The 71,088-nt window shown below is 43.2% G+C and overlaps 2 protein-coding genes across 4 annotated transcripts; one reads left to right on the top strand and one right to left on the bottom strand.

Moving 5' to 3' along the window:
- Positions 1 to 11,467: 11,467 nt before the first annotated feature.
- Positions 11,468 to 30,656, top strand: LOC132087419 (interferon-induced GTP-binding protein Mx-like). Its single transcript, XM_059493603.1, has 14 exons — positions 11,468 to 11,537; positions 14,530 to 14,855; positions 16,333 to 16,525; positions 17,354 to 17,491; positions 19,377 to 19,531; positions 20,719 to 20,857; positions 21,362 to 21,560; positions 22,288 to 22,366; positions 23,335 to 23,457; positions 24,195 to 24,336; positions 25,940 to 26,098; positions 26,608 to 26,684; positions 27,944 to 28,180; positions 30,143 to 30,656. Exons 2-14 carry the CDS (start codon positions 14,625 to 14,627, stop codon positions 30,374 to 30,376), a joined length of 2,106 nt encoding a protein of 701 aa, XP_059349586.1. The 5' UTR covers positions 11,468 to 11,537; positions 14,530 to 14,624; the 3' UTR covers positions 30,377 to 30,656.
- A 1,772-nt stretch (positions 30,657 to 32,428) lies between these two features.
- On the bottom strand, positions 32,429 to 56,991 carry TMPRSS2 (transmembrane serine protease 2). 3 transcript variants are annotated; one of them, XM_059466672.1, is made up of 15 exons: positions 56,971 to 56,991; positions 49,977 to 50,133; positions 48,717 to 48,787; positions 47,650 to 47,848; positions 46,467 to 46,550; positions 44,808 to 44,927; positions 43,356 to 43,485; positions 42,780 to 42,887; positions 41,166 to 41,209; positions 40,148 to 40,322; positions 37,743 to 37,918; positions 36,662 to 36,757; positions 35,928 to 36,070; positions 34,701 to 34,853; positions 32,429 to 34,521 (listed from the first exon to the last, which is right to left on the bottom strand). In XM_059466672.1, the coding sequence occupies exons 3-15, from the start codon at positions 48,729 to 48,731 to the stop codon at positions 34,510 to 34,512; spliced, it is 1,455 nt and encodes a 484-aa protein (XP_059322655.1). In that variant the 5' UTR covers positions 48,732 to 48,787; positions 49,977 to 50,133; positions 56,971 to 56,991; the 3' UTR covers positions 32,429 to 34,509. The 3 variants fall into 3 exon arrangements, with proteins under 3 accessions (XP_059322655.1, XP_059322653.1, XP_059322654.1); XM_059466670.1 differs by lacking the exon at positions 56,971 to 56,991 and adding an exon at positions 56,466 to 56,545; XM_059466671.1 differs by lacking the exon at positions 56,971 to 56,991 and adding an exon at positions 55,034 to 55,129.
- Positions 56,992 to 71,088: the final 14,097 nt, after the last annotated feature.

Below are 71,088 nucleotides of genomic sequence, written 5' to 3'. Positions count from 1 at the left end.
ATTCTTTGCTGGACATTTTCAAGCACATTCCCAGCTCAAAGCAGAGGCAAGAAGAAGAGGGAAGAGAGGAGCTGACAGAATCCCGGAATGCTGGCGGCTGGAAGGGACCCTGAGCAGGTGTTACAAACGCATGAGGGAGAGAGGCCTCTGCCCAAATGCAGGTGCAAAGGAGGCCATATGAGAACAACATACGGATTTTATTTAACGTGGATTTTATTTACCAAGAAAGGGGAGGTAGAGAGATAGAAATAGGAAAGAGGTCTCAGAAACAGAGCATCAGTTGGAACTAGATGATCTTTAAGGCCCTTCCACCTAGAAACCATTAAATCTTGATCTAGACACAGGAGGCCAAATACTCACTGCATCAACAGGACTATTTATTCCAATGAGCTACAAAAATAAATCAGAACAGTAAATCAGTCCTCTGTCACTGTGCTGCAGGAGCTGATGTGTTAAAAGCAAAATCCCCTTTCACAGATGAATGAAAAACAAATATTCACCTGCCCTTCACAGGTCATTGCTGTGTGCCTTATCATGAGTCTGCCTTTTATCTTCTTAAGACACACCCCATGGTTGCAGTTGTCCAATATTAAATATCAGGGAATCTCACTTTTATTGTGGTCCTTGCTTTCTCCTGACATGGAGGATTTCCTGATCAAGCTTTTAATTTCCTTCACTTACAACTCCTCATAGATGTGCATGTGCAAGTACCTTATAGTCAGACCTGGTTTAGGAACTGGTTGCTCAGTCTGACAGACAGGATTGGGGGACACAGCTACAGCTCCTGCACAAATAAACAACTGGTGATTGTTAGTGGTATGGAAAATGTCTGGAGCACAGGGTCTGCCAGAACTCCCTGCATCCCTGCTCACTTTGACTACAGCACTGGCCTGACTGAGCAGCTCAGCCAACAATCAGTAACCGATTTAGAGCAATCTGTCCTTTACTGAGTTCCACTTCTCATTGGATGAACTGTGAGGGCTTTTTTTGTGTCATTTCAGGGAATGGGCCAGGATCACAGAAAGTTCATGGTTCCCTGTCACACACCCCATGTCTGTGTAGAACTCCAGCTGATGGCAGCTGAGAAAACCCTGCAGAGGAGGGGCTGAGGGATGGTCAGACTTCGATGCTTCAATAACCTTGTTCTGGGAGAGGACTTCCCTAAATACAATGGGGAACTTCGACAAAGTGAATTTCCCAGCTCTCCCCTTCTGGATTATGTAACATTCCCATCAGATAGGACCCCAGTCCAGTGGTGCACTCCTCTGATCCCTTGCCTAACAATCCCACAGACCAAAAAAAGGACATTTTATTTTGCTGTTGTTATCTTAAAACTTTCATAGCACTATACTAAAACTGAGGGCTCATGAGTTACCTAAAATATAGTTTCCCACAGTTTTTACTGCAGAGCACCTCAGCAGGAATGCAACACATCCCTTGTCTATCTGGGCTAGCCCTAAGTCCATTTGGGATGCAATAAAACTAAGGAAAGGAAGGCTTCCTCTTCCTGCTCAGCAGAGCATAAATACTGCTTGTTTGTGGATATGTCACTACAACCATAATTTTCTAATGATGCTGATACTGATGTCTAATATCCCAGGAATTTCCCACAGAAGAATTTGCATTTAGAGTTTTACAAGGTTTGTTTCACATAAATGTAATTTAGCCAGAAAACATCAGTGAAACATACATGTGATCAGTCAGGGATCACTGTTGTTCCTTGGAAAAAGATTGTTTCTGAAGTTCTTGAACATTTATAAGGCACAACTGGTGCAATTCAGATGTGGCCCTGCAAATTCCATGATGCTGTTATCCCATGTTTATTCCCAAGATGACATGGCTTGCTTGTGGACTTGGCAGCTCAATCCCAGGTTTCCCATAGCAGTCTCAGGCATCTGGATCTTTAAAGCAGTTTATTTCCCTGGCTGGTGCCACAGGTGCCTGTGACTTTTGAGGGGCAAAGGGTCAGTGCTGGGTCTTGCCTGGGGCTCCCACCCCCCAGAGCTCAACCTGCAGCTCCTGCAGCTGCACCCTGAGTGCCTGCACTGATTGTATGACTCAATTCCATGCTGTGGGGAAGCATTTTCCTTCTCTCACAGTCCATGCTTGGTGTCTGCACCTCTGTTTGTGTTTTGCTGCAGTGAAGTGAATGTGTCAGTGAGATACTGATGTATTTCACAGCAAAGAGTGAGCATTAATTAAATCTATAACCTGTTTTCTAGTATGGCATAGGAGGGATAATTGAAATTGTAAGTGCTTAGCAATGGTAATTCCGGACTAAAGAATGATCTGGCATGGAGGATATGAGGACAGGAAAGGGTTACCCTGGCTGGAGGTGGGGATGCCAGAGCCAGTGCTGCTCCCTGTGAGGGAGTGAGGTTCCACTGGCTGATGAGATAAAAAATGCTGCAGCATTTTAGTGGTAGGGATGCAATGGGAGCACTCAGGGCCCACCTTTGGGCAGCAGATCTGGTGCTGGGGGCTGGACCATGGGGATGAGGTGCCCCAGGCCAGTGCTCACACAATGGATACCAGGGCAAATGTAAAGAATCAGCCCATGCCACATCTTTGCACTGTCCTTGTAAAACCACTTATGGCAGCAGGACTCTGCTCTGGATGTTGTTCATTAAATCTCTTTGCTTTTAAGCACAAACATGTGCTTAATTCACCTTGAGGGATACAAAAATCCCCCACCACTGTTCTGCCAGATCCTTTGCTACCACTTAATTTCCTGTTGACAGTAGTAATTTACATGAATTGAGGAACTCATGTCTGTAATTTTTAATGTAACAAGATTTAAGAGACAGACAAGAGGAAGGTCATGCAAAGCCAGTTGCACCTGAGCAGTTCATGGACAAACACACTGCATGCTGTGCTTTAGGTTTCAGACTCTCCCTGTCCCACCCAAACTGTAATATTTTAATGCTAAACAGCTGTGAGGAATTGCATTTATTTGCCTTATCTGTAACAGATAACACTGTCCTATTTCATTATCAGAAACTAAGGAAGTAGAAAAATGTTTAGAGAAAAATATCACTAATTGTAAATGTCCCAATGGCAACTGTTTAAATACCATAATCATAATGATCATTAACAGATTTCAGTAACCCTTGAACAAATAGATTTAATATTCTAGATATTAAGGTTTTAATTCTTGTTATGAAGATTGAAGAAATGGTCCTTGTCTTAAAGGGGGATATTTTTCTTCTTTTTTTTTTTCCTCTTCCCCTTTTTTGATAGCTTCTGCTCTTTGAGGTTATTTAATTTTGGGAATCTTGTTGTGTGGAGTTTGCTTTGGAGAAGTGTCCAATCCATTGCACAGTTAAAACTCTTCTTTCTTTTTTGAGACATCAGTTTTTGCTTCTTGTTACCTTGAAATTCAGAGACAGAAAAATACTTCACTTTATCAGCTGTTGGTGGGTTAGGCTCTTTGTTGTTTCTCAGCAAATCTTCACTCCTTTATTCAGTGAAGTTTCTACCATCCCTCTACAATAGGAAATTTCATCATTTTATAAAGAGATAAGAAAATGCAAGATGAAATTGAAAACAAACTCAGGAGTATGGACAACAACAAAGAGGGAGTTCAGATGTCATTTCCTGGACTGACTTCAGACTGCCTTACTTCAGACACTCTTTTTAAGCTACTTCTGGGCCAAGTGTGGAGATTTTCATCCTGTAAAAGATAAAAACCCTAGGTCAAGATTCAGTGTCCAGACAGGCAAAATGGCTTTGGCAAACACACCAGGACAGACAGTTTGTGAACAGAGCTAAGAGTTACAGCATTTTCAGGTGAACAACATTGCTCTGGCTGATGAATCCAGCTCTGGCCAAAAGTAACCAGCCTGGGAATTCATATGAGAATGGGACTAGCTACAGGACTCTCCATAAATATTTATGAGAAGTAAGGAAATATTTTGTATAAAGCAGAAAGCAAACATAAATCTCCATGTTTAAAAGTTGAAGCCAAGTTTCTACCTCATTAGATTTTTATATTTACTAAACACTCTGAAAAAGCATCAGCTGAAACCACAGTCTCTGCCATGCCTCTCAAGCAGAACATCTGAATTTCACTTTGCTTTACCCACTTCCACAATCACTTCTGATGACCACAAAATTTGCAGTAAAGGAGCCCAAGAAAATCCACGTGTTCCCCAAACAATCCTGTTCCTATGGATTAAACCACTGCTCAACACTCAAATGCAGGAAACACTTGTGTCCACCAGGGAAGCCACGGCAGTCCTCACACACCAACCCTGGGGGTGACAGCTGGCTCTGGTCCCTGTCCTTCCTGCAGATTCCCTCTGGTGATCAGGGGTCAGAGTCTCCAGGATGGTGAGCTCCATGTGCCGGGCTCCAGCGTGGGGTGGGCACTTCCAGGTAGGGGGAACTGTGCAAGGATTACAGAGGGGAAGAAGGAAGGGGGCAGAAAGGAGGTCAGAGGGAGGGAGAGAGGTCAGAGGGAGGTGGGAGGGTGGGAGGGAGGGAGGAAGGAAGGAAGTTGTGGAAGGAAGGAAGGAAGTTGCGGAAGGAAGGAAGTTAGGAAGGAAGTTGCGGAAGGAAGTTGCGGAAGGAAGTTGCAGAAGGAAGTTGCGGAAGTTGCGGAAGTTGCGGAAGTTGCGGAAGTTGCGAAGGAAGGAAGGAAGGAAGGAAGGAAGGAAGGAAGGAAGGAAGGAAGGAAGGAAGGAAGGAAGGAAGGAAGGAAGGAAGGAAGGAAGGATCACTGTAGTAAAAACAGAAGATATGCTGTCTGTCCTGCACAGTCTGAACCACCCCCTCTGCCCAGAAAACTTGAAGTCCAACAAATCACAGAATCAATTAGATTGGAAAAGACCTCCAAGATCGAGTCCAACCTTTGACCACACACCACAGTGTCAACTGAACCACGGCACTGAGTGCCACATGCAGTTATTTCTTGAACACCACCATCACCCCCTTTCAATGCTTAACAACCCTTTCAGTGAAGAAATTCTTTGGGGTGTTCAACCTGAACCTCCCCTGTCTGCCCTGCGCAGTCTGAACCACCTCTCTGCCCAGAAAGCTTCATGCACAACAAATGTGCAGGAAAGCTGGAAGGAGGGAAAGCCCCCAGGCAGTGAGTAGACAACAGGAACTGTAGGTCTCTGCACACAGCTGAAGAGGACACAACCCACTAGGCAAGGGTAGGAAGGAACTGAGGCTTCAGAAAACCCATAGGAAACCCATTATTTGGATAGTGGGGTTACCCTGGTATTAGTGATGTCAGCAGCTCCTACGGCTTCAAGTAATTTGGATCTCTCAAATTTCAGGTATTTTTGTACTGGAAAGAGATTCCCCTTTATAACAATATCCAATATAAAGCAATCAGGCCTCACCAAACCACACACAGACAAATTGCCCTCTTGGCTCCCTCTCTGTGTGACAGGAAGCCACAAAGTGATGGCCACTCACATGAACATGGACTGGTTTCATCCCACTCTTCACACTCTTCAGGACTGCTCCTCTCATTGTAAGGATGAAACCTGCATGTCAAACACTGTGACCCCAACTTCAGCCAAGCCAAACAGCAGACAAATATACCTGGGACATTTGCAGGAAGAGATGGAAGTGTTCATACACAGCAAATCACACAATTCCCTATAGCTCATCCCTTACTAGAAAAGAACGAGGCTCAGGAACTGAAGAGAATGGGTCTGGTTTGTGTCTGTCTCTCTGCTCTGAACCATGGAGAGGATTCTACCAACTTCTGTATTTTTCAGACCCTTTCATGCACCCCCCCCCCAAGAATGCACCTTCCCCCAGTTATATTTTCTCTCTGACCTTTCCATTCTTCTATTTATTTTAAAGCCTTTCAAATCACCACCCACTCCTTCCTACCTCATGGGCTGCTTTTTGTCTCTACCAGCTTGTGCTGAAGCATCTTTGCACTGGAACTGCAAAGCTCCTCCAGGCAGCAACTCACTCATCTATCACCCCCACAGTGGGATGGGGAGGAGAATCACAAAAAAACCCTCTGGGCTGGGATCAGAACAGCTGAATAATTGGAATAAGTAAAACATTATTATATTAATTACTAATTTAATTTTTTTTTAATTCAGCCCAATTGATGCACAGTACAGTTGCTCACCACCCGTTGATTGATGCCCAGCCTGTCCCTGATCAGCAGTAGGACCCCTCTGGCTAACTGTACCCATTTAAACCCTGAGCATGGCATTCCCTGGTATGGAATATCTCTTTGGCCATTCCAGCTCTGCTCCCTCCTGGATTTTTGTGCTTCTCCTCACCAGCAGAGCACAGGAAACTGAAATGTCCTTGACTGAGGGTAAACAGTAGTTAGCAAGAACAAAACATCTGTGTAGTATCAACACTATTCTCCAAAACACAGCTCTGTACCAGCTACCAAAAGGAAAATCAGCTCTGTCCCAGGCACAGCCAGGACACTGGGGAGGGGATGGGGCTGGAGCAGCCCCCCAGCACCTCTGGCTGAGGGGGTGGCACTGGGCTCTGTGCAGAGATGCACAGTGGGGGAATAAGAGACATTGGGTAGGGACTGAAACATGGGGGGTGCATCCAACCAGACATGAAGAAGGAAAAAAAAAGCCATTAGTCAATCATTTGAAAGAATTTCATTCTCTGGAATTTCCATACCTGAGGGTTTACAAGACTCACTGGGATAAAGCCCAAGACAGCACAGTCTGAATCACTTTGATTTATAAGGTTTGACTAGACAACATCCAGTATAATATCTGAATAATTTTATGATTAAGGATTTTCCCTGGTGGTATAAGTCACAGAATGATCTTGCCAACTTTTCCTAGTGGTTTATGTCACAGAATGATCTGCCAACTAGTGCATTTACACTGTTTTTTGATTTCTTTTTAAATTATAATGTGAAATTGCTTTGACAAATGCTTGGTCATTCATCTTTTGCATCATGCCCCATTTTTCTCTTCATTAAAATTATTTCAGAACATACTCGGTCCTCTCAGATTTGAATTAAATTCTGCTTAGTTTATTTTACATTTCTCTGTTGTGGTAATCTGTAGAACTGTATACCAGTGAAAGAAGCTGTTATAAATGACTACATAAATATGAAAACTCTTTTCAATGCCTCACACTAAAAAATTTCCCACTAAGGGGTCAAGTTTTTATTTTGCAGTTTCAGGAGAAAACAGGAGAACTGAACTCTTGACATGCGGAGAAAGGAGAACCCTGATTTCACTGTTCACAGCAAGTGATGCTGCTCAGAGTCCTCCTTTTTTTGCTACATAGTCCTGTGATTAAACAAAACCAAACTGATCATGTTAACAAAGGCACTGCTGCAAATTCATAAGCTAATCATTAGTATTGATGTGCATCTCCCAAATAAATCAATTATGGTTTAACATGTCTCAGTAATTGAAGCAGCTATAGAAAACAAAGAGTAGAAGACAGAAATTTAAGATAATATATCAACAGAAACCAGGCATTTCTAGTGGATAGCAGAGCCAGACATTCGGTAATAACCCACTGCAAGGGTCTGCTAAGTAAAGTTACAATTCTGATTGTTGGGGTAATAGGAAAATGAGTTTCACAGCCATTCTTACAACCCACGGAATGCACAGCCGGAGACACTGAATTAACTCATGAGCTTCTGTATGCCAGGATGTCTTGGGTTGGAAAAGCAAGATGTGCCTGGGGGTGGCTATTGCCATCTGTCAGAGCTGGGGCAGTTCTCTGCTGTTCCTGGGGCAGTTTTCTTTATCTCTTCCACAACCAATCTTCTCTCCAGAAAATATCTTCTATCAATCTTAATGGGCCACTGAGTGTCCCTGCAGGGCTGATCCAATCCCAGCATCCCATGGGGAGATGCTCCGCCCAGGGGAGGAGCCAAGCATTCCTGCCTGGATCCAATCTGGGCCTGGCACAGCACAGCAGCCTTTGCCCCCTGCATTGCCAGAGGAGCAGCTTTCTGCTGCCCTGCATGGCCAGAGGGAGCCCAGGCCCATCTGCAGCAGCCCTGGAGCTGCAGAGGAAAACTCCCCCCTTGTGCAGGATCCCTGCTGCAGCAGAGCCACAGCTGGCACTGCAGGAGGGCTGAGCCCCCCTGGGATGGGGCTGGGACACCGCCTGACACACAGGGGGCAGGGACTGCTCTGACTCTGGCAGGGTTGTTTTGTATCACTGCATTTTTATTTTATTTTTATTTTTCCCTAATAAAGAACTGTTATTCCTACTCCCATATCTATGCCTGAGAGCCCCTTAATTTCAAAATTATAATAATAATTTGGAGGGAAGTCATTTACATTTTCCATTTCAAGGGAGGCTCCTGCCTTCCTTAGCAGACACCAAAGCAGAATTGTGCCCAATGTCAAGGCAGACGCTTGGTCTTTTCAAACCAAGACACAGGATGTGCAGTCTGAAAGTTAAATTCTTGAAATCCTTTTTCAGAAACCTCTATGTATCTCACAATAAAAGGCATGGAAGGCTTGGATCTGTTTAATAATGAACCAGAGCTCAGAGGAACCTGAGAATGACATCCTGAATGCTGCTTGGAGAGGGTCACTCTGAATCAGACACCTCGTTCTCAGCAGTACAGGCTGATACAGGATTTAAGAGCAATAAAACAAATTATCATGGACCTTGGATTGAGAGATGTTTTCCTTTGCATTCTGGAGGATGAGCAGAGCCAGACCATCTTAGCATTCAGGTGGGGAAATCCAACAGGAGGAAAGGTGCTGCTATTCCTGCCAGAACTTTGATGGTGGGACACTCTTTTTAGGAGGTCACAACAGCTCACAGGGATTTTCACTAAGTTACTTCACCCGTTCTCTTAATGCTAACCCTATTATGGTTTGTCTTAATTGCAGCACTGAATATTTGCATTTTAAAAATCGTGAAGCAATTGACTTGCCAGTCATCCCTGTGATTAATTTCGGGAAAATGTGTCATGTTCATAAAAAGTGAGGCTTTTGAGTGCTGTTGTGGCTTCATAACCTCAACTGGAGGAAATGATGAACAACTCCCTAAAAGATAAATTATGTTTAATGTGTCTCAGTAATTGCAGGAGCTGTAGAAAAAAGAAAGAATAGAAGAAACTTGAGATAATGTATCAACTGCAGCCAGGCATAAATTACTGCTGAACCAACAAAGCAAGGACACTGGGTGAATAAACTAAGACAATGCCAGATAGCAAGGAGCAAAGCAGGGCCAGCTGATCAAATCAGGAATGGGTAATTTTGGCAAAGGGAGATCACAACCATTGACTCACTGCCCACCAACCCAAAAACTCACTGATTTAAAAGAAGAGAAAGACTGAGCATGAGGACTAATTAGCAAAATAAGTGAGGGAACCATTTAATCAATAGAAGATAGAATACTAGTTAATAAGAGAACTCTGTGACTGGAAGCCAGTGAACATTAATGCCTTTGTTGCTGTATAAATAGTGACAAGTTTTGATAGTCACTGGGCTGGCTTTTTGGATTTGCCATCCAGCATCTCTTTCTGTGCAAGACTGTAAATAAACCAAATACCTCAACTCTGTGTGAGGATCAGCCTCTTGCACACAGGGTGAAAAAAGCCATTTTGGGATAAGAGTATGACTTAGAATCTCCTTCAGATTGATCTCCTGTATGGTTAAGTGCAAGGATGGGGATGGTGAACGAGGCCAGGAGAGCTTAGAGCTGCAGTGTCCTGCTGCAGCCTGTGCCCAGTGTCCTGCCACCCACAGCCAGAGCTTGGGAACAAGTCCTGTGAGTCACTGCCAGGTGAGGAGTGAGGAGAAAGGGCTGGGTCCAGAGAAGTGTGAGTGCTGTGCAGTCAGACCCAGGGACCTGAGTAAGGCAGTTGGAAAGCCACCAGAACAGCAGGAATTGAGAACAGCTGATCAGTCGAGGCAATGGGCAAAACCAGAGGGAGTGAGAAGCAAGGGGGGTTTCTGCATCCAGCTTGCAAAGCCCCTGACTGAACAAAGTATACTGATGTTGCTTGACAGTTTAGAGCCTATTAACAACAGAAAAAAAAACCAAACCTAAAACACACACAAAAAAAAAAAAAAAAAAAAGAGAGCAAAGGAGAGCAAAGACAGCAGAAGAGGAAGCACCCTGACCTTGTGATGTTGAGAAAAGACCACAAGGTCATGAGAAACAACTTGGACTGTCCTGAAGCAGTGCATAACAGAGACAAATCACACTGTGTGTCACTTTGCTGTCTTGTCACCCACATCCAACACCCTCAGCCTCTAGCAGCCAAGGCACAGCCCCAGGTGAGTTGTGGTGTGGTTTGCCACCCTGGCTGGGATGGAAAGTCTCATTGGGAGGTGGGAAAAAAATACTCCTTCTCCTGTGGAGGGGGCCCTCAGCCACTTGCTTTTTGCATGGAGGGACGAGGAAGCTGAAAGGGTCCCCGGGATGGCACAGGACCAGCATCCCCAGCAGGCAACACCTGTGGGAGTGGGGCACAGCAGCTTGAGCCAGCAGGTTCTGCCCCAGGTGTGAGTGAACTGACTCACTGAGATGCCTTTTTGTGGGGGAGGAAAGGCACGTTGTTGCTCAAATATTTTCAAGTACCTCTGCTGTTTGTCTGTGACATTCTATTAAGCAATACAGCCAAGGAAGGAGGAGGTCAGCTGTGTTGTGAGGAGTTTCATTTCTGCTGTTCACTAAACATACAGAGAAACGAAAGTAAAAAACCCAACACATTGCATTATTATTTCCAGGGCTGTCACAAAGCTGTCTCAACAGCAGGAATTTCACATTTGCCTGACAGAGCCTCTCCAAGGCCTTTCATAGGGACAGTTTTGTCAAGTCAAGAGTTGTATTTTGAGGTGACAGCTGTAACAGATTCAGAATTGCCTTTGATAAACGCATTTGTTGCATTAGTGCTAAATATCCTAAGGCTACTCAGTGATTAATTAACAATTCATAATTCACTAAAAGTTCCGCAATAATTGAGCTTAGCTTCACCTGGATATCATCTGCTGGATGCTGAGCTGTTGTACAGAGGTGTGGCTGCTCTTCTGAGAGGCTTTGGTGAGAAGAAGGCTGAGAGATTTTTACAAAGGCAGGTAGTAATAGGACAAGGGGGAATGGCTTTAAATTGAAAGAAAGTAGCTTTAGATTAGATATTAGGAAGAAATTGTGCCCTGAGAGGTTGGGGAGGCCCTGGCACAGGGTGCCCAGAGCAGCTGTGGCTGCCCTGGATCCTGGAAGTGTCCATGGCCAGGTTGAACAGGGCTTGGAGCAGCCTGGGACAGTGGAAGGTGTCCCTGCCATGGCAGAGGGGTGGAACAAGATCATCTTTACATTCTTCCCACCCAAACCACTCCAGGATTCTCTGGCTCTCTGAACTTCTGGCTCTGAGGTGCCCCGTGCAAAGTAAGCAAGTGGTGCCCACTCATGGCAACTCTGTCTTTTGAAACAGCCGGGTCATTTCCACAAAAGCCAAATACTTCTCCTGTGAGAATTTAGTTTCATTTCTGCTCCTTGTTGTCACAATGGGAAGGTGGAGCCTGTAAGTAAAAAAGCATCTGAAGAAGTTTCAGAAAGTCAGTGCTTCTCCTTTCTACAGGACACTTAGGAGGGTAAGTTTCTCCCTTCCTTCTTCTAAAAAGAATAATGCAATTTTTTACTGTTATCTTTATTCCTTTTAATGTGACATGGCTGCATAAAGCATCTAAAGTAAGTGTGATTAAATAGGGTTTCCAGGAGCAGGATCTTTTGCTTTCTGGGTTGGGGGGGGGGGGGGGGGGGGAAGAAAAAAAGAAAATATATTAATATTATTTCGTCTTTAAAAGAAGACAACTGAGAGATGGTTTTTCTTTTTTTAAGCCATTATTCTGCAAGATGATCTAGCCAGCACTATTTATGAGTAGGATCATAAGATTTTCATTGCTTCATTTTCTTTATGAGACAACAGCTGGAGTTAATAACCATACAACATGGAAACTGTGAGGTTTACCCAAATATCCTGAAGTCACAGGGTGGGTCAGCCAGAAATCCATGTGCTCCTCTGGCTGGACTGAGAGTGAGTAAATCCAGGAGCTGTGTGGGTTCAGCACTGCAGCTCTGCACCTTGGGTTCGAGAGGGGATTTTTTAGAAGGGGCTTTTCATCTTCTACAGATGCAAAGCCAAAGGGTCCTTACAGAAAAACAAAGGAACTCCTCTTTGGCAGGTTGGTGTTTGTGCAAATGCCATGCTGTGCTGGGAGAGGTTTCCCTCACACGGGCAGGCAAATTCTGAAGGTAAATCTCAGTGAAATCAGTACTGTCCCGACAAAGGAGGCAGGGGCAGCTCTGGGGAGAGGACTTTGGCAGAGTTTCAGCATCGTGGCGTCATCCAGGTGTCATGTTTCTCAAGTGCCTTCTGGCCCATTGTAGAAGGGCTCTTTACAATTGCAGCTTTTTTGTTTCCCTCTCCTCCCTTCTTCCATCCGATGTTGTCACAGCTCAGTACACAAAGAATTCACTATGCCCGTGTGGCACAGGGAAGGGTCACAGAGCCCACCCACCCTTTCCCGGTCCAGGGGTGTAGCCTCAGAAATCCACACAGGTGTTTGTTCTGGTGCTGACTGCAGGTATCTTTGTGCAGGGGTGTTGAGTGTGTGTGCACCCTGTGGTCTGCACCCCACCTCGATGTTTGTACAGGTTAACTAAAGGTATTTGGATTTCCTCATGCATCCTCAGCCCTCCCCACATCCCTTCCACCTCTGTGATGGCCACGGGGTTTGTCCTGAGTAAACACACCAGGTGGGTATTGCAGGATATCTGGATGTTTGCATAATTAGTTCATTCCAGAGATGGGGAACTGAGATGTTTGTGATTGACTTTGGTGCACATTGGCCACAAAAAGAACATAAAATGCTGCTGGAGGCTGGGCCAACAGGGCAAAATGGTGTCACGGAGCTGCAGGGAGTTTCTGGGTTGGTTTTCCCCCTTCTCCATCCCTTCTCTCCCCACCCCCACCAGGGGTGCTTACAAGGTAAGTCCAGCTCCTGTGCTTTTGGACAGGTGTAAAATACCCATGGTCCGCCTAAATACAGACATAAAATCCTAAAGTAGCTCCAGAGGTGCTTTGTTGCTTTGCAATGATGAATTCTGCAAGGCCAAACACTGGAAATCTGTACATTCCACCAAAACCTGCTGATATTGTAATCCTTTAGACATGGACTGACCAAATCTGGGACTACAGTGGAGCAGCTTGCACCTAGACTGCTCTGAGAAGTTTTGGAAGCAAAGAGGTCTCACTTGTGACTCAGCAGAAGGACCATGACCTGATTATAATCCATTGTAATAGATGATAGAGTTGTTATTTTGATATTGCACTGGCAATATTTACATGCTGTATTAGCAATCAATCTAATTTAAAATGCCCACACAGTCACTGAATCCAGTTTCTCATGCCTGGCCCACAACCTTCTCTCAACTGTTCTGCTGCAATGTGTGGGCTTTTTTTAAACTTATTTTACACATTGAAAGTATAAACTGCATTGTGTCTGGTCATACTATTTTGGCATGTTTAAATTAGAAAACCTGTAAACTTAATTCAACAACAAAAAAAAATTAACAGAACAGGAAGTTATTTCAAGCAAAGATGTGGTTCTCCTAATTTGTTTTCTGAAGTGTTTGAGTTAAACAGATCTTGGTTTTGGCAGAGGGAAGCTAAAAAATCTAGCTTTGAAAAAGGCTCTTGGATTTTTTCCCTTAAATCACTTTCTCTGGAAATCACCTTCCCTGGATAATGTCACACCAAAAGCCACTAATTTCCTCAGCCACCCATAGAAAACAAAACTTTTCCATAAGGAAATGCTGAACAAGGAAATAAAAAGTCTCCTAGTCCTCCCTTCTCTAACATCCTGTGAAGAAAAGTCTGTTTTTGGCAGAGGGTTTAAGCTATAGGGGAGGGGACCAAGATACAGAGCTTCAAAAACAGGTGTCAGACTTGCCCCTTACAAGGATTTCTTCCACAAAAGAGGTGAGATGGGCACTCAGCAGACTATGGATTGGAGCCAGCCCACAGCCAGGAAGAATTCACATTCCCTCCAATCCTGCCCTGATACTGACTGAGCTTCTCCAAACACCTTTCAGCAATTTTTTCATCGAGGAGATTTTGCTTTTTGCAAAAACTGGTGTAACTTTGTTTTTGTTTTTTTCCCAAAAACCCAAATATTTTTTTTCCTGTGGCAATTTTTAATACCAAAAAGAGAGTTTAAGAGAGGTAAGGAGAAGTAATTCAAGTCAGAAGTTTCAAACCAGCTTCTCCAAACATCTTTCAGCATTATTTTCATTGAGGAGAATTTGCTTTTTGCAAAAACTGGTGTAACTTTTTTTCCCCCCCAAAAAAATATTGTTTTTCCTGTGGCAATTTTTTTTTTATACCTAAAAGAGAATTTAAGAGAGGTAAGGAGAAGTATTTCAAGTCTATCCTCTGGAGAGCAATTTTAGTGGTTTGAAAAGAGCTGTGGCGCTTGGTACCTACCAAGGGTTTGGATCAGAAAATAAAAGTGGTGTTTGATTTGCTCTGCTCTGATCATTGTTGCCAGGTGGAGTCACTCACTTCCCCATGTTTGGTTTCAGAGGCTGCACCTCGGAGTGGTTGGACCAGGCACTGATCAGTATTTAGTGAAGCACTTGCAGACAACACACGTTCAAACCCAGAAAATCAGCAGGCCATGGATAATAAGAAAGCGGCATTCAAACAACCTGAAAAAAACAAAAATACCCCCAAGAAAGAGGGGTTTGTATTTTCTTTTGTAAAACCATTTCCAGAAGCTGCTAAAGTGCCTCTCCCACCAGAACCAGAAGACAATCTTGGGCCAGAGAAGCAGTTTTACAAGTTCTTTGAGAGCAAACCTAACCATGACCGGGACTCAGAGGAGGAGTTTTTTTCAGCAGAGGATCAGGTAAGGCAAGAAGAGGGCACAGATCCTCCCCTCTCTTACTCTGTTGTTTCACTTTATGGCCCAAAATGAATTCCTTTGTCTCTTGGTCAATCTGCACTTGTGAGGTCTAAGGAGAACTTTTGGGATGAGTCCTAGCAATTATTCATGTAAGTGGCAATAGAGATACTTGTAATTAATCTGCTGACATTAATAATGCAGGTCTAAAAAAAGAGATGGCTGCAGCCTAGAAGCCAATTTAATGTGTGACATGTGTCTGTTTCAATCCTAGCAACAAATATTAAACAGAAATCATAAAAGCCAAGGTTTTTTTTCTTGAGGCTCTTCAACCCTTAACAGAAATGCACAGAAAGGTTAATAATAACCTGCTTGGGTATTTAACACTGAACACAGGTTGGTTTTAAGTCTGTGACATAGTTATTGAAGTCTTTTGAGAATTTACTAGCTATTAAGTGAAGAGAGTGGGCAGGGGTTACCAAAAAGGGTTTAATATGCCTGCCTCCAATAATGTGTGCTTCCTTTCTCATCTTGAACCAAAAAATCTGAAATCTGCTTTGTTTGAGTGCATCTAATCCATTGACATACTTCTAGAAGTATTTTTCTTGGATAAAAGTGATGGAGAGAAACTTCAGTTTTTTGTTCTCAAAAAATCAGGCTTGAATGTGCCTGGCCCAATATGTCTGAAACATATTGGTGTTCCCAAAATTGCATTTCTAACTGCAGCAGTCACTGGAACATGGAGAGAGGAACAGGGAGAAGAGACCAAGCTGATCTTTATATACTTTAGCTGAGCATATTTAACAGCAGATGGACCAGTTTTTCCAAAGACTGGAAATTGTTTTGTTTTCACATAAATGAAGAGCCTGTGTTAATATCTGGACCTGTGTCAAACCCAGAAAATGACAATAATCAGACATTTAAAACAACCCACTCATGTTCATGCCTTATGTGAGCCTAAAATGAGGCAAAGAAGGAAGAGCCATGATGATCTAAAAGATTTCAGCCACCTGCTAAGAATGCTACAGCAGAACTCTTCTGGTGCCTGTGCACAAACTAAATCTTCAAACTGCAAAACAAACATCTAATAAGCTATTTTTTTCCAAATTCAGTGATTTCTGGGATCAGTCTTCATTTGCATACACATGCTTCAGTACATCTGTGGATGAGTGAAAGAAAATGGCAGTTATTAAAAAAAAACTGTTATTAAAAAAAATTAACAAACCACACTTAGTTAGGCGTTCTTTATCTTTACAGGATGGCTCCCAAAATTTGTTATTTTTACTAAGGATGGTCTGTGAGCCACCCTCAACTGTTTCTTTCATATTTACAGACACATATTTATTACATGGAGATGCAAGGATGCACAGTGATATAAGTAAAGCTTGATGCCATTAAATAACTTTTACTAAAGAATGATTAACAGAAAATGTCTTTTTTTTTTTTAATTATGGAAAATTCACTGTAAGTTTAACTCTAACAGGCTGCAGAACACACCTTGTACAACAAATATGAGGAGAAGATCCGACCCTGCATTGATCTTGTTGACAGCCTGAGAGCTCTTGGGATAGAAAAGGATCTGTCCTTGCCAGCGATCGCGGTGATTGGAGACCAGAGCTCTGGGAAAAGCTCTGTGCTGGAAGCCCTCTCTGGTGTTGCTCTCCCCAGGGGCAATGGTAAGAATTCACTTTTTCATGTTTTCTCTTTGATGAGATGAAAAGGATTTTTTTTTTTTCTTTTTTTCCTTTTTTATTTGGTCTAGATTTGGATAATTCCATGACTGAGAAATGGAGGTGCGAGTGAGACACCACAAGGTAAATCCAAGGCACGTGTTCCTGACGGTCAAAAGACCAGGAGTAAGAAGTGTAGTGTGATTGCTCCAGCTGGCTATGTGCATTTCCCAGAAAGCAGCAGTGCAGCAGAGTATTGATTTCACATGGAAAACCAGTCTTTAAATTTGCTTTTGGGGTTGGTTTGGGTTTTTTTAAACTACATTTTCTTACAGATAACTTTTGTTATTTTTGTGTGTAAAAAGTGTACAAAGGTCTTTATTTAAAGCATTATTTAAGTCAGAGATGATGAAAGATTTTACAGCTCAAGAAGATCCACTTTCCAGCTCTGTGTGTGTTTTTTTACTCACATAAATTCTGCAAGTTCCATGTGAGTTTACAATACAATCTAGTCTTTCAGGCTGGAGTTGTAAAAAGGTTTTTCATAGGATTTGGCTGCAGCACTGAAATAGATCATCCAGAGAGGAGCGAAACTCCATCTGTGGAGGTTTGCAGGGCCAGACATGTCTGAGAAGAGCCATGGTTGACCTCATCTAGCACTGGTGACAATCCTGCTCTGAGCAGGAAGTTGGACAATTCCCCTCTGGCAGCATCTCTTGGAACATTTCCACGTTTTTGTGTGAAACATTTTTGTGTGAAACAGTCAACCTTGTGTACACCACACACCTCAAGGCATTGTTTCATGCACAACCTCTGCCTTTGGAACTGCTGCAGGTATTGTCACTCGGTGTCCCTTGGAGCTTAAACTGAAGAGGTTGCCTGAAGGGCAGGCATGGCAAGGGAAGATCTCCTACAGAAATGTGACCCAGGAGCTCCAGAACGCCTCTGAGGTAGACAGAGCAATAAGGCAAGGTGAGTGGATTTGGCTGGCTCCATCTCCTCTGAATCCTCCTCTTAGAGCCTCCTCTCACAGCATCCATGGTGATTGTGGAGTTACACCAAGAGCTGGACTCAGAGCAGATGAAGCTGGGTCAGCACAACTCATTTCTCTCAAGGGAGTTGCTCCAGTGCTCCAGTGGTGAAGATGATTTAGGATGATGGTCCCAGAATGGCCTGGATTGGAAGGGACCTTGAAGGTCTTCTAGTTCCAACCCCTTGGGCAGGGATGCCACCCACTAGATCCATGATCCTTTTATCCTGATCCATGGTCCTTTTATCCTGGTCCATAATAAATGCTCAGGCTGTGTCCTTACCTGGGTGGTGGCTTCCTGGCTTCCTGGTTTGGGGAGGTTTTCTGTCAAATTGTAAACATGGGACCTAAATGGTTCCTGTCATCAGTTCAAAAGCCCAGAGAGTGCTTGAGGTGTCTCTCTTGCAATATCCTCAAAATCTTATTATTTTGGAGGAAATTGCAAGAAGGCAGAGTGGAGGACTGAGAGCTTCTGCCAGGTACTGTGACCATGGGCTCAGTCACTGCCCTTCACATGCCTCAGCTTTACTGTCACGTCATTTCATGCTGGGTAAGAAATCAGTGTTCTTACCCAAAAGGCAGTAAGCACTTTGCCCTAAGTGTGAAAGTTGGATTGTCCTTACATCCTTGACTAGCATGATTCCTAGAGAGGCTACCTGGAACAGAGGCTGGACAGAGTTAAAGGAATAAAGTAGGGTTTTATTTAAAAGGCCTTCAAAGGATACAGTACCTAAAGGCTCTTGGGTAGTACAAGAGCCTGGCTGTGGCTACACACACAAATTTTCACACTTTTATAAGTTTTGGTCCATTTCCATATTGGGGTTCATTGTCCAATTTCAGCTTCAGGTTATGCAGTCCCACCCTCCCAGACTGCTCTCCTCGATTTGCTATTGTTATACTTTTTGGGCCTTTTGGGCCTTTTTGTTGTTTGCACTTTTTGAGCCTGAAGCTGCAATGGTGTCCTTGGTTCTCAGGCTGGAGGATTGTTTTGTCTGACTGAACTGTGAGGAGAACTTGCTAATGCTTTATATGAAGTTCAAAGTCACACACTAAGGCAGTACAGAATCTAAAAAATATGAAAGCTAAAACTTAAGGCATCAAGCACAGCTCTGCAAATTGTTATTATTTCTATTTTTTAAATTAGCTTTTCAATGCATTATTTGGATAGTCTCAAAACTGGCCAGGCAATTGGTATGAATTAAGGTAATTAAAGAGCTGAAAATCTCTGATGAGAATGACTGGAGTTTGCTTGCTTCTCTGTACAGTTCAAGCATTATTGCCTTGTAATATCTGGAACAATTTACTCTGAATGTACCTATCAAAATGCGAAGAATGTAGAACAACACCTATATTTCTTTCACAGCATCCAAGGATTAATTAATGCTGACAAAGTCTCTTCTTGTTGAGGAAGCATTTCTACAACTGACCAGTGTTTTACCTGATCCCTTTCATTGTGGTTTATTTACATGTATTTGTCTGCATACATGAGAGTCCATAAATATATGTTCTGTAAAATATTACAGCTCATATTCCAACAGGACTTCACTTCAACTTGTTCTGCATGATAATTTCCTTAGATTCTTGCATAAATTGCTATTCTTTCTATTTTTTTTTAATTAGCTTTTCAATACATTATTTGGATATTCTCAAAACTGGCCAGGCAATTGGTATGAATTAAGGTAATTAAAGTGTGTGGCTGGATCTGAAAGAAAACGCCAAGCCTGAAAGAACCTTAGTTGGTAGTTGGTACATTTCAAAGTGCTTGTGTTCACCTTTGGTTTGATGCATCGTTTGAAGCTTGTGTTCATTGCCTTGCTCTTTTCACAGCCCAGGATGTGGTGGCCGGTCCTAGAGGCGCCATTAGCGGGCAGTTAATTTCCCTGGAAGTTCGGTCCCCTGATGTGCCCGATCTGACACTAATTGATCTCCCTGGAATTGCCAGGGTGGCCGTGGGGGACCAGCCAAAAGACATCGGGGACCAGGTAAAGCTCAGCCTCGTGTGCCAATCTGTGCCCAGGGCCTCATCCCTTGGGGGCTCCCAGCAGACCTTGAGTGAAGTAAACAGAATAAATGGAGGGGATCTCTGCTCTTCCTCTGGCTGCTGTTAGAAGAAATGCTGGGAAATGCGAATAAAACTCTGGCAGGATAAGGCCTGCTTAAATAAAACTAAGGTAGGAAAAGTTAGGGTGATGTGCAGGAGCTGGGTGTGTTGCTTCTCCTAAAATACCTTTAAATGGGAACTTGCAATAAGATGAGGCCAAGCTCAACTAGATATACCAAATAGAAATGAGACAAGATTGGGTTGTCTGGGCTTTACTTTCTGGGAGGAGAGTAATTTCATTCCAGAGTTAGATAGCAATCTTTCTGTTGTATTGAGAAGAAAGCAGCAAGTGTGATAAAATCCAAACATTTCCCTTGTTCCCAGCTGTCTGCATGCTCCAGAGATGGAGTCTGCAGCACTGCAGCCTGTCAGAAGCTGGGATGGGTGGGAAGTAGAAAAGAGAGGCAATTTTACCAAAATCCAGGGGAATTTTTTTTTTTTTTTTACTATGGAATAAGCACCACAGTGCTCTGTGAAGCTTCTACAAAATAACACAAATTATGAGGAACTCATTTAGTTTGGCATTGAAACATAGAAAAATGTCAACTAGATGTCATGTGCATGTTCAGTTTTGGTGCTTTGTAAAATTTTCCTACAATTATTCCACTGAAAAATAAGCCAGAGACATTTGTGCTGCTTTCAGAGGTACAAATTTGAGATTTATCAGCACAATTGAGCTTGCTTTCTTTCCATAAGTGTATACCTAAAGATCATACATACCTAAAACCTGATTTTCTTACATGTGTTAGATATCAAATACCCTTATATTTCTATAATGAAAGATTATATATGCACAAGAGGTTAAACTCCACATAGCTGCCAAGACAGTCTTAATAACATTAGTTTGGTCTCATTAATGCCAGATGTTTGGATTAAACCTGACATAAGGAAAGAGGCTGCATTCTTCTGCTGGCCCCTTTCCATGCCATCCTCTAGCATGTAACCCTATCCTCAGCATATGTGGCATTTAATGTCATCAGGCAGTGGCTCATATTGCTAGAAATTGTCACATCCTACAAGCAAGTGTCTGATTTCACTGAACCTCCTCACTGCTGTATTGAATTGCAGATCAAAAAGCTACTTAAAAGAATTATTGGCTGCAAAGAGACAATCAATTTGGTAGTGGTGCCATGTAACGTGGATATTGCAACAACAGAAGCTTTGAAAATGGCTCAAGAGGTGGACCCCACTGGAGAAAGGACAATAGGTGAGATCATTTTTTAAGCTATGAGCTGGAAAGGAGGCAAAATATTTTTTTTTTCCTTCCCATGAGGTCTGATGTTCTGTGGTCTGCGAAATTAGCTACTAGAAGAAGAGGGAAAAAAAAAAAAAAAAAAAAAAAAAAAAAAAAAAAAAACAGAAAACAGCCTAAAGAATATATTTGCAAGTATTTCTAGTCACAATTCTTGAATAGCTCCAAGAATCCCTTAGTTTGGTGTCTTGCTGGCACTCCTGTTATGAATAACTAGAAGCTGAAAATCTCAGTTAATGGTAGTGGATGTGAAGTTAATGGTAAAAAAGCTTTGCTTTAAAAAAAACCTTTAAAGAAAGGTTTGCAAAGCAAAAGGTATGTTGGGAGGAACTGCAGAGTGAGTTTTACTGCCTGAGAGCTGAGAACTTTCTAGAAGAGGGAATACAAAAAAAATTGCTTTATTAAGCATGGTACAGAGTGTTCCTGCTTGGTGGTTAACTTTCTTTTTTAACTTCACAGGAATCCTCACAAAACCTGACCTGGTGGACAAGGGAACTGAAGAGGCCATTGTTAAAATACTGCAGAACAGGGTGATCCCCCTCAAAAAGGGCTACATGATTGTCAAGTGCCGTGGGCAGCAGGACATCCACAACAAACTGACCTTGGCTGCTGCAATCCAGCAGGAGAAACACTTCTTTGAGAATCACACACATTTCAGGTACTCCTCACAGAAAAGTTCTCATCAAAAACATGTTAAAGTCACCTCAAAGCTCCCTGTTGATTTGCTGAGATTTAACTACTTAGGGGTTACAAACAGATATCAATTATTCTCAATATTTCTCATTGCCCATGTAGGGTTGTGTTTCAGTAATCCAGAAGATTTTTACATTCTGAATAAACTTTTTAAAAATTTTTGGGGTTTTTTTGGATGCAAAATACATGGGGGAAATGCTATGAACTTCAGAAGTTCCGAATAGTCCCAAAGAATTCGAGTTAAAGCATCTGAGCACTTCAATCAGGCACTGAAGTGTTTCTGTTCACTGGAAAACGTGGAGGAACAGCATGAGAAAGAAAGGCTGTGCTGAGGACACAGGCTGCCCACATGACTCAGCAGCAAATAAATCATAATGCAGAGAATGGCAGCTGACAAGGGTTGTGAACTTCACACATGAAGAAATAATAGAACAGCACACTCATCTGCTGTTAGAATTTGCTTTTCTCAGATTTTTCTGTTTCCCTTTGCTCAGTCAGTAGCTGTCAAACAACTCCTGAATAAACCCAGAGAGTCCTGGGCAGTTGCCACATCTGCACTAGCATGGCCCAGAGCTCCTTTCTTTACTCAAATTGTGTAATAAAATTAGTGAAAACAGAGCAGAGCATCAGTGCTGCCTCCTTGCCCTGCACAGCCTGGCTGTCCAAACCCACCTTTTCCTCTTTTTTCACAGGGCTTTTATGGAAGGGGGAACGGCTACTATCCCCTGTCTGGCAGAAAAGCTCACAGATGAACTTGTGAAACACATTATTGTAAGTAACAGAAGCCCCATACTGAGCTGTTTGTAGCAGTTACTACCTAAAAACAAGTTCAACCCTTCAGCCTTGGGCTGCAGTTGGATTCCATCTTTATGTGCTTAATGATGCTTCAACTCAGTGATCAGAGAACAAACTGAACTGAGAGGCAGAGGTAAAAAGCCCCACTCTGTCCTCAGATTTGCCTTTTAACTGCAGATCAACAATGAACAAATTATTTCATCTATTTGTGACTCATAATTCCTGCCTTTTCAATGACAGCCATGATATTTCTTTTTGTTTATAAGTGTTGATCACCTGGGTGACGAGTTACTGGTGTCAGCTTAGTGAAACAATGATTACTATTCCACTGAAAATGTCTTCCAAACATCAAGATGTTCTATTATATTAATATACTACTGTAAGGCTGTTGGGGGTTTTCATTTGGTATAACTATATCTGCATGTAATATATCTTATTGCAGATAAATATATCTGTAATATATCTTATTCCATTAAGAGAAGATGCTAAAATATAAGGAACATCTAAATTCAGTCTCAAAGGAGAAAAAAAATTGTTTATGTAAATTTACAGAAAAGAAGAAACTAAACAGCCATGTTGCATCAGGTATTTATCAGGAATTGGGCAGTCACCACTTTCCTGGCACAACCTGTGAGGACATTGTTTTTGGCTCACTGTGGGTGAAATTTTGCCCTAGACTGCAGCTGTTCTGCCCAGCCCTCAGTGAGGTCCAGCCTGATCCCTCAGGCAGATCCTGGTTCCTGAGTGTCCTCAATAAAAGCCATATTTGCTTTTCTATGTTATCCCACTGTCCCACATGGGACACTGGCAGCAAGGTCTTGGATTTGTAAAAACAGCAAAGATCCCATGCAGGTGTAGATCACTCTTAGAGGGATTTTGTTTTCCCTTCAAAATCTGACAAGTTCAACCTATCTCAATGTTCTTCTTCACTGTCTCCTCCCCAGAAAACTTTGCCAGCACTGGAGAGCCAAATTCACGATGCCCTCTATAAAACATCGCAGGAGCTGCAGAGGTACAAGAGAGGCACACCTGAAACAGAGTCTGAGAAGCTGTTTTACCTCACAGATGTAAGTACCAGTATTGGTCACAGAGCAGAGCAGGGAGGTAACTGTAACAAAGAAAAAGAAACTGCCTGAAATTATCAAAACATCAGCATGGACCACTGGGAAGTTTGTAGTATCCATCATTTTAGTGAGGGTAACATAGACAAACCACACCTGCAAAAATAATGGACCACAGGAGCTCATGGCCTCTTCTAAAAATTTTTCCTGTGTTTATGAGACATGAAAATGAAACTTGGTTAATTGGGTCAAAATCATGCATCTCAGCAATGGAAAACAAACTCCTGGGTGCTCAACACTTGGAAGGGTTCCCATTGTTTACAGGACTCATAAGATCAAATGTATTCCTGATATCAAAATGTGGTTTGCAGGTCCATCTAAGTGCCTCATCTCACGGAGTTACTCCCTCAGTAAACCTTCAATAAGCTTTAGAGGTGTTTGTGGAAGCTCATCAGACTTCACACAAGTCTGGCCTATTAGAATTTAGTAAATGGCTCTAAAATTCTACAGGGGAAAAACCAAAAGAATATAAAGTTTGTTCTCCTCTAGTTGTTACAGTTTGGGGGGGAAAAAAAACCCCAAACCAAGAGCTAAGAGCATAAAAGATTTAAGAAAGGGATGTTTTTTATGAACTGTGTCCCTGCTTTAACATCAAACAACTGCAGATTTACTTAATATCCACAAATTAATCTGAAGAAATGAAACTTCACTAAATTGCCTGCTTGTTGTTCAATTCACTGCAGTTGATCAAATTCTTCAACCAAGAGATCTCTCAGAGCACACGAGGAGAGGAGCAGCTGTTTGAGGACGAGGTCAGGCTGTACACCAAGATCCGCAAGGAATTCCGCGGGTGGGGCGCGATTCTCCTGGAGTGTACTGCGAGGGGTAAGCACAGAACAGGCTCAGGCTGGGCCAAGGGAAATACAGGTTGGATATTAGGAAAAGGTGTTTTACAAGAAGGGTGATAAATGTCTGGAATGGTCTGCCCAGGGAGGTGGTGGAGTCACCATCCCTGGATGTGTTTAAAAACAGACTAGATGTATTGTAAATTCAGGTCCACTGACAAAGGAAGGAATGATGAGGAGGACTCCATTTTATCAGAAGGCTGATTTATTACTTTATAATACTATGTTATATTAAAGAATATTAACTACACTAAAGAATACGGAAAGGATACTTAGTGAATGCTAAAATGATAATAATGAAAACTCGTGACTCTCTCCAGAGTCTTGACACAGCTTGGCTCTGATTGGCCAATGAGTCAAAGCAACTCACAGCAGAATCCAATGAAACAATCACCTGTGGGTAAACAAAGACATGTCTCCAAAGACATTCCACGTGAGCACAACACAGGAGAAGCAGATGAGATAAGAATTGTTTTCCTTTTCTGTGAGGTCTCTCAGCTTCCCAGGAGAAAAACCCTGGGCGAAGGAGTTCAGAGAATGTGAATGCCACAGGATGTGGCACTCAGTGCCAGGGTTTAGTTGAGGTGTTGAGACTGGGTTGGATTCAATGATCTTGAAGTTCTCTTCCAACCTGGTCATTCTGTGAATTCTGTGAACCCATCCTGGCAGCTGACCTGAGAGCCCATCCCCTTGCTTTTAAACCCAGACACAGCATCTTCAGTAAATGTTTTCCAAGAAAATTAAGAGCAAGAAGCCAGGAGCATCCATCTGTTGTGGTGTCCTGGGGACACAGACACAGTTTGTGTTAAGTGCTGTCATTACAGAGAGGTCTGTGCTTGTCTCTCTTCTCCCACCACAGCAATAACACAGGCACAGAATTTGTTGGAGGTATTCTGAACCATTCTTCCAAGTTACAACAATTATCTAGGTTGTAATTACTTTGTAATTTTTATCTAGGTTGTTATTATTTATTACTATTCATTGGCGTTGTAACGACAATGAATAGTAATAAATAACAACAACCTAGATAATAATTTATATTTTTGCTCTTAATATTTTTATTTTATTATTGCTATTAATATTTTAGAATCTGGGTGGGGTTTTTCTTTTCCACTTTAGCTCTGGGCTAAGGTGATACCTCACAGAAAAAAATGAGCAAATTTGTATAGTATCAACAAAGAAATACTGGCTGTGATAGCTTAAATAAAAATAACTAATTAACAGTAGATTCCCCAGAAAAAAAGTGTTTAGTGAGCTTGGAGGTTTGTTTTGTTTGGGGTTTTTTTAAAACTTGGACGTGACTGGTAATGGCCAACTACTTCTGTGAGGGTAAAAATGTCAAGAAAAACCAGAATTTTTGTGGCCCAACATAATTTCTGTCAGCCAGATGCTTGATGCAATATGTGGGATGGCTCATTCAGAGAGCAGCAATGCATTAGCTCTGTTCTGTGGTAACAAAAAAAAATCTCAGTAGTTTCTCCTCTCAAGAACAACTCAAAGAGGATAAATAGACTTTCTTCTTAAACCTGAAACATATACATTGAGTGATTTAGTAGCAAAGCAATGTTATTTTACCATCACAGCTAAAAAAAACGTCCCTGGTAAAGTGTGGAAATACGAAGACCGATACCGCGGACGGGAGTTCCCAGGCTTCAGCAACTACAACACTTTTGAGGACATCATAAAAGAGCAGATCAGAGAACTGGAGGAGCCAGCAATTGAGATCCTGAACAATGTGATAAGTATGGCCCAGCCCATGGGAGGCTCTTGCGTGGGGGACACTGCTGGGCCTGACAAGTTTATTTTCCAGGAGAAGCTGATGCTCTCAGGATCCTTCAGTGTGGAAATAAATCTGATTCAGCTTGGGGATTGCTCCTTCTCTAGAGCCTTCAATCTCTACACATGGTCTCCAGCATTTATTAATGCTTTTACCAGTGGCTCTTGGAAGGGAATTAGAAAATAATTATAATAAATAGAGCATAACCATAAAAAATAGAAAATAACTATAATTAATAACACAGCAAGGAAGCAGTACAGTAGAAGTACCTGGTGTTAAGTGGTCACACTCTTGGATCTGGAAATCTAAATTTCTGCTTGTTTGTATGTGTCATAAAAGCAGAGTGCACCAGTACAGCAGCTCAGTTATTTCTGAATGGAGAAAATGAATAGTCTCCCAAGTCTCATATTAACAATAGCTTAAAATCCTCACTTGCTTACCTGACTTTATTTTGTCTCTCTGTTCTTCCCTCAGGACTGGTTGAAGAGAAATTTACGGAGGTTGCTAAAAGGAATTTTGCTAATTTTCACAATTTAAGCAGAGTTGCCAAGGTAAGACACTACTATAAGCTGAGATTCTCAAAAGACAGAATGGCATTTGTAAATACATCCATGCTTGTGGTACCTGTCTCACTGCGTTACCCTTATGCAAGTGTGGAATTTCTTGCAGGAAAATAGGAAAGAGCCTGAAAATGATGGCATGATTATAACGGCACTAATGAAAGTGCACTTTGCACAACTTTGACAAGATCTAATATATACATTATTTATTCATTCTGCTCAAATTCTTAACAGTGCAAAGAAAACCTGGGGTGGCTACCTTGAAGAGTTTACCATTAATTTCAGATTTAAGTCCTGCAGTGATTTCTCAGAGTGCTCAACTGTGTTTCCCTCTCTGAAAACAAACCAGGATTTTAGCCAGTGCAGGAATCTCACCTTTGCTGAAAGGGAGCAGGAGCAGACAAACCAAAAATCATCCAGCCATGAAAAAACTACAAGATGGCTGCTCACAGTTTGGGCATTGGCAGGTTTTGGGGTGGAGTTCAGTGGTGTGCATGTCCTTGAAGGCCTTTTCCAGAAAGAGCTTTGAGGAAAAGATGAGAAGCATTGAGGAAAAGACCAGAAGCAATGCTGGCAGCCAGGAAACAGAGTCCACTCACAGGGTACTGCTGAAAAAGGAAACTCAGAGGCAAATGTGAGTGAAATAGCTGGTTTGCTATTTCATTTGCATTGTCAAACCCTACTGAGCTCCCAGGCCAACCAGACAGTGAACAAATAAATTATTTCATCCAAACACAGAGGTGTTCAGGCAGGGTCTTTAGGTGTAACACAGTGAGAGGAATGAAGAGTGAAGAAGGCCTGGCAAGCACTGGACATGACAAAATATAGGGGGTGTTTTCTTAGGAATGCTAGGAATGCATTTTAAGGGAATTTGAGCATCACTGAGGGAACTTTGCCAGCCCCACAGACTTTTAGGTGGAAGTATCAAAAAGAGTCAGATGGCTGCAGTAAAAGCACCAGACAGAGAGGGGTTAGACAGGGTTGGTTTGCTGACAACAGATATTTTCCTTTGGGTTTCGAGCACCAAGTTTGGAGCGGGACAAAAGTGCCACATTTTCCTGCTCTTTCACAAGAGAGAGACTACAATCCAAAGCATTACTCCATGTTCCCATGTTCTGGGGTTAGACAGCGCTGCACAAGGACATTTGAACACTGTGCCCACCTTGCCATTCCCCAGGGACACTGCTAAGCACTGGCACCTTCCCAAAGGGAGCAAATATCTCAGAACTTCTTGTTCCTTTCTTTTCCAGGTGAAAATTGAAGACATTAGAGAGAAACAAGCAGCAGATGCTGAAAGACATATCCGGGCCCAGTTTAAAATGGAGAAAATCGTGTACTGCCAGGATGACCTTTACATTGGTGATTTAAGTACTGTTAAGGCAGCAAACGCCCTCAACGGGTCCCCAGGAACTCTGCAGTCTCAGATTGCTCCAAAGGACCCCTCTGTTGTCGTGGAGATGGTTTCTCACACCAGTGCCTATTTCTCTGTGAGTTCACAGGCAGATTTGCTGCCCCCTGAATGCCACAGCAGATCCCCCTCAGCCAGATCTTGTTGGAGTCAACACAGCCTTGTGTGCCCTGCTAGCACTGTGCAGGGAATAGCCAGGAGTATCTCAGTGTCTCATTCAGGTGCATGCTCAGCTTCTCTGCAAACCACTTGGAGCTTCTGAGCAGTCAGGGCAAAGCTGGGCTCTATCAGCAGGATGCAGGATATGGGGATTAGAAAAGCCTGAGTGTGCCAAAGTGACAGCTGGCTCCCAAACCACTTGTTAGCTACCTCCCAGTCTGGCTCAGGCCAGCCTCAAGCCACTCTGCACATTCCTGCAGCCAGCAGAAAGTGGCTTGCAGTCAGATCTTAAACTGCTACAGCAGGAGGAGCAGTAATAAAACATTACATTAAAATATATCAGCTGTCTGTAGGGATCAGAGTGCATCTGCTGTACTGCAGATAGCACCCTGTAAGTGAAGTCTCTGAGGACAAATGGGGTGTTTCAACAAAGGATCACGTTAAAGAAAGGAAACAGAACATGCAGGATCAAGATTTGCTTTGTTGTAAAACTCCCTCAGAAAGCAACAAGTTCAATATTAATGATTCAGGAAGGTAGGTAGCAGCTCACTTTCAATTCCAAGAGCAGACTTTGTGACAAATTCCTGCAATTAAATGGTCAGGCTGCTCAGGTTGATGAAGACAAAACCCTTGATTTTCACAGAACAAGAAACAAAGCCAGAAGTGGCTTTGTCCATCCCACCTTGCTCCACACTCTGCTTTATGTTTTATCTGCAGGTAAATAATTTTGTAAATGCCCTGAGAGCCATTTTCAACAATCCCACCTTGCTACACACATAAGCACATCCATCCCACCTTACTACACACTCTGCTATATGTTTTATCTGCAGTTAAATATGTTTGTAAATGCCTTGAGAGCCATTTTCAACAATCCCCCCAATGCCAGGGCACCACAGCTCCTTGGGACTGACTTATGCAAGGCCAAATAGAGTTTGAATGAGATGGAAGTTAAATATCCATGGCTGCCTACACCCTATAGGGTCTTCAACTGCCATTTTCAATTGTACCACAAAAAGAAAGACAGAACCTCTCAATTGCAGCCAGGCACTTAGGTCTAAGTGCTCACCCAGCTCCAGGAGGGCTGGAGGCAGCCAATTCCCAGAGGTGGGAGAGTTTAGAACCTCTTGTTGTCCTAAAGCACCAGGTGGGCCCCCAAACCCTGTGGATATCCATGGGAAAAGGGCCCCAAAAGCTCTTCTGGATCAATCTGTTTGCATCCATAAATGAACCAGGCAGTTGGTCAGGTCACACAGGAGATCATCTCATGGGGATAAAAACAGATGTAATGTAGGCACAGTCTGGTCTCACTGCTGCTGAGGACATTTCCCCTTAAGGCTAAAGCTTCCTCCCAAAGCTGTTTTAAGTTTAAAAGGACAAGCACATCAGAAATACCATCTAAATACCACCATCTAATGGAGGAATTTACCTTTTTTTTAACCATCTAATAGAGGAATTTACCAGCTTTAGGAAAAATCACTCTCTGATTTCCTGCATCAAAACATATCGTAAGCATTCGGTGAAGACAGGTTGGACACCAGAAATTGGGCACAAGTTCTGCTTGTCAGGAATGTCCTTCTATAACTTGTCCCAGTGAGAGCTGGCAGAGCTGAGCAGAGGACAATCTGCCTTGGCTTTAGTTTGGTGAGGGAAGAAAAGCAACAGCTGACATCCCCATTACTCTTAATTTTTAGATTTCAGGTGCAAAAGACATTGTTTGCAAACATTTTTTAGTTCACAGCAGCACTCCCTTCTTGAACAGTAACTCAGTCCAACATTTCAAAACCTTGGAGCCACTTTTTTTACCAGATTACCTATGGATCCTTCATTTTTGAGTTCTTTTTATCAATTTAGTATTTTGCTTTTTTCCCCCTCCATCTCACAGGAAGCAAGCAAACGCCTTGCCAATCAGATCCCTCTGATCATCCTGTCTTCTGTCCTTCATGACTTTGGAGAAAACCTGCAGACCTCAATGCTGCAACTTTTACAAGATAAAGAGAAGTTAAACTTTCTCCTTGATGAGGATTCTGAAGCTGCTAAAACCAGGAATTACCTCAGCCAAAGAGTTGATCGTCTCACCAAAGCCTGCCAGTACCTGAGAGAATTCAGCTTGTTGTAATCTCTTTGTTTTTCATGAGGTTTTTTTTCTCCTCATCTTCTAGCATTACTGAAGAATTTCGTATAATCCCATAAAAATGTAGCATCAGCCCAGACCCTTAATACTAATTTCTATTTTTCAGTTATTCTTTATTTTCCATAATCATATGCGAACTGCTGCCTTTGCATAAAGAGCTCCACTGGGGGAGTTGTGATTAAATAAACATTATCCCATTTTAAAACATTTTCTTTGTGAACTCTGTGTAACCACTGGAATAATCATTAAAAAGCTAACACTCTGAGGATTGTATGTTTTGTTGGAGTTTTTTTTTTTCTTTTTAATGATGGAAGCTGTATCATTCACAAACAAATTATCTAGCTTTCCTTAATGAAGCTTAGTGCATGACAGTGATGATCTCCCACTTCTCTTTGTGTTTTTGGCTTGCTGGGGTTGTTCTCTTTCTTGCTATCACCTAAAAGACACCTCTGCAAAGTGTCACCACTAAACCTCAGCCCAGGAGGGAGAGAGGAGCTCACAGCAGGCATGAAACCCTTCCAGCCTAGAAGGAAAATGAAGTTTATTTCCTTTATGTGATTGGTGCATCCAGAGGATGCCACTGGCTCTGTTCAGTCTCCTTTCCCAGCTCTCTGATTTGCAGAAGGCCAAGAGGATCCTCCTCTCAGATGTCTGCAGCATCACCTGAAATTTCAGGATTGGTGGGCAGAATTTGGATGTCCAAAAGGAAAGAAACCTCCCAGGATGTTAAACATTACAAGGGTCTCTCAGCATGTGTTTTGCTGCCTTTCTCCTTTCCCTCCCCAGGGCAAGGAGAACCTTTCCAAAAGCTCTTTCATACCACTGTGATATTTTCTGAAAAATCCCTTCACCAGGATTTCTTCTCCTGGGAAGCTGAGAAGCTTCAGGTTCTCCCTGTTTTGCTGCTTTGGAATGTGATTTGGAGAATTGTTTACCCAGCATGTGAATTGTTTTAATTTAATGACCTATCATGGTCCAGCTGTGTCAAGGCTCTGAGGAGTCACAAGTTTATTCATTCTTGTTAAACCTTCAGATGTGTCCTTTCTCTTTCTTTAGTATAGTTTTAGTATAGTATTCTTTAATAATAAAATATCATAATACAATAAATCAGCCTTCTGAGAGCGTGGAGTCAGGTTCATCTCTTCCCTGATCCTGGAAACCCTCACAAACACCACACTTTCATTTCATGAAAGCTGATACAAAGTACATCACACACTGTGTTCATGACATTTTTCACATGGAAGATTTGGTTTGATAACCAAAAGTAATGTCTGCATCCAGCTAGAAAAAAAAAATGTGCTTATACCCAGTGTGTGATGTAGTCATTTCCAAGTTTCCTACAGTAGAAGCCTTCTCCTCAGGCTGGGTATGACAGAAAGGGTTTGTCCCTGTGGCTGGTGTGTGACTTTTGGTACAGCATTCACCCCAACATCCAGCTTCCTCAACCTTCTTGAACACTGCAGCCAGTTTCCCCTTTCTCCCAGTACATCACTTTGCTATTAGTGACTTGCAGTGCTGCAAGAAGCCTCAGAAAAACTTCATTTTTTAAAATTTCTCTTTTGGAAGTACTTTAAACTCGTTGGTTATTTCATGGCATTCCCCCATCCCCCAAGGTGCACAGGTGCTATTGCAAACATCCATCTCACACCTGGAGAGGAGAGGCAGGGACTCATTGCTGCAGGCAGCAGGAGGGGAATGACAGAATAGGGTGTGACTCCCTCAGCCACTGCCTGCAGGCTAAACTTCCTTATCTAATTCAATTAAATCAGAGTAATTTCATCAGACCCAGCCACCAAAACCACTCAGCATTCCTGGACATCCTGCTCTATTTCCCTGGGTTTGAAATACTGGGATTAAAATAATCTCTCAGCTCACCTTCTTGTTTTTCTTTTTTGTTGTTCTTGTTGGTTTTTGTTTTTGGTTTGGGTTTTTACAATCAGACTCTCAAAGCACTTCATACACTGAATCCAGCAACTGCATTCAAAACCAAAACCCAAATAAACAGATATAAAGCACAACTAAGGAAAACTATTTGTAAAAAAAAAAAAAAGGAAAAAAACCCAATTTATTTGGAGCAGTGTTTACATGTAAGATAATTGCATTTCAGTACCAAAAGAGAAAACAAGACTACTAGAGTCATTTCATTCAATAAAGATTTATCCTTAACAAAGTGACTTGATATGGCTTTTTGATCCTCTACCACGATTATAAATTATTTTCAAAATCCTCAGTCGGGTGGCACTCGGATACAAATTACATTTTGCTAAAAACATACAGGTGGATACATAAAGGAGAGCTCTAAGGAATCAGAAGCCAAATTTAACAAATGAGGTAGTTCATCTGGTCCTGCAGAAACGCAGCTTTGTGTTTCCTTGTACAAAACATCCAGTCCCAGTGTGTGTGTGTGTGTGTGTGTGCAGCTCCAGGCGCAGCACAGCCTGCCTGCACTCCTTTGCCCTTCCACAGCAGGGAGAGGTCAAAAGTCACCTTCAATGTGCTCAGACAGGGCCCTCAGCACTGGGACTGCTCCTGCTGCAGCTCTGGGGCATCTCTGCCTGGAGCATCCCTGTCCAGAGCATCCCTGTCCAGGGCATTCTTGTACAGGACATCCCTGCCTGGGGCATCCCTGTCTTGGGACATCCCTATCCAGGGCATCCCTGTCCAGAGTATCCCTATCCAGGGCATCCTTATCCAGGACATGCCTGTCTGGGGCATCCCTGCCCTAGGCATCCCTGTCTGTGACATCCCTGTGACATCCCTGCCTAGGGCATCCTGTCCACAGCATCCCTGCCTGGGACATCCCTGTCCAGAGCATCCTCCTATCCAGCCTATCTCTATCCAGGACATCCCTGTCCTCGGGCATCTGTCTGGGACATCCCTGTCCAGAGCATCCCTGCCTGGGACATCCCTCTCCAAATCCCACATGGACAACTCTCCCATTTTAGGTTCAGAGCAGCTTAAGGCACATTTTTGTAAGGTCTGAGGCAGCCAGACTGCACCAGTCTGACTCTGACTGACGGCTGTGTTGAGATCCTGAGGATTTTTAACTACCTGAATAGACAGTGAGTATTTTTTTTATTTTATTTTCTGTGCCTGTACTGTAGTGCATGAAAAATTCCCTTGATACATATGCCTCACCCTCTACTCTCCTGAGGCCCCACCTGGAATACTGCATCCAGCTCTGGGATGCCCAGCACAGACCTGCTGGAGAGAGTCCAGAGGAGGCCACAAAGGTGTTCCAAGGGCTGGAGCATCTCTGCTGGGAGACAGGCTGAGAGAGCTGGGGTTGCTCAGCCTCTGGAAGGCTCTGGGGACATCTCACCACCTTTTCCAGTCCCTAATGAGCCTACAAGAGAGCTGGAGAGGGACTGTGGACAAAGACATGGAGTGAGAGGACAATGGCTAGTGACATCAGACTGAAAGAGGGCACATTTACATTGGATTTTAGGAAGGAATTCTTCCCTGTGAGGGTGGTGAGGCACTGGAACAGGTTGCCCAGGGAAGCTGAGGATGGTCCAGCCCTGGAAGTGTTTAATGCCAGTTTGGATGGGGCTCTGAGCAACCTGGGATAGTGGAAAGTGTCCCTGCCCATGGCAGCGGGGTTGGAAGTGGATGATCCTTAAGGTTCCTTCCAACCCAAACCATTTTGTAATTCTATACTAAAAAAAAAAAATTAATTTCTTTTAAAATTGCCAACCAGCAGCTCGGAGATTCAACATTCACATTACTTAACATTTAATTTAAAAACTACTAAACCAACTCTCTCAGCATCCTGCTACGAAAATCTGAAATCAAATTCTGATTGAAATTGTCATTATAAGCCTGATCATCAAGTGAAAGTTACTCAACAAAAGAGAGACATTTCAGCAAGCAGCTGACAGAATGAGTCTGCCAAGCACCACAAGGAGAAGAAAGGTGCTCATTGTGATAATCCTTCACTGATTAAGATCTGTCACTGTAGCCAGCACAGAACCAAGTGTGCAATCCTTCATGTTACTTTTAAAAAGAAAAATCAAAGAGGAAAAATAAAATCAACCACAAAGTGAATAAATATCCCAGGCCCCCATGGCTTCATTCATTCTTGTCCTCAGGAACATCGATTAGCAATGAGAGTATTGTCATCTGTTTGCCTGGTTAAAAGACAAAACAAAACAGAAAACAAAGGCTCAGGTTCTGTCTTAACAATCACTTGGATGCTTCCCAACAAAACAGTTTAGTTACCATGCAAGTCACTTTTTTTTTTTTTAAGTAGAACCACATTTCAGGATGTGGTGCCTTAAAATTTATGAAAAAACTCTGAATATTTTACCTGCATATTTTTATAAATCCAGTCTGTAAACACAGTCATATTCCCATACACTCCAGGTTTGTTGGGAGTGGCACAGCCAGTGCCCCAGCTGGTGTCTCCAACCAGCCACCACACAGAGTGGTGGTGAGTCACCAGAGGACCTCCACTGTCACCCTGCAGGGGACACAAACACCTTGTCAGGGACACAGCCACCAGGAAAAAAACAATCCATTTCACCCAGGAACACAGCTTTATTTTCAATATAAACCCACCTGCCATTTAGGGAGTCACTAAAACAAGACTGGTGGCAATTTTGGTGTTAAATGATGTCTGCTTCCAATGGGATGAAAATAATTTGCCCAGATCCCTCTAAGTAAGACTGGCATTATTGGCTTTATTGTTCACAGCCACAACACTGTGATTTATATATAATAAAGATAATAATGCAGTGGTTATGAGGAGCATCTGATCATTTTCAAGTACCAGGTAACAAACCATCCTTGAAGCATTGAAAAGGAGCCTCACCCCCCTTGGGAATTTAGTGAGAACTCAGCACTGGCAGCCATTCAGATGATGAAACAAAAGCTCTCCTCTTTAAAGGGATGCACCGCCAAAAGAACCAGAAGCCCAAGCAGATGAAATGCCAATTTTTAATTTTGGAAGAGCACAGGATTTATTTTTAATAGGTAGGTAGGTAGGTAGGTAAGTAGATAAGAGGGAGAGAGAGGGAGAGAGAGGGAGAGAGAGGGAGAGAGAGGGAGAGAGAGGGAGAGAGAGGGAGAGAGAGGGAGAGAGAGGGAGAGAGAGGGAGAGAGAGGGAGAGAGAGGGAGAGAGAGGGAGAGAGAGGGAGAGAGAGGGAGAGAGAGGGAGAGAGAGGGAGAGAGAGGGAGAGAGAGGGAGAGAGAGGGAGAGAGAGGGAGAGAGAGGGAGAGAGAGGGAGAGAGAGGGAGAGAGAGGGAGAGAGAGGGAGAGAGAGGGGGAGAGAGGGGGAGAGAGGGGGAGAGAGAGATAGAAAAAGATAGAGAAAGATAAGATAGAAAGACAGAGAGAAAGATAGATAGATAGATAGATAGATAGATAGATAGATAGATAGATAGATAAATAGATAGATAGATAGATAGATAGATAGATAGATAGATAGATAGAGAGAATGACAGAGAGATAAAAAACCTACTAGCAAGCCCACAAAAATAATCAGATCATTTCATCTTTTACACAATTATTAGCTATTAATTAGGGATAATTACCTGACAGGAATCAATTCCCCCTGCTAGGTCTCCAGCACAGATCATTGTAGGCAGAATCATGCCATTGTAGATATAAACAGCATTACACCTGGAACGTTCTATGAGGGGCACCGCAACGTAATTCAGGTTATTTGATGTTTTACCTGGAATTGGGATAGGCACAAATGTGCAAAGACAAAACCAGAATCAGCATCACATTATTCTGCTGTTACAAAAAATCCCAGCAGCCAAGATGAAATAAACTTCCCAGAAGCAGCAGGATGGAAATTTAAGACATAAGAAGTTTACAAGAGGTCAAGAGGACCTCCCACAGCACCTTTCTTATACCAAAAAACCCTTTTCCTCCCTTTCCTTTTTCCAGTCTTGCAAATTTACTTGCATTATTCTCTTACAGCCTGAGGTGATGAAAAGGAGCAGCTCCTGCCCTTTCCCACATCCACAGGACATGCTGGGCATGCAACAACCTTTGCTGCAGCAGGGGCACAGAATTATCTCCTGGGTGGGCATTTCTGGCCCCCAAAACTGATTTGAGGGTCCCTTTGCAGTCTGCTGAATGCAAAACTTGCTTTGAGACAGAATGCCCTGGGTAAATATTGGGGGCTGTAAAATGGTTTAAAAAATAGTGTATGAACAGTTGTAATTCAAACTGCCCCGTGAGCCCATGCAGCAATATTCTTAGGATGAAGAAGACTGGTTTATGTGAAAGATCAAAATATTCCAGGAGCACTTTTTACCTCCTTGGTACTCTGCTCCCCACCCTGATATCCAGCACTGCTGGTTGGGCTGGAACATCATTCCTGGATTGGGCAGACAAACTGGCCTCACATTTTCTGCAAAACAAACAGAAGATGGATGTTCAGACAGAACTCAAAATAAATTGAAATGGCCACCACTTACACATCATGCATTCCCTCTCTACTTTGCATTCCTTGCAGGCAGACAACGCAAGAAGCAGCAGAAAGTTTACTAGCTGCCTTTTCCCTGAGGGGTACCTGATCTTCACCTCAAATCTACCCCAGCTCCACCTCAAATCTACCCCATCTCCACCTCAAAGTGAAGGACAAGCAGTTAGTGGTTCTACCTTAATTAATCAAGTTAAAAAGAACAATTAACACCAGTGCGTCTGAGCTGTAGAAGATGGAGAAAAAATTCTGGAAACTACAGCTCTGCATTCTCTTTGCAAAACTCTGCTGAAAATAATCACAAGACAAGCAGGATTCAGTACTGATATATACAAGAAGTGTGCAGCACAAAAAGCTGGAGAACAGACAATCTCCCTGCTCTCAGCAGCAGAAAATCCCTTTCAGATCACTCCTGGTAGCCTTAAACTGATGCACTGAAACACAAAGGGCCTGTACACAAAAAGCACTTAAAGTTTAAATAATGGCTTGTTCTTTATTCTGTACTGATTGCTTACAAACAACCTACATCTGCTTTTATGAAAGAAACTTCTTGTAATGTTGAATTCTGAAGGGATTTTTAAACAACATTTGACCTGACTTGAGTTGGGATTTAATCAGCAGCTCCCACACTGCACCTGTAGCTTCCTGCACACACAGCAGTGGCTAAACTGAAGCACCACAGAGCATTCTGAGGCAAAAATATATTATTGAGATGAGCCCAAACCCCCTATCCCTGTCACAGATTTAAATAAATCCTGTATAGGAAATCAGAGGCTGTGCCCTCTGCCTCTAGGATCATTTTGTGTTCTTCCAATAAATGTCTACAAGGATTGCTTGATGAAATTCAGAAGTTTTAAAGGGTGTGGTCACTGCCACTGGATTTTTCCCTTATTAAGAGGAGCAGAATACCCACCAGTAAAACTCAGTGGTGTCTCCAGCTTCATAAGGGCAACATCATTGTCTTTGGAGTCTGTGTCATAATCTGGGTGGGAAATTATCAGTTGGACTTTGTATCCACTTCTGAAGAGCATCTCATCCTGATTGAGAATCCCAGCATAAACCCTCCAGCTGTGTGGGTCAGACAGTCGCCTGCAGAACAAAGAAAAGGTCTCAGGGTTTCCTTCTGTAGTGACAAGACAGGGATCAGAACCTTCAAAAAACTGTCTTCATGTAATCAAATGTTTGTGTGACCAAAAATGCACATGCGTTTAACTACCATTTCTGAAGAATAAGACAAACAAATTGCCAGACATGTAACTTGAGGAAAGCCTGGCTCTAGTTTCAAAAATATATTAAATAAAATCTTTGCAGTGGGTTGAGTATCACTGCCCATCCCCTTAATCACTCAGCACAACAAATTAAGTCTGAGACTGCAACACTGAAGCCTTTTGATTTCCATGACTGAGGGATCAGGCAGGTATTTCTGAAGTCTCACATGTCACTGATATCAGCAGAAGCCAGAATTAGTAAAAACATGATCTAGTGAAAGAATTTCACTATCTTGAAAGCACCAGGGGTTTTTTTTTAGGCTGGTTTTGGCTTTTGGTGGGGTTTTTTTAAAGTTAAGCATGCTATTTAAGCAGCCTCTTGCGCTCCAGCACAGTTTACAAAAGCTTAACAGAAAACTTGCTACAAGTGTTAAAACTCCCTCCATGAGAAGTGCCAAGGCAGTTGTGCCTGAAATTCACCCCAGCTCCAAAAAAAACCCAGATCAGGCTGAAAACCAGGTTTGTGCCAGCTGCAGCTTGGTTGCCATTCCCAAAGCTTTTGCACACTGCAGAGCTCAAATCCAGACAACAAAGGAGGGATAAGATCTCCAGGTAGAAATCAAACACTTGCATTCCTTTCTCAAGGTTAAGGACAAATATTCTTCCTTGCCTCAGCCTCAAACTGTGATCCAGCCAACCAACCATTACAATGTTTTTCTTTTGGGGTTTTCCCTCCAACAGAAGGAGCCATCTTTTAAACAAATTTCTGCCCTTTCTGAGGGTACCACAGAATCCTAAAGTCTCTTTTATAGGTGAAAAATGTACAAAGCAGCAGCTATTTTTCTTGTTGATGGCTACATAAAGTGCTCCTTGGATAGATATAAATCTGTATTTAATACTGACTTGGACTTTAGTACCCTGTGGCAAAAAGATACGAAGAAATAAATGGCACAGGCATCTTTAAATTGATCATATCTACAGCAGTGTGATATTTGAGAATTCGGAGGGGGGGGGGAGTTCCCTTTGGGTTTTCTCACAGTGTAATTCAACATCTTCATGGAAACATTGTATGGCTGGCATTAAATTTGGTGCCTTGAGTTTACGTCTTGAACTGGGCGGGTATCTGTGCTCAACATCACCCATTTCATTTTGTAAATAAGACAAAATATAAAATAAGGCTTCCTGTAGAAAGCAGACAGATGAGCTGCAGCCACCCTCCTCCAGAACCAATCTTTCCTTAATAGTTCAAATTTACAACACAGACAAAACACTGCCCCGAGCTCCTGCATGCCAGGCAGGGGGAGAAATTCAGTGTTAAGGGAAAAAGTGGGGAGAATTGAATAAATTTTTGCAATTTCAGCTTGAAGAAAGGCAAACAGGGTGAAGTTTAATAAATCCAAGTGCCGAGTCCTGCATTTTGGCCACAATAACTCCCTGCAATGCTATGGACTGGGGACAGTGTGGCTGGAGAAAGGGACCTGGGGGTACTGGACAGATGGATGACCATGAGCCAGCAGAGTGCCCTGGTGGCCAAGAAGGCCAATGGACCTGGTCTGGATCAGGAATGGAGTGGCCAGCAGGAGCAGGGAGGTCATTCTGTCCCTGTGCTCAGCACTGGTGAGGGCCAAACCCAGAGTGCTGTGTCCAGCTCTGGCCCCTCAGCTTGGGAAGGACCTTGGGACACTGAGCACATCCAGAGGGGCTGGGAACACAAACCCTGTGAGGAAGCCCTGAGGGAGCTGGGGGTGCTCAGCCTGGAGAAAAGGAGACTCAGGGCTGCCCCCATCACTCTGCACAGCTCCTGAAAGGTGCCTGTGCTCACCTGGGGCTGGGCTCTTGCTCCAGCAGCACTGACACACCCAGAGCACAGAGCCTCGAGCTGCACCAAGGGAAATACAGGGTGGAGAGCAGGGAAAAGGTTTTTTCCAGCAAGGGTGAGAAAGTTCTGGAATGGTGGAGTCCCCATGCCTGGGTGTGTTTAACAAAGCCTGGATGTGGCACTGGGGGCCAGGGTTCAGTTGGGCTGTTGGGGCTGGGCTGGACTCGATGGTCTTGAAGGTCTCTTCCAACCCAGTGATTCTGGGATTCTGTGAACCAGAGGGGGACTCACCCTTCCACGCAGTGTGCTGCTGTCACAAGCCAGTGTGGGGTGATGATGGAGCCCCCACAGACGTGGGTGCCCTGCACGTGCAGGCTGACCTGCCACGGCCACTGCCCCAGCACGGCGCCGCTGCCGCCCACGATCCTGTTCATGATGCTCGCGCTCTTGCTGGCCAGGCCACACTCTGAGAGGTCAGGCACACACAGAGCTTCATCAAAGAGGGGGCTGGGAGGTGGATTCTGCACCCCAGGCTCCCCTGGCCGAGAGAGGGGTGCACACACCATGGTGGGCACAGCACAGCTCACAGCCCTGCCCTGACACCAAATCCCAAGTCTGCCATTGCCCAAACCTCATTAAATTGCAAACCCCACCTGCCAACTGCTGCCCTTGGTTCACCTTAAACTCTTCCAACCTTTCAGGAGTCTCTGGCCATTCAGACACTGTTTTTGGGGTTTTGGTTTTGGTTTGTTCCTTTGTTTTGTTTTTGTTTGTTTGTTTGGGTTTTTTTTTGTTTGGTTTGGAGCTTTTTTGGGTTGGGGTTTTTTTGTTTTTTGTGGGTTGTTTTGTTTCTGTTTTTGTTTATTTGTTTGTTTGTGGTTTTTTTGTTTTGGTCTGGGGGTTTTGAGGGATTTTTTTGTTTGTTGCTGTGCAACAAAGCAGCCAAAAGCCAGGAGAGTCCTCAGGACAGGAATCAAACCATCAAAAATGCACTGCCCACCCAATTGCTGAATCTTGGAGAGCAAACGTGCCACAGACATCCCAACACAGTGCTGGGGGATGGATATGGAGTTCCACCACAAGTCATTTAAAGAAACCAGTGGCAGCAAAGACAAAAGCAACTGGGGATCCACTGTATTCCTTGTCTCCTCTCTCCCACCCTGCTCCTAGAACTGCATTATTTGGGAACCAGAGTTAAATCATTTGCCCATGCAAAAGCAGCAGTAAATGCCTCAGGTCCAAAAGGTTTTGCCAGCCAGGGCATTTCAAAGCATGAAGAAGCAGAAGTTTGCAAAAGCCAGGGAGTTACCTATGCAGCGTAGGGAAACCACACTTCCTGTGCCACAGGAACCACTGCAGGAGAAATAAAAACACCAAACAGCATCTCAGGCACTCAGTGAAGGAAATGGAGAGCCAAGCCCACCCTCCAGCTGCTTTCTGCCCTTTCCAGATACATGCCCTGCCTTCAGCCCCATCTTCCTGCAGAGGGTTCCCTCCTTTCTTCACCATCTGGCCTCCAACATGTGATGGTGTTCACAAGGGTCCAAGGATGAGGGAAGAGATGAGGATCTGACTCCATGTTTCAGAAGGCTGATTTATTATTTTATGATATATATTACATTAAAACTATACTGAAAGAATAGCAGAAAGGATTTCATCAGAAGGCTAGCTAAGAATAGAATAGCAAGAATGATAACAAAGATTTGTGGCTCAGCTCTCTGTCTGAGCCAGCTGACTGTGATTGGCCATTAATTAGAAACAACCAACATGGGCCAATCACAGATGCACCTGTTGCATTCCACAGCAGCAGGTAATCATTGTTTTCATTTTGTTCCTGAGGCCTCTCAGCTTCTCAGGAGGAAAAATCCTAAGGGAAAGATTTTTCCTGAAAGATGTCTGTGACAGAAAGCATCATTTTTATTATCATTAAACCACTCTGAAGTGTCCACTGTCAAAACCTGTAGACTGCTGTGCCTGCAAACTCCTTGCAGCTCCCTTGTTTAGTTCTTCTGCAAAAACTTCCTAAATCAGCTCCACTTTCTCTCTTCATCTTGCTTCTCAACAGGCTTACAAACCTTTTGTGCTCATGCCTGCAGTGTCCCACAGGACAGTTTTGGTGAATGCAAGGCATGGTGGTGTCGCAGACATCTTCTATGGAAAATCCTTTCTTTAGGATTTTTCCTCCTGAGGAGCTGAGAGGCCTCAGGAACAAAATGTAAACAATGATTATCTGCTGCTGTGGAATGCAACAGGTGCATCTGTGATCAGCCCATATTGGATGTTTGTAATTAATGGCCAATCACAGTCAGCTGCCTCAGACAGAGAGTTTGAGCCACAAACCTTTGTTATCATTTTGTTCTATTCTTAGCTAGCCTTTTGATGAGAACCTTTTCTTCTATTCTTTTAGTATAGTTTAATGTAATATATATCATAAAATAATAAATCAGCCTTCTGAAACATGGAGTCAGATCCCCGTCTCTTCCTTCAACATGAGACCCCTGTGAAAACCACAACTTTCCACAGTGAGGATCCATTTTTGCATGCTGTGTGTTCATGTGACTGAAAAAAAGGCTGTGCCAGCTGCTGTGAATGTGTGGCAGCTTGTAGCTCTTGTCACCATGCACAAACTCCTGCTGCTGGTCAGAGAGCCTTAGAAAAACACCTTTGACATGGCAGCCTTCTAGGCAGCACAGAGGATGGGACACTTTTTTCTTTTAGAAGAGAACAGGGAGGATGGAAAAATGACAGCTGTGTTTTTAAAAAGAGGGAAGAACAGCTGCTGCAATCAGATTAAAAGCAAAGTTTCTTTCCCTCCAACAATCCCCGCTGTGCTTGCATTGTGCTGCAGGCAGAACCTGCACCTCTTCCAGCATCTGGAGAGAGCCTGGATGAAAGGAGAGAGGATTTTATTAACCAAAGGTACCTGGTGTACAGCTTCTTGTACAAGTCTATATTCCCAGCACTTGTGTTCAGCTTCATGTAGCTCTTAAAGCTGACGTCAGGTACCCCACGACTGTAGAAATATGTATCCCTAAAAAACAGAAAGGCCACCATGAAACCCAGCAGTGCTTTCAGTTTTCAAACAGGTCATAACAATGAGCTGTGCCAAGCCAGAGCTTCTGACATGACAGCACTAGAAATCTTTATTTTTGTTTATTATATTTATTTTTGTGGACGTGGAACCCTGGTGGTGCCGCCCAGCCACAGTCACTGGGTTAAAATATTTATATCATTTATTTATATAATTTATATAAATATATGTTTTAAATATATATTTAAAATAAATATATATTATAAATATAATATATTTTTATATAATATTTATATAATTTATATCATATTTTTACCTGATAAGTATGCACCTCATGTAACAGGGCAAGATGAAGAGATGCCTTTGCCAGTACATTTTCACAGCAAGGTTTCAGACACATTAAAAATGGCAAGAGGGAAATTTTAACCTTCCTTTTTCTGAGCAGAGACTGACAGAGGTTGCACTTACACGCTGTAGCCCATGTCTTTGCACGCAATCTTCCCATAATCATCATTCCAGTCATCTTGGCAAACAGGATACCAGGCTTTGCTGACAGGTGAATAAACTTGCAGGATAAAATTTGGTCCAAAAAGTCTAACTGCCAGAAAAGGAAGAAAGGGAAAAAAGAAAAAAAAAAGGAAACTAAGAACACCACATGCTATTATGACTGCTCTCTCTTCTTGAAGCAGTTACCCATAATATCCACTTCATGCATGAACTGATCTTAATTTAATGCTCCCTTCTACTCAAATTCTGAGTAAATAGCCAGTAGACAGAAATATGGCAATGACTTCTTTTCATGTAAGGCAATTTATAAGAACTACCAGTTTTAAAATTAAATGTACAAGATAGGGTTCATCCTTTCATTTCAGCTTTTATGCTAAAATTTCTCTGTTATATTCTATCACTGAGAAATATTGCAATAATGAATGAAAACGAAAATGAAAATTTCCTGATCTTTTCTTATGCAACCATATATTTCTTAATATATTACATACTGTGTACAAATAAAATGATATATTGAAAAATAGATCATATTATCTTATTAATATGTTTATTATTAAGAGATTATATTCTCTTAATACACCAAATTTCTCCAGAGAAGTGCTTTGTAAAGCAAGAATGTAACCAGAAGCAATTAGCTCTGACATTCCACGTCCCATTATGTATTTGCTTGCACAAGAATTTAATAAAAAACAGTTCAAGCAAAAGAGCAGATTGAAACAGGCTTCTCCAAGAAGCCATTATTCAACCAAATGGGGTGGAACAGCTGCCAGCAAATGCTAACCCTGCATGAGAATGTGCTGAATAAAAGTTTGCAGAGAGAATTTAAAGCACAGCTGGAGTTTCCAGTGTGGCGCTGGCATGACCCAAGATGCCAAACCTCTGGAATGGACAAATCAAGGTTTTTCCACCTTCTACCTTCAGCTCTAAAGCTTCCCTTGGCATCTTGTCAGTTCAAAGCAATGAACAGGCCAGGCTTTCTTACACAAATGAGTTAGTTGAAGAACTAAGAGGAGAACGAGGAATACAAAATACATGGAAAAAGCCAATCCTGACTGAAGACCACCAGGTTTGTTATCACCTGGAGCTTACTGAGAAGTCACCACTGACTGTTCCATCCACAGACAATGCTTGAGCCAGTTCTGCACAAACCCCACTCAAATTAAAAGGTGAGATTTAAAAAACTGACTCAACGTCAAGGCAGCTCAAACCCCTGAGCCTTTTATTTCAGCTTTTCAATCGGGCTGGAAACAAACTGAGTATCTATACATAACACACATCCTAAACCACTTTAAAGACAGACCTTAGGCTAAAACAGCCTTGTTGCAGCTTAGGCAAGCTCTGTACAGGGCAATCTGCCCCCAGGCTGCTGCAGTTGATGAAATTTTCCCCCAGCCCTTGGCTGCTGTCACTCACCACAGCGGGTCTCGTCCTCCCCGTTGGGGCAGTCGCTCACTCCATCACACCACTGGGAGGGGGACATGCACACCCCTGAGGAGCCACACTCAATCAGGGAGCTCAGACAGTTGTTCTCTACTGCAGGGAGACACAAACACAGCCATGAGGCTGCACATTGTCACTGTGATATTTTATGAAAATCCCTTCGCCAGGATTTTTCTACCTGAGAAGCCTCAGAAAAGAAATGTAAGCAATGATTATCTGATTGCTTGGAATGTGGTTTGTAGGTTGCTTACCAACAGGTGCATCTTTGATTGGTTCTGTGTGAATTGTTTTTAATTAATGACCAATCCCAATCCCAGCTGTGTTGGAACTCTGTCACAGGTTTTTATTATTCAATCCTTTCTAGCTTTCTGATGTATCCTTTCTCTTTCTTTAGTATAGTTTTAGGATATGATATGATATGATATGATAATATAGTAAATCAGCCTTCTAAGAACTTGGAGTCAATTCTCATCTCTCACCTCATCCTGGGACCCACAACAATTGGTGACCACCCACACCAGCCCAGCTCTCAAAGAGTTTCCCACTTTGATGGAGCAAAACGTTGGAAGCAGTTCTTTAAACCCGGAGGTGGGAGGGACCCAGCCTGCCCCAGCAGAGATGGATTGCTCATTCCTTTGCACAGATCAAGTCTCTGGTGCAGCTGATTGGGTTTGGGCCACTGGCCTCCCCTGAATAATCAGGCACCATGAAGTTGTCAGAAAGGAATAAGCTTTGCACTGGCAAAGTGTTAACAGGTAGAAAAGGCACATAACTGAGTGCCTCAATTATGTACTTTTGCTCTTATTTAAAACAAGATTACACTCACCCTGCTTAAATCAAAATGAGTCAAAAAAATTCCCCTAAGAACACAAAGTGTCATCCTCATAGCTCTAAATGAACTCCCTTAAAGTCATAGAGTAGTTTGGAAGGGGTCTTTAAACATCATTTTAGTCCAACCCCAATGCAACGAGCAGGGACACCTTCCACTGGATCTCTCCTTCTCTTCTCCTGAGCAGAATGGAAAGGAGGGGCTCCTAAAACCACCAGATTTTTTTTAGTTTCCTGCTTTTTTAGCAAAACAGCTTTCATTGAAAGGCAAACTTCACCTGAGGTGAACAGAATTGGTCCAGCCCTGCTTCAGAGCTCAGCCACCCCAGCTGGGGATGATTTCCAAAGCAAACATCCATGGTACAACTTAGAGTGCTGAGACAGGCTGGGCTCATGCAATGTTTACACAAAAGCCCCCCAGAGACAAAAAAATGGATGTGACTTCTGCTCCAAGAGAGATTCCATTTTAGCAAAGCAAAACACATCTTGACCATTTACACTCCTGCAATTAAGGTTTGCACACTTATTACAATCCCCTCCCTTCACCTGAAATCAAGTGAAGCTCAAATTTGAAAAGTAGCAGCAGCATTAAAAAGAAAGAAAAAAAAAACCAAAAAACAAACCTCAACCCACAAACAAAACTAAGCCATTAAGAAGCAACATTAGTTCATCTCTTAGGAGAAAAGGAACAAAGACTTTGCTGTTCTTAATTCAGAATAAAGCATAAAATGAGAATTGATATATCTAACTTGAAAAGTTTAATACATCTTTTCTTAAAAAAAACAGGAAAACAAAATAACTTACCAAAATACCAGATGAAGAAAGCAGCAATTGCACAACAAATTACTATTAATATAGATAATATTATTATTATGGTTTTCCTTAGACCTGAAGTGAAAGCAAGAAGGAAAAGAGAAATTAGATTCACAAATAAAGTTATTTCCACCCACCAGCACTATTTATTCGACATTAAAATCAGTCCTTTTTAGCCCGACTTTTCCCCATTCCACCATCTTTCCTCCCAAAGCCCCCAGCTTCACCAGCACCCCAGCCAGCTGTCACTTCTTCACAACAGGAAGAAAGGCATGAAGGAAGTGGCTCCTTCAATGCACAACGGGGAAGGGAAAGTCCCTTTCCTTTGTTATCTAACTTCAACAAATCTCAGGTCCAAAACTGGCGGTACCAGCTGTGGGTTTCTCTGGGTCTGGATTGAAGGCACTTGAGATGGTGTTTCATGTTCACACTCAGGTGTTTATTATTTCTGATCAGTAAAACAGTCTCACTACTGTGAGTTCTGCAGCTTTTCATTAGAAGGCACAAAATGGCAACAATCTCTTGGTACAAGGGCTTTTAAGACTGAACTATCCAATGAAGAACTGACACCTGGATTATTTTCCCTTTTACCCCAATAACTGATCCCAAAGAGCTGCAATGGGGACTTTTCTGCCCAATTACAAAATGCCACCCAAACCCATGGAGAAGAAGGAAGAAGAAGCATGAAGAACAAACCCAGGACAACACCCTGTGCCCTCCATCTTGCTTCCATCCACAACATACTAAAAACCCCAAAACCTCAATTTCTCTACACTGCTCTCTATAATCTATTTCACACTTTTGTGGATTCCAGTCTATCTTGAAGTTTAGGAAACTTTCTCCATGGATGAGGGTCAGAGTCAGTGCTGCCCTGGGGGTCAGGGCACCCCAGAGCAGACAGAGAAATATTCCCAGTGCCCTGGGTTTCCACAGCACCTAACAAGTTCACTGCTCATCAGAAACCTATGTCACACTTCTGTGGATTCTAGGAAAACTAGAGTCTAGAAATTCTAGAATCTAGATTCCTGGACTAGAATTCTAGTCTAGGAAACTTTCTCCATGAATGAGGATCAAAGTCAGTGCTGCCCTGGGGGTCAGGGCACCCCAGAGCAGACAGAGAAATATTCCCAGTGGGTTTTCACACAAAACCAGGAGAAACCCCCCCAAAACTTACTGGCTGCACAGGTTCTCCTGGGTGGGGGCGCCGCTGGCCTGGTGGACTGGTGGGTGGCAACCCTTGGGATGTAGCTTGGCACGGAGGGAGGGTTTGTGGAGAAGAGCTGTGGGTAGGGGTGAGCACCTGCTGCCGGCCTGGCAGCGTAGGGGGGCTCTGGCTGGAAGCCCCTGTTCTCGTAGTATGGCGGTGGTGGACCCTGAGGGTGGTGTGGGGAGGGAGGGAACAGCAGAGAGTGAGAAACAAGGACAAAAAACCTCCCAGTGCCACTCTGTAAAATACACCCCACACACACAGAGCACTTACTGGGGACTCCAGTGTACACAGACAGAGAGATTCACAGGACATGGCCAAAACCTCACGGTTTGAATAATAAAAATAGCACAGAGTGAGGCTGGGAATCCTCTGACAAGATCAGTTTCCTGCTCTTGCTTTCCATAGCAGCCCAGCCTAAGAAGGATTCTTGAGCCCAGCCCTCCCAAGCTGTTTGCACAAATGCTTGCCCTGGGACGTCTGACAGGGTAGAAATAACCAGCAGGGACAGCTGTGGGCTGCACCAGCACAGAAATAAATGCTGACAAGTAACAGCCTTTGTGCAGGTCCAGGATAAATGCTTACAGCCCCATTTCGTGCTGTGACAGCACCAGGTACACCTAAGCTATTTCTGACACACACTGGCCTGCAACAGGAATATTTATCCTGGAATATTTATTCCAGGAATATTTATTCCAGGAATATTTATCCTGCAAGAGCTTTAAGAACTAGTCAGAAGCTATTCTAACCTACCCCACTATAACAAGGTTAAAAAAAAAATCAAAAGTATGTGCTCAAAAGCATAAATCTCCCCTAAAAGTATCTTGAAATGTTGGTTAATTCGAGGCTCTTACACCTGCCTCACAGCATCTTTCCCCCTTTTGGCCAAAAAGGAAACACATCAAATAGTCCATGTTTTAAAAGACTTGTTAATCAGGACATCGCTCAATGGGCTGTTATGTGTAAAGAAATAAAACCAAATTAAAAGAAAAAAAAATGAGAAAGGAATATTGTGAATATTTTTGTTTACTTACTAGAGTAGAGGTCATTTTTCCTTTGTCAACAGTACAGAAACAATTCAAGTGTTGGGGAGTAAAGTGTGAACCTATACAAACAAACAAAAAAGAAAACAATCACAACTGGAGGCTTTGTCCAGCTTTCTTGTCAGTTCTCCCTTTGGAAAGAGGCCAGATTTGCAGAGAGGGGGAAATAAAACAAATTTTAAAAAAATCAAACCCAAACCAAGCGGAAGTATTTGAAGAGAGGGTACAAATCAAGGTGCAGCATGAAATCAGATCTCAGCAGCCTCTCAATACAAGCCTGAGGATTATACAGTGGCAACTATTCATTAGCACGAGGGCAGCACAAACTGAGAAGGTCAAGTCAGTGCTCACTCTGGCTGGCAGAACCAGAGTCAGAGAATCTCCTGGCAGGGACCCACACGGTGTCAGTGCCATGGCCAGGCCCTCTCTCAACACTTACTCAAGTGTGTCTCTGAGGTTTATGACACAGAAACCAGCACAGCATCAGCAAATACAAATTCAACCAGTTCACGATACCTGCAGCCCCCACAGGCCACGTTTTTTTCGCTTTTTTGTGTTCTAAAGAGTTGTTTTCTTGGCTGTGTGTTGCAACCACTGAACCAAAAACAGGGAGAGAAGCACTGCAGGGGAACCGTGCCACAGCAATACTGAAGGTTTTGCAAACAGGGGTAAAGAGAGGTTCTGCACTGCATGTTTCAAGCATCCAGAAGTTTATTTTAAAGTTAAACGTTAACGTGGAGCAAAACCACTGATTGCCACAGACACAAGAAATAGGAAAATGTTTGCCACAGACACTAGAAATACAAAAATGTTTGCTGGTACAGATCTAAAATAGGCAGTTATACACCTCCACAAGAAATCATTCTAATAAATGCTGCTGTCTGCTGAGTCCTCTCATGTTGCTCTACAAGAAAAAAAAGCCTAAAAAGTGCCTTAGTCCTGCACTGAGAAATACCTGTCTCTACCTTGCAAGGAAAACCCTGCACATTGAAGCAGTGTAAAAGCACAACATAATTCAGCCCAAAGTAATAGGTTATCCTTTAAAACCTCTGTCAAGGCATCATCTCACCCAAAACTGAACTGCAAATGTCACTGAAGCAGATTTCAGCAGCTGCTCAGCCCCTCAAGCATGCCAATCCTTTGTGACACTTCAGGAAGGCTGATGCTGGTATTTGCTTATCAGCAAACATGTAAATAATGCACCACTGCACTTATTTGTGTGGCAGACAGGTGAGCCTTATTCATACTCACTGAAAGTCCATCAGACTGGTGACTAAGGCTCCAGGACTTCTGCTTTGCTTTATGTCCCATCCATCCTTGCCCAGCTCTTCACAGCAGTGGGGAAGTGCAGCTCTGCCCAGACTTGGGGACAAACAAATCCCAGGAGGCTGTTTCTGTTCCTTGTTCTCTGAAAAGGAGAAGGAATAAAAGGGTTAGGAGGTTTAGTGATACCAGAGAGAAGTGGTGATTCGAGATAAGCCAACAGGTACTATGACCAAAAAAAAAATCCTAAATTTTTTCACATTACCATTTGAAAGGCTTTGCAAATTAACAGGGAAGAGTGTTCCTCACTCTTTTGGGGGAGTTTCTGGGAGTGGTTTTGGTTTGGTTTTATTGGTTTTCAAATGAACTGAGGAAAAAAATGTCTGTCTTACTTAGCTGGTGTTCCACCACCACTCCCAATTTAGTTCTTGTTAATCTATTTCCTATCCAGCTTCTGATTAATAACACTTTACCTGTTATAAAGTACAGGAACTCATAGGTTCCTGTATTTTATGGTATTTTATATATATAATTATACTATATTATATATCATTATACTCTATTCTATTCTATTCTATAATTATATTCTATTATATAATCTATTATATTATATATATTTATATATTATATTATTTATATATTATATTACATTATATTATATTACATTACATTATATTACATTGCATTACATTATATTACATTATATTATATTAGTCAGTGTTTTAAAACTACAGGAAACCAAAATCACTGAACTCCTGTTAGCTTTGCAAATGTTTCAGGCAAAAAATCAATCTGCAGCATCCAATAATGACATAATCTGGTTTTCCTAAGCACACATCACTCCCACACTTCAAAATGTTTTACAAACACATCAAGGGAAGTGCAACAGCTTCTCAGATAAGGAAGCTGGGTCATGGAGAAGCAAAGTGACCATCAAACACTCCCCAACAACTGGAGAGCTACAAGGGACTGTTCTGCCTTATCTAGTCCAATATTTGGCCCCTAACTCACCTAACACATCAGATGAATTTAAATAGACCATTGAAAAGTGTCCTAAACCCACTCGGTGCACAAGAGTTCAGTGGGAGTGTACAGATGTCCTTCCCTCTCACTGCCCTCGTTCCTCCTGAGGTCTGCTCAGCTATTACAACACTTTACTGGGTGCTTCTGAAAAAAACAAACTTCAGGAGTCCTTTAAATAGAGGTGGAGGTCCCAGGAAGGGAACTGGGATGGAGTTCCCCATCAGAGCTTCAAGGTGTCACAGGGTACCAGAGGCTTGAGGGTTGGCTTGCTATCACCTTCCAGCACCAAATAATGAAAGGGACCCATCAGTCCTGCCCCTAAATTTCAAAAACTCCAGTATGGATGGAGCAGAACCAGCATTTACACCTCCAGCAACGCAGAAGGTCCAAAACTGAGTGGGTTTTTCTTCCATAAAAGAAATACTTTCAAAGTACAGGAAAAAAGCCACTGTTTCTAATGACAGAAGTGACAAAGAGTAAAAAGCCACCACTGACACAGATCACTGATGAATAAAGCAAAATGTGTTGCCTTAGCTGGCAGCTGCTATTTGAAGTATCCAAGATTTTTACATATGCCTTAGGAGTGTTAATTTTATGCTATCTTAATCATGGGTCATTAAGATTAAAGGAATGCATCACTATTTCCAGTAAATTTGTCAAAAATGAAACCAAAAAAGGAACACAACCAAACAACAATACAAAAAAATTATAAAAATAATAGATTAATTCAAACCAAATTCAATCCAATAGCTTTTTTGGATTTTTTAATTAGTTTTTCTACATATTTCTGCAAATCAGGTCTTTAAGTAAAAGTTGCAGCACAGTTGGTCTGTACTTCATTTACAACATCCTATTTAATCAAAAATGGACTGTCCAGACTCTCAGCCCTGCAGAGGCTTGTCCTCCTCCCTGCCACAGTGACAGTCCCTCTGTGCCCTGGAGAGTTGTGCTGCTCAGCTGGTCCTCACCACCATGTGCTCCTAAACCGCTCATTGAATTTTGGTGAATTTGGGGCAAAAACGAGACTCTGATTTTGCCTCATTTACAGCAGCATCAGCTCACGGCCCCCTCACACCTCCTGTGCCCTTTGCTGGCCAGGAGCCAACATCCCAAAAAGGCGACAGACAGAATGAAAGGCAAAGAAACCCTAAAAGTCTAAGCAGGATTTTGTAATGACACCAGACCTGCTGCCTTTTACCCTGGCTCTCCATGCAAGGAATAACAGCCCTTCCTCAGCACACACCAAGCCATAATTGTTTATTGGTTTCCAAAGCTTTTTACACAGAGTTCCCCATAGGCTGTTTCCATGCCCAAGTCAATAGGATGGAATAACTACCTCCAGATATCCTAATTCAACACTGGGAATTCAGCTGGCCAAAGAAGGCAGAGTTACACTGGCAACAGCTTGCTTCCTGCATTTACAAATTTACATATTGCTCCAATAGGTGTTTCAGGCTATTTCCTGAAACAGAAACAACATTAGCTGTTTGCTGAGTCCTGTGGTGGTTATCAGCAATTGAAAAAGAAACCCCAGAACAATAAAAAAAAAACCACTGAACTAGTTCTTCACAGTTCGACCTAGATAAAAAAAAGTAAATAGAAATGGAAGAGGACAGAAGAGTCAAAGCCCAAATGAATGAAGTCAAGTTCATCCTCTAAAAGGAGGAAGCATAAAAGCATCCTAAACATTCTACATGAACCTAACACACTGCAACCAAAATTCCATCCAAATAATTCTCTGTATCCAGCAAACCAACAGAACTCACTGAGATAGCAAAGGAGTCATTTCAGTGCAAAGCTCAACCTTAAAGAAGGGCAAGCCAACACATTATGGCATTGATGATGCCAGAAAGGAAATATTACTTGCTTTTTTTATTTATTTCCAACCATTTTATGACCACCTAGAAGTTTCAACAACACAAATGTGAACATAATATAATCATGATATGATGGTGTGGAGAAAAGGTTAGTGGGGCAACAAAATTTAAAACAAAAATTAAAAAGAGGGCAAACAAGCAAAGAGGTGATTTCAGATTCATTTTTATGAACTTTTCACAGGACAGTTGTCACCTGGACAGGAGGAAAGAAACATGGTGAAGATTTCTGTTTAACAGTCAGTACTAAAAATTATGATGACTTGCACATGAAGTATAGAAAGGTTTAAAAAATCCAGTTATGAATGAAGAAGGAAAGGAGATAAATAAGATTTTTTATCCCATTTCATTAACAAGATTTCCTAGACACTTCTTGAAGAAGTGGCACTGAGTATTTTTATTGTGATGATTTTAAGAAGTGATTTTAATTCATTCCATTTATCCTTTGGCAGGGATCAAAGACAAATTGACTGAATGTCTCAAAGTCACCAAAATCAGGGTCCGGCAGTGTCCTGGCCTTTCAACAAACCTTCTCAACTGAGGTGAGCTCTATTCAGCGTGCCTGTGCAGTAACATCACAAGTATTTCAGAGAACTCTGTGAGACTGTGCAAATATTTACCAGGTTGCCACAAATAAAACCTCGTCCTTCTCACAGTTCCTAAGAAATAGTTTTGAAGCTATTCCAGATTAGCTCCTAAAAAGCCATTATAATGTACAACTACTTATCAAGAGGTGTTAAAAAGCAGTGCCTCTTGATAAGCACTATCAGCAGCGGCTCACTGAAGTCCACAGGAATATTCCCCAGGCCAGGAAATCAAGATTAATTCTACTTCCACGTGCTAAAAAAAAGGAGGCATTAAAAATCTCTGAGGGGAGCAGACACATTTTAAAAAGTTGTAGGATGCCATACTCATAGTACAAATAATTTTCTTGTTATTATTATTATCATCATCTGTCTGAAAACAGCTATTTACTTCAAACTCAGTGTGCCACAAGTACGTAACGTGCTTTGTTAGGAGCAGTGGGGTGAGGAAGGAGGCTGAAATGCTCTGTCCTTTTTTCTCATTTCACTGAGAACCCTAACCCTATGAAACCAACCATTTCTGAACCAGAAAGGACCAAGGGCCCAGGAGAACCAGAGGCCCTGGCATGGTAGGAGATGGACCCATTGCTCAGGCAGCAGCTACAAACCACTACCAGATCACAGGAGGAGCTGGAGGATGCAGCATCAGCCAGCTCGGCCTTTGGATTCTTACTTCCCCTACACGACATCCCAGGTTCTGCCCTTGCCCTTCTTCCAAGGCATAAGCAAATAACTTTCTGGCAGAAGCACGTTTGCTAATCATTTTCATATTTGATTATTACCCTCTGGCTAAATTCAAGTGTCTGTCCACGTCACTGACAGTCACTTGCAAGGAAATAAACCTCTCAGGAGCACTTGTTCACCATATTTGAGCTGCAAATAATGTGATGTGAATAAGGCAGCACTAGGTACCCACACTGCAGGAAAATAAAACCCAGCAATGTTAACAAACCAGATTTATTTAGATACCTGTCCAGGTCAGCGATTTTTAACCCGTGACCTACAGGTCCCGAGGAGCTGCAAACCACTTCTAAGAGGTCTGTGGCAGATAAGAGTGAAAAGCAAATCTTGCTGGCAGGAGGTTTGAATTCACTCCACGGGGAGGCTCCTGTTGCCAGAAAGGGTTTCAGGATGCAACATCAAAGCCTGGGGGAAGCACTGCTGCAGGCACAGGCACTGGAGCTGCTCAGTGAGGACCAGCCCTGGACTGGCACAGGAGGAAAAGCCCAGATCTTCAGGACTGGCAACTCCAAGGCAAATATTTTGACCAGCATCCCACAATAATGTGTTGCTCTGTTTTTCCATCAACATCCAATTTCACGCTAAGCTACTGTGATAGATTTGCTCTAGTTTGACTGTCCTATGAGCCAGAATAAATTTTAACAGTTTAAGAATGAAAGGAAGAAAGGCAAAAAGGCACATGAAGTCCTACTTTGACATCAGCATTTATCTTAGCCACCTGTCTTTTGGCTTTACATCTACACTGTAGGTAAAAGCCACAATTTGCCATTTTCCCAGTTCACTGATTTATGCCACACACAACATTTCCCCACCCAGTATTTACCTAGATGATGCAAATATTCCAAGCTGCTTCCTTGGGCTCTTTCTAAAGCACTGGAGACATTAGTGTCACTTGACTCAGGACAAACAGGGCCACTTAGGACAAAGGCTCAGTGTGACAATGCTGCCTTCAATTCACGGACACCCACCCACCCAGGAAGCTGAGGTTGAGTTTCAAGGTCCAGGCAAGCAATGAACACAAAGCCACCTGCGAGGAGGTATGGACTGGGTTCACCTCAGCATGCAAAGCTTTGGCACAGAAGTTTCAATGGTACAGCTCTTCTGAAAGTTACTTTTCCAAAATCACTTGAGGAGCTGTGCCAACTTTGACCCCAAATTAGCGCTTTTGCTGAAACCCAATGCATCAATACACACTGAAGAGGCCCCAGAGCTAAACATTTTTCTGGTTTACTCTCTCTGCGACCTTGAGGAGTTTGCCCAATCTTTTACCCTTCATCACCAGGGCAGGAGATGGACAAGCTTCACCTGGAACGGTGCGGGCTGGGCCGGCTCTGGCCGAGCCCTCCGTCCGCACCTTCCCCGCTGCGGCTCCTCGGACCGCGCTCTCACTGAACCCACAGAGCCCATCCAGATCCTTCCTTCCTTCCTTCCTCCGTGCTGTTTTGGCTCCTGGCTTCGCCTTCCACCTCCTCCGTGTGTCTTTGGCTCCCGGTTATCCTGGGTTCCCCATCCACCTCCTCCCTGCGCCTTTGGTCCCGGCTATCCCGACTCCCCCGGCCTCCCCATCTACCTCCTCCGTGTGTCTTTGGCTCCTGGTTATCCTGGCTACCCTGCCTTCCCCATCCCCTTCCTCCCTGCTCCTTTGGCTCCTTTCCATCCCGGCTATCCCAGCTATCCTCATCCACCTCCGCCCTGCTCCTTTAGTCCCAGTTATCCTGGCTCTCCCATCCACCTCCTCCATGTGTCTTTGGCTCTCGGTTATCCTGCCTATCCCATCCTCTTCCTCCGTGCTCCTTTGGCTCCCGGCTATCCCCATCCACCTCCTCCGTGTTCCTTTGGCTCCTGGCTATCCCGGCTTCCCCATCCACCTCCTCTGTGTGTCTTTGGCTCCCGGGTTCCCCATCCACCTCCTCCGTGTTACTTTGCTCCCGGCTTCCCTTACACGCCGGCCCGCGGGAGAGCGCGACTTTATCGCGCCGCATCTCGCCCTGGCGACACCGGCTGCGGCCAGGGGACACCGGGGACAGCAGGGGGGCACGGGGAGAGCCGCCTCTCGCTTTTCACTCCTCCAGCGCCTCCTCCCCCGCGGAACGGGGCTTCCAGACACCGCCGCGCTCCCTCCTCATCCCCCCCAAGAGCACAGCGAAGTTTCTTAGCTAAAAACCAACCCCAGCACGGCGCAGCTCGCCGCGGCCGGGATGGCGATTCCCTCACGGGTGGCTCCGGAGGCCGCGGGCGGGCAGAGCGGCGCTTACCTGGGGGAAGCTGCGGGAGCTCGGCAGGGGCTGGGAGGCGGCGGAGGGAGCCGGGAGGGGGCGGTGCTGCCCGGGGAGGAGTCACGGTGCGGGACAGGGGCTGGGGCAGGTGCCCGCAGGTGGATGCGCCGCCCGCCCGGCCCCTTCCTCCCGCGGCGGGCGGGACCCGGCGCTGCCCGCCCCGGCCCGGGGCCCACCACAGCCCGGCAGGCCCGCAGGGACACGGGCTGCCCTTCCCTTCCCTTCCCTTCCCTTCCCTTCCCTTCCCTTCCCTTCCCTTCCCTTCCCTTCCCTTCCCTAACCCCCAGCCCTCCTCCTCCCGAAGGAGAAGCGGTGTCTGAGCCCCCTACCCGTGTAAGACCCCCGGGTTTGGGTTTCGCTGCTCCAGCCCAGCGTGCTGCGGCTGTGCCCTGTTTATTGAACTCGTCCCTATTGGCCTCCGTTTCAGGGTGTTGCAGGAAAATAAGGAGTCACAGCCACTTCCCTGAGCTGGGCAGGTCAGTACCTGATAAAGGTTGCTCGTAAAACACCGGCCGGGGTAAATGACTTCCGTTTTCTTTGGGCTTTTTTAGGGTCATTTAATAACGGGGCGCTCTGGGGAATTACTGCCATCTCAATGGTCGCGGTACTCGCAGCTTGTGGTGCCACCTGTAAGGAAATCCTACAGTGAGGGAGGGTTTTTCTTTGCCAAAGCTGAGCTCCACAGCAAAAAAAAAAAAAAAATTAAAAAAAGATAAAATCCACTCACATCTCAAAACTTTTCCAGTACTACTCTGAAGTTCCCAAGTGAAGAAATTCCACTCACTGTTAATAACAGCTCTGATTTAGCTGCAATATTGCTGCATGCTATGTTTAATATCTCTGTAGGGGGACTGCAGATAAGGCAAAGTACACAAGTTTGGCATGCAAGTGTCTGGGCTTTGTTTATATTTCCAAATGCATATCAAGGAATTCTATCAATCGTACCTTCAGTATTTTTCCAGGTCTGTGTGTTTGTTCAGAGAGAACTACGAATCTGCCACCCCTAGGTACAAAACCCTGAGAAATATTGTCTAAAACATCTTTAAACTTTAGCTTATTTTTTAAAATTGCACCATTTTGGGTGCAAAATGCTCCTGAGCACCCAAAAGCAATCAGTGAGATTCAGACATTTTCCAGTATGGACTCAGTTGCAGCAATTTTATCTCAAATTTCACCTGAAGCAAAAGGTAAAATCATCCCAGACAAACCAAAACACTGCAGTGTCACCTTCTGTGGTCTCTAACATGCCCACCTGTGTGGCACATCCTTGTCTTTAATTTACAGCAAGATCTTCAGACCTTAGTGATGCTTCAGGTTTGAAGCAGGTTAACTGGTCATAAGATTTCCCTGTTAAGTTTCCTTACCTAAATGGAGGGAAATAACCCCACAAATTGTTACTTGGCATCATGGAATTAAAAAAAATCCCTCAAGATCTGTTCAATTCTACTAGAGAAGCTGCACACTTATTTTCTTTGGAAATTCACATCTTTTTTTCTTTGAAAGTCATTTGGAAGTTATGTACTCCTGTTCTGATGGTGTCTCATTTCTCTCTCAATTCATAACCTAATAACTTAGAATTCAAAATTCTATTTCTTTTGAGTTTAGAATATCCTGGAGCTCAGTTTGGATTTGCCCTAATGTCTTGCACCATGGCTACAGATAAGGAGAGAGATTTAAAATATATATTCTGGTTCCTGTCTGTCTGTATGAAGCCACATTGAAGGTATCACATCAATTCAGGTGTCACAAGAAGAACAGGGCAGGAGGTAAAAAACACTTTGTGCTGCTCCTAAACCCTTTAGGAGGCTCGGAAACAACACCAGAGCAGCTCGGTTCAGATGAATGGAGCTCTGCTTGAGTTACAGCCTTGAAGGTCTGGGCGCTCGCCAGCAGCTCGCTGATTTACCCTGTTAACACCTTTTCTTCTCGGAGAGGCTGAGCTGGTCAGGGCACAGGCATTCCCACCCTCTTTCCCCCAGTTATTCCCTCCCTCCTGGTTGGTATCTGGCTCACTAAAAGGCCTTGCAGGGCTCTAGAGTAGTAAAAGCTTTTATTTCTTTTTTTTTTTTCCTTTTTTTTTTTTTTTTTTTTTTTCTTCCCCAGCCTGGGTTAATATTGCCCGAGGTTAACTCAGCTCGCTGACAAAGGTCAGAGGAACAGGAGAGCCTGGCAGCGATGGAGAGGGGGTCAGTGCCTCCCCTTGGCAGCAGAAACTGCCTGGTCAGTTCAGCTTCTCCTCCCCTGTGGAGCTCCTGTCCCTCTTATCTCATCCCAGATTGCTCCGTGATAGCGTAATCGTGTTTCAAATCGTGCCGAGCATTCGTTTTATTAATGGGTTTCAAACAATCTCTAAAGGACAGATCAGGGCAGGGTTTGGTTTTTCTGAGTGGCTGCATGTTTTGGGAGCAGGCAGTGTCCAGGACAGGGATGTGCTCTTGTTGGGCAGCCCAGGGGTTTCTGCTGAGAATTCAGGGTGTGGAGACTTCCAGTGTGACCCAGCAATTGCTCTAAACACCTTTATTGCACTTAAATATGAATAAGTTCAATGGTATTGATCATAAAAGTTATTAATAAGTTAAATGCTTAGCAAATCACTTCCTTCCCTGTATTTCTGGACGCTGGGATGTGTTCTTTGGTTCTTCACAGGAATGCAAGGTAACCTTTCCCCAGACTGGTGCCAAGCAGCTGAATAAATACATAAACTGATAAATAAACTGATGAATAAATGCTCCTTTTTGGTGTCTGGCATCACTTACATTCTACATCCTGGTTGTTTTTGGCTTCCTATGGCACCTCCTCGAGGTTCCATAAGGTAGCTCTGCCCACCCTTTTATAGGATCATGGAATATTTGGGTTGGAAGAGACCCATCAGGATCATCCAGTCCAGCTACTGTCCCTGCCCAAAATCCCAGCCTGGGCATCCCTGGCAGTGCTGTCCAAAGGAGCTCTGGCAGCCTCGGGGCTGTGCCCATTCTCTGGGCAGCCTGGGCAGCGCCAGCACCCTCTGGGGAAGAACCTTTCCCTAAATCCACCCCAAACCTCCAGACTCAGCCCCATGGTGTCTCACTGGTCACGAGAGTGGAGACTGGGGACCTGTCCCGTGTTTGCCAAGCCCACAATGAGGTAATTTGTCACAACTCCCTTTGTTTCTGAGGGCACTTTGTCAAAGTCGATTTCCCACTCGGTTAATGCCCAACTCGCCAAATGCTCCCTTGTATTCTGATTTCTGCCTGTGTTTCAGGTGTCTAATCAAAACCCCAGGGCAGGGGGAGATAAAGTCTCCCCAAATCCAAACATCCAGTAGTTACTCCAAGCACTCAGGGTGAGCTTGCCCTTGACACTTTGGGATTACAGCACAAAACTTCCTTTTACCATTCCAATAGAGCTGCAATTAGAGCCATCTCCGGGGAATTCCGGTGCTAAAACCCACAACTGGGGAAAAAACCTCACCAATATTCAATATATGCTGTCCTCTGAATTTTTTTCTTCCCTTGTTTTTTTTCCTTCCCTTGATACCATGAAAGATCTCAGTGGTTGACAGAAACTACAGGTACCCACTCACCCATAAAACTACACCAAACCTGGAAACATAATTAGTCATTCAATAACTAAGCTTAAACTGAATGTATGTTGACTTTGGAAGTACATTTGCATCTGGCTGGTGTTATCAGGAATCCACACATATAAATTTACCTGCTGCAGGTATAGCTGAAAATCAAGATAAATGGGCAAACATCTTCAAATATAATCTTTATTTTTATTATTCCAGCTGCTGAATGAAGCAGAAGGTGGTTCTTTGTCAGGGTATTAACTAAATATGCTGAAAAAACACAACAACTTAAACCAATTACTCTGTTATCTGGGAAGCAGGAGAGGGTCTCATGGGCCTGCAGATTAGAAAGGTGTGTCCTCGTGAACATTCTCACTTCTCTCCCTGCCTTTCGGAAAATATTGTAAGACTTTGAAGCCCCACACAGATGGAAACCCATAAAATTGTCCAGACTCTTTTTAGTTCTCAATTAATTTTTTTTTTTACCTTTCCTCTCCCAGTTTAGTTTTCTGGTACAGAGGCAAAGTTTTAGAGTTACAAAATTAAATTCTTTGCTATCTCGCAGAGGGAAGGCAGGAATAATAAGTGACCTTCACTTTAGTTCAGGTGTGTGTTGTTACAATGGGTTTCTCCTCTGTTACTGTATAACAAGAGAGAATAAAAATTCAAATCCTTGCTCTTTGTTGGATTTTTCTGGGTGTATCATGTAAATACAGCTGCATTTTCCCATATCAGAAGAGAATTTGACCTACAAATTTGACCTCCTATCCACATTAAAACAATCCTACTTTTGTGGCACAGAAATTGAGTGCCAATTTTCATTTATTGAATGATTTTTTCCTGAAACTTGGGAGTTGTTTTTTTTTCACTGATCTGATAGTTTATTTTGTCTTGCACTTGCAGCACAAAGCAGCAATAAATCCAAACTGCTCAGCTAATTAAGCCAAGTTTTAGTTACTCATATGCCAGCCTGGTCTGAAACAGCTACAATGCATCAGTAATTTGGAGTTTCAATGCAGAATGATCTCACTGTTCTCATAGAAAGAAATGTCAAAACTGCATTTTAAATTAACATTTTAATTTTTTTCTATTTGCAAAAGAAAACCTACTCAGTTCTTATGTGATTGGCTTCAAGCAACCAGAGAAGGAACTGTGTTTCAGTACAAATTAGAATCAAATACATTTAGTCTTCCTGATGCATACAGAAAAAATACAAATTAGTAAAATAAAAAGAAACAAAGCACAATAAATCTTAAATTACGGTGGTTTTTTTTCTGAATCAGAAACCAAAAATTATGTTTTGGATGTAATCTTGGACAATTTAACATTGATTTAATGAAGTCAGATTTTCTCAACTGATCATTTAATCATAATATGTTTTTTAAATGTTGACTGCTAACCATGCCATCTCATATTTAAAAAAAACCCTTATTTTCTAAAGCCCCCAAAAGATCAGTGGTTTTTCATTTATTTGGTAATAATTCTATCCTAGATAAATTTTTATAAAATGAACAAGACCTTTTGAACAGCTGAATTTTCTGAATACCTGCATGAGATACCCAGAGATAAATCCCATCTGAAAAGAATTGCCTTTTGTTTGTCTGAATAATAAAGACAGGGGATTTTTTTCCACTTTCCATACCAGTTCAGCTCTAGATTTGCTGCAGTTTCTATCTGCCTGCATTTCCTGCTGTGCAAAAAGGAATTAATGGTATTCAATGTCAGGAGGAGAACAGCTATATTCACATTAAACCAAATATTTGTAAAATGCTTGGAGACTTGTTGATTGACCTGTTATAAAAGGGTAACAATAAAGTGTCCTCTTTATATTTACCTGCAGATAGACAAGCTTTTATGGCCTGTTCCTGCACCAGGTATAAAAGTACTTGATTATTATCAACAATTGGACATTGTTTTAATTCCGTGATAAATGGAGCAGATGAAATCAGAAAACTGTAAATCACTGATTGGTCACCAACTATGCACTGATCCACTTCATTGGATCAGGCAGGTTATAAAGGAGGAAAAATGCAGCTCAGTTTCATCTGTTTATATTCTTCAGCAAGCCAGTAATTCACTTAGGGACAAACATATTAAATTGTGATTATGAGAAAGTGCTGTTTGCTTCTGCAGTTTTCAGGGAGCTGTGCTTTCCATGGAAGCAGCCAAATGTGTTGTCCATAACTTTTGACAAGACAACTTTGTTTGTGACTAAGGCAAGATTTTTCACCTTGATTCCAATAGTTTCAATTGTTTTATTTTACCTTTCTTCTTGATTTTAACTGAAGTGACTCAATGAAATACCTATTTGCACTATGAATATAGTTTCAAGTGGAGAAAAACTGGTGATTTCTGGAATTATTTCTGAATCACAGTTGCCAGTCTTCCATGTCTTGGTATAAAAATTATTAACTTGTAGTAGGATGTCACACTCTTGTCACCCTTGCTGCATTTTCCTCATTAATGACTAAAATGTGTCTGACTTCATCAGTCTTAATTTAGGTCTGACTCTCTCTTTATTCTGCCTCAGTGGCTCCTTGAATTGCTTAAGAAAGAATTTGTTTGCTTGCCTGCTGCCTGTGGAAAGAAGCCTTGTGTTTGAAGGCACAAATAAAGCCAAAATACTTCTTCTCTTTAGAGAAGGTGGCACAAGGAAGGAAATCCTTTCTGGTCAGCAACAAGAGCTGTGGCATTAGAGTTTTCCTCTAAGAGGTGAAAGACTGATGCTTTAATTCAACCTCTACCTCATTTTCAACACTTTGTAATTAAACAAGTAAATTTTCCAAAAGGAAATTCCCATGCTAGGTTAACCAAATTGATTTCTAGATTTTTTAGTTCATAGATCTCTTTTGTTATCAAAACCCAGCCACACTGAAAGATACCAAAGCTTCACAGGAAGCTAAAAGCAGTTAGCTGGAAGTGTTTGTTTTCTCTGGGGTTGGTTGGACATTGGTCATCAGCCTCCTGTAGGAGCAGCAGGTGAGTAATTTTCAGAAGGTAATTTGAACCCATCCTGGGAAAGGAGTACAAGCTGGCTGAGACGAGTTTCTGTTGGTGGTGGACCTGTTCTCTTAAATATTTCTGTGTGCACAACGGCAACAGTCTCATAAATACCAGCCAGGGCTGGCATCTGCAGTGCTGCTGTACATGGAACTGCTCAAAGTGCAGGTGCAATAAAAACCACTCAACAATGTTGCATGGGCACTGTGGAAAATGGCCCTAAGAAATGGGGATTTTCACAAATACCCAAAGCTGACAAAGCCTCTGCTATAGATCTTAACATTTTACCGCTATCACTAATTAGTCAGGTGGGTCATTGCAAAATGCTGATTATCTTGTTGTCTATGTGGGCAGGTTTTGAAGGAAAAAATAAAGAATGGATGGCATGAATGGAAGCCAGGTAAGTGAAGCTAACCCACTGATAGTTAATTTTATGAACATGTGTTTTTAGTCAGGGACTTTATTTTATTTTGCCACCTTTTTTTTGCTGCTACATGCTGCCTAATGCACAACAAGCTGTATTTGTTGTGGGGCAGTTGTATTTCCATTCCCTGTTTTATTTTTTAAAGTCTATTTCAGGATCATCCTGTCCTGATTTTGAGGAAGGCACATTACAATTTATTTTTTAAATTTTCCTTTCTTTTTTCCCTTTATTTATGGCCCTGGTTTTGTAATTTCTGCTCATGCCTATACATGTGGCAGCTGTTATATTAACTACGCAGTCATGAAACCTTTACTGTGTTTTATCTTTCTCTGCCCTTCTTGTATCTTCAAAACAAAACAATCCTCTGCCCCTGCTCCCTGTGAATTTAGTCCTACTGAACCGGATAAAGAGGATTTCCATACCTTTGACCACAGCTGCAAGGTGCCTGTGGTACAAAAACAAGGAGTTCACCTCTTCTTGAACCGGCTGAAGTGGCAGAGAGAGTTTGTAACTCCAGATTCCTGCTCAGGAGTGATGCAAGAGCTCGGTGCTTGTGTCCCCTGCCCCTTCCCAAGGGAGCCTGGCTTATCAGGAGCACCAGTGCCAAAGCTGGGAGGCTCAGCTGGTAAACACATGTAATGCAGACCTTGGAAAATAACAATTCCCAGGCTGTGGGATGGATAATCCCTCGAAGAGCAGCAGGACAGCCAAGGTGGACACCTCTGCAGAGTGCATGTCGTGGATGTTGGCAGCATTTGGATGGGTTTTAATGTATTTTTTTCCCTACAGCTTTTTAATACAAAATAACCCTCTTATTTAAAGTTATCCTCTAAGTGTTATCCTATAAATTATCCTGTTAGTGTTAACTTAAGGATAACTTAAGTTATCCTAAGTTTGTGCATTTTGATACCAGTCAGATTTGTTGGAAAAGCCTAGTCAATACACAGTCTTTTAATAGTGACTACACTTTAAATAAGAACTATGGGATTCCACACAAAAAATATGATTTTCAGGATATCCTTACAGAGAAGAGAGGATCCTTACAGAGAATCAGAGAGGAAATCACCCTTTAAGTGCTGGCAACTGTGAGAAGACCTTAAGGCAAAGAATTCACAAAATAGCCAGATTTTAGCATCCCATTGCACGCCCCAGAAAGGCAGACTTGGAGCTAACAATTCAGGAGAGCAGTCTGTACTTCAGCACTTGTTTGATCCCTTTCTGAGAAGACTTGGAATTTTTTAGATATGCTAAAGGTGACAAATCAGCCCAGATGCCCCATGAGTCATTTCATCAGCACAAACTGCTTGACCTCAAGCAATCAGAGTTTGTCACTTATAAAAGGATTCCCAGGAGGCCACTGGGTCTCCTGCATCCTGTGCACCCAGAGAAGGTAAATTTGATGTAATCTGAAATTGTAGCACGTGTGAGGATGCTGCAGGAGCTGCAGCCTTCACTCTTACCTAGGTGGGACTTTAGCTGCTCAGAGTGACCCCAAGATATGTTAGAAAGTCTTCTCCCAGCCTGGTGCTCCAAGAAGGAGTCAGAACTCTTCAGATCTCGGTCTCAAGGTTGTTTATTGTATCTTATCTATAATTTTTTTTTCTCCTGTCCAGCTGAGGTCTGCTGAACAAGACATTCCAGGCACTCTGCCTGTCCCCGGGTTGCTGTTATCTTTTTATACTAAAAACTACGTGTACAATATTTACAATTACTTTCCAATACCTATCACCTATGTTATACAATGAGCTTCTACTCTAAACCAATCTAAAAGTGCCACTATCACAGCAGAAGATGGAGGACAAGAAGAAGAAGGAGAAAGGCTGGACATGCCCAGATTCCTCCATCTTGCCCCCTGAACCCCCATTCTAAAAACCCCAAAAAATCTATTTTTCACCGCATTATAAATTCACTATCATTCTACTTAAACTGTCGTGGCTTGTAATTCTTCATATAAGGTTGGTAATTGTTTTTTCCAAGGGCTAAATCAAAGACACAGGGGTCTTGGGCTCTGTGCCAAGGTCTCTGAGCCCCCGGGCAGATGCTGGAGTCCTCCAGGGCAGCCAGAGGAATTTCCTGGGTTCCGACAGGAGGTCAGGCTGTTTGTCAGACTCTGAACGGGGCAAGAACAGCAGGGTTTGCCTGTGGTGAGATTTCACCTATTTGCATGTGAACGGGGAATCCTAATGCTGCTGTTTCTGCACAGATTCATCCTCAAAGGGCTCTGGGAGCAGCAGCAATAATCCCTTAACAGCTGCTTCAGGTGCTCCCTTCTGCAGGAGGAAAGCAGGAGAGCAGAAATTATTTCAGCCAGCTTGTCTTGTGAGAGAGGAACTGTCGCAGACATCTTTTAAGAAAAATCCTTTCCTTAGGATTTTTCCTCCTGAGAAGCTGAAAGGCCTCAGGAACAAAATGTAAACAATGATTATCTGCTGCTGTGGAATGCAACAGGTTCTTCTGTGATTGGTCTCAAGTAATTGTTTCTAATTAATGGTCAATCACAGCCCAACTGGCTTGGACAGAGAGTCCAAGACAGAGCCTTTGTTATCATTCCTTGCTCTTCTATTCTTAGCTAGCCTTCTGATGAAATCCTTTCTTTTATTCTTTTAGTATAGTTTTAATGTAATATAATAAAATAATAAGCCTTCTGAAACATGGAGTCAAATCCTTGTCTCTTCCCTCAACCTGAGACCCCTGTGAACACGGTCACAAGGGACAATCCTCTTGCCCTGGGGACATCCCGTGGCCCAGTGCAGAAGGTGAGCAGTCCTGTGAAGCACCCCTGAAGTTGTGTGCCCGTTCTTGGGGATGCTGTTGTGCACAAAATGCACCCAGAGCTAAAACTGTGTTCTGGGGTGACGTTATGATGCTTGTGTGTTGTGTTTATGCTGGATCATCTTATGGATGGGAATGCTTTTTGCTTCTGCTCATTGGTTAATTTAGCTAAGCAGTCAGAATTTTTCCCTGGACTGTTTTTCCTTTCCCTTTTCTGGAACTACTGGAGCCTGCTCCGGGCTGGGCCCTGGGAACACCGAGAGTTTGCACCCTGTGGCCCAGCGGGGCCTACTCTGGGCAGCAGCTGCCCCAGCGCCGGAGGGACTGAGAACAGAGCAACCACCCCCAAGAGAGACTTTCTGAATTTGTCATCTTTTTCAGAGCAGTGAAAGAGTGGTGTCATCCTGTATTGTTCATTTTGTGTGCTGGGAGGTGCTGTGCCTCTTAAATAAACAGATTCTTTCCACTACTCTCTGAGGAATACTTCCCAAACCGGTTGGGGGTGAGGGGTCATGTGGAGGTTTTCTCCCAAGTTTGCCCTAAACCAGGACAAACTGAAAAGCAAAAGCGTTAAATATAGGTTAGAAACTGTTGTAAAGTAATTGATAGACTGTTAAGCATGTACTGTCAGTTTGGTTATTATATTGTAAAAGGGGTTAAAAGGGCAGGTATAAGAAATATGGTACTCAAGGGTACCACCAGCCAGCCTGCACAGAACTGTAATGGGACAATCAAGTGCCTTAAACCTTCATGCAAATGAAGGATCCAAAAAGAAACAAATCCAGAGGAACAAAAACCAGGATAAAAAGGGGTTTCTGACCCACTGAATGTGTGCAGCTCCATCTGGAATATCGGGGCCATCGCTGCTGAGCAGCCCCAGCGACGGGAATGCTCCGGCTCGGCCTGCGGGCCCTCACACTTTGGGCCTCTCTTTTTATTATAATAAATGCTGAAATCACTTCAGTACCAGGAGCTTGCTCTCATTTTTAACAGAAAGCAGTGGGCTTCCACCCATAACACTGCTGTCCTGCTCAGAGAGATGTCCCACCCATCCTGAATAAAAGGAAAGTGAAAATAATAAAAGGCTAAAAAGGAAACCTGCATCCCTCTCAGAGGTGCCTGAAAGTTTGAATCTCCCTTAACAGCAGGAGGTTAGAGACTTGCTTGGACACAGATTGGTTTAAAACCTGCGAGAAGACAATTTTTTTGGTGTGACATTCAGAAAAAGGGATGCTGTGATAGATAAAGAAGGGGCTGGCTTGGCTTCAGAGAAAAATGGTTACAGAGCATGAAATTGCAGAGCAGAGGAGCAGCTGTGGAAGGCATGGGTCTTTAGGGACAAAACAAAAATACATTGAGGCACCCTGATTTCACTCTGATGCTTTTGAGGTTCTCTCTTGTGTTTTCGTCTCTGGTTAAGTGTCCACAAGAACACTGATGCTTAGGCTGTCTGGAGTTACCTCCTGAATGTGGGCATCCCTTGAAGTCCCTGGAAGGAACAATGTGGAAATGCACTTTTACTTAGGCATAACACTCCAGTCCTCACACAGCACATGCTGTTCCCAGGCCACTATTTCTGTCCCCTGGGAGCAGAGCAGTTGCAAATTACCTTCCATTGAGACTATTGTCTACTGGGGTTATGGATCAGAAGCTTGATTTTCCCTCCTGGGTTCTGCATGGAGTGCACAAAGCCACCTGGCTGAGCCACCCAGGGTGATTGGCTGCCACCCACAAGTTCTGGGTGAGCAGGGTGTTTTCACTGAACTATAAAATATTTGCTGAAAGGAGTTTGAGGTGCACAGTGGACAGCTGCAAATGATGCTAGGAAATGGCACAGGCTTCCATGGGATTCCTCCCCAGGAGGGTTTGTCATTAACAGAAACACACCTGTGAGAAACAATTCCTCACTTTGAAAATTTAAAAAGGTTTATTAAAGCTTAACAAAGATACAACAAAGGACTACATAAGGAAAAAGCTGCAGTGCTGGGAACAGCCCCTCATGCACACCACATCCCCAGTTCATCTTCAAGATGGATGCTCAGTCTTTTATACCCCTGGGGGCTGCATCAGCCGGCCCTGGCCCCTCCCAAAGTCTGTCAGGCAGCTCTTCTGTGCCATTTATCAGTGCAAACTGCTTTCTTGTCACTGGATTGGAGCTCAGCTGTTGCCATGCTCACCCCCTGAGCACCCCCAAGCTTTTCCATTCCCAGCTGCCCCATGCAAGGGACACCTGTGCAGCTTCTTTGTACCTGTCCTGGACAGCCCAGGCTGTGTGATGGCAACAATACAGGGGGAAAGGGAACTGTGGGGAGAACAGAGGACATCTAAACCACAATAACATAACTATACATCACTAAAGCTTTTTTTAATATTCACACAACAGTTATCTTTTAGTTGTGAGAGCCAATCATCTCATTATCCATCTATAACATCTGTGGTAGGAGTTTGCACCACAGGGGATTCAGGTATGTTCAGAAGCTGGTAGATCTGTAAAAAGCCTTGGTTTAGCCAATGGAGGTGCTGTGGAAGAACTCAGAGTCAGGTGGGTGTTAAACCTGAAATCCAGAGCTTTCCCAATACCTGGCATGGTGCAGGCAGGGTTCTGTCAGCTCCAGGGTGTGTGTGTGAGTCAGCACAGGCAGGCAGCCAGAACAACCACAAATAGGCACAAATTTATGATAAAACCCAAGTAATAAACTGATCTCCATTACCTCTGTCAGCAGGGGATCCCCAAAGCAGAGGCAACCAAGAGGAGACACAGAAATTGTTAAACTGGTGCCCATGCCAGGGGATCTCTGGCCCTGCTGTTTGCACAGGCTTATCAAGGGTTATTCCAGCTGCAAGGTCACCTGGGCTGATTTACAACCCTCCTCCAGTCTCTGCTTTTTAACCCATTCCTCCCAAGACTGAGCTTTAAAGCACTCTGCCAAATATCTGATGTGTCCCATTGAAACCTTGCCTGGAAAAAGAAAACAGAGCAGCTATTCAGGAGTGAAAACCCATGCCAAATCAAGAAGGAGCTGGTTCTCCTTCCTGGTGCACACAGAGAACTCTCTGTCCTTGTGTGAAACCTTTGCCAAGGCTTTTAGGAGTGCACCCAGGAAAGCACAGACTGTAAAGCCCCTGAGCTTTTTAAGAAGCGTGTCCAGAAATTAAGAGCTGTGCCCAGTCTGAGAACAAGCTTGGAGCTGGCATCCTCCTCCATCCTTGGCCTTGCTGTTCCATGTCCTTCAGGAATGTCAGTGCCTTGTGCCAGCTTGACATTCACTCAGGCCTGACTTCAGAAGTTACTGAAATGCCTGGGAAAGCTCAGGTACATCATAATTCTCATTTTACTTAAGAGATTGTCTGATCTTCTCCTCCTCACAGGTGCTGTTCAGTGTGCAGAGACCCACAGCCAAATCTGAGATCTCCTGAAGGGAAGACTCAAGCACAACCTGTGTTTTTTCAAGGAGTTTTCTGGTTTAAAGCCCAGTTCCTCAGGATAAAGATGGAGCTTTCCTCAGGATAAAGAGGGAGCTAAATTCCTCTTTTTCCCCCTGGACATCCATGGATGGTCCATCTCATCATGCTGCCTTTCACAGCTGCAGTGACAGACTCCATGGAGGACACCACTGCCAAAAAAAAAAAAAAAAATACAGCTTTCAAGATCTTGGAGGGAAAAATAAAAATTTTTTTTTCAGGAAAGAGCCTTACTGACTCTGACACTTCCTGCATGTGTTTAGTTTTGTCCCAGAGCATCTGACCCCAAAGCAACATACAAGAGTGAAATTAGGACCTCAAAACAATACACAAGGCTCCCACAGGATGGTTTGAGAGGTGGAAGACATAAAGAGTTGACTACAAAAAATCTTCCAAAAATTTTCCAGAGCCTGACTGATGGGCAGACACATTCCTGGGGAGGCAGCCTGGCTCTATCAGCATCAAAGGGGCAGGCAGTTGCAACAGGCTTTGCAGGAACTATGAAAAAACAAGATGAAAAACATTTAATGGGGTATTGCATAAAACAGGCAGCCTCAAGACAACTTGAAAAACTTGTTTCAGTAAAGCTACATGAGAAACAAACTGAAAAGCAGTTATTTTGTGTCCTGTGATGGATTTTTTTCTTGGTTTTGGCTGGACCTTTTTGCTTGTTTTTTGGGGTTTTTTGGGTTTTTTTTTAAACGGAATTGGTGAGTCTAAAGCTAGTGTGAGCTCTTTTGTGCATGTCTTACCTATTCTGCTAAACATAAGGTTGCAGGACACCCTCTTGTAAAGGTTTTCCTCAGACAATTCTGTCCGGGGTGTGAGATGCCAGGACAGCATGGTACCACTGATGCCTTCATCACTTTGGTTCTTTGGGGTTTTTAGTGTCATTCATCCCTTAGAAAGGAGGTTTTTTGGTCATGTTAAGAGAACTTGAGAGATGCTGGCAGGAGTTGCCTGGATGTGGACATGAGCTGCTTGCTGACCTGAACACCTCCCTCATTTCTGTGTGACCCACATCCGCCTCCTGGCTTTTTCAACAAAACCACCACAGAACAGTTCAATTTCCTCCTCTTTTGACCCACCTCTTTCTCTTCCTGACATGCTTTCCTGATCTTAAATTTACAAGATGATTGCTCCATTCTGGCCCCTCTAAAAATATAATTCCATTAAAAAAAACACCAAAACAACACAAGAGAAAGGGGAAACCTTCTCTCTGAGTGTGATGTCCAGAAGAGAGGGGGTTTCAGAACCCTCTTCACTGGCATTTTGTTGTAAACTTCTGCCAAGTCCATTCTGGTCATTATATAACAACATTTTAATATTAAATCTTAGAGATTATTCAAATGATCAGCTATATAACTGCAGTGAGCACGCAGCTTCTCACAGAC

Source organism: Ammospiza nelsoni, chromosome 2 (assembly GCF_027579445.1).
Source record: "Ammospiza nelsoni isolate bAmmNel1 chromosome 2, bAmmNel1.pri, whole genome shotgun sequence".
Lineage (NCBI taxonomy): Eukaryota > Metazoa > Chordata > Aves > Passeriformes > Passerellidae > Ammospiza > Ammospiza nelsoni.
Note: the sequence above shows the minus strand (reverse complement) of the source record. Positions and strands in the feature narration are given on the sequence as shown.

Coding starts and splice junctions, on each gene's coding strand:
- LOC132087419 (XM_059493603.1), top strand. CDS start 14,625: ATGGATAATAAGAAAGCGGCATTCAAACAACCTGAAAAAAACAAAAAT. Junction 14,856..16,332: donor TTTTTTCAGCAGAGGATCAG/GTAAGGCAAGAA, acceptor TAACTCTAACAG/GCTGCAGAACACACCTTGTA. Junction 21,561..22,287: donor GAGAATCACACACATTTCAG/GTACTCCTCACA, acceptor CTTTTTTCACAG/GGCTTTTATGGAAGGGGGAA.
- TMPRSS2 (XM_059466672.1), bottom strand. Junction 40,323..41,165: donor GGTTTCCCTACGCTGCATAG/GTAACTCCCTGG, acceptor CTGACCTCTCAG/AGTGTGGCCTGGCCAGCAAG. Junction 36,758..37,742: donor GACACCACTGAGTTTTACTG/GTGGGTATTCTG, acceptor TTTGTTTTGCAG/AAAATGTGAGGCCAGTTTGT.